Below are 71,329 nucleotides of genomic sequence, written 5' to 3' on the forward strand. Positions count from 1 at the left end.
CCTGCTCAGAGGACTGTTGTGGTCCTTGACTCCTGGCAGCGTCTCTGGTCTCAGATCATGCCGCTGTAGCTGTGTAGCCCTGATTTCAGCAGCTTGCAACTTTCAGGCAGGGTCCAGACCAGGCTCTGGGGGCTGGATTGCCCTCTGTAGCGTTTCCTTCTCAGAGCATGCAGCAGATGGGGACTGTACCCACTGCTGAGTGGGTGCCCAAATGGCGCCGAAGCCTTCTGTGGGCTTGCATGGGGCGAGAGTGGGGGTCTGAAGCCCCAATCCATTTGTTCCCTGTATATTTCCCTAGTCCAGGGGGTTTGAAGCACCCCTGCCACAAATTTAGTCCCAAATACTGAGTTCGCCTGCCAGGCAAGGCCGCCACGTTTCCTCTTCAGGTGCACAAGCAGCTGAGATCGTACCACCACCGACTGGGTATCCAAATGGCGCCTAGGCCTTCTGTGGGCTTGCGTGGGGCAAGAGTGGGGGTCTGAAGCCCTAATCCACCTGTTGCCTGTAGATTTCCCTAGTCCAGGGGTTTTGAAGTGAGAATGTTTTCTAAGAGATTGCCAAACGGTTTCCCAAAGTAGCTGTTCCATTTTGCATTTTGAAAAAAGAAATATTACATTTACAGTGCTCTGCTTGCATGTACAGCTGCACACCAGAAGAGGGCATTAGATCTCATTATAGATGGCTGTGAGCCACCATGTAGATGCTGGGAATTGAACTCAAGACCTGGAAGAGCAACCAGTGCGCTTAACCTCTGAGCCATCTCTCCAGCCGCACTTTGCATTTCTAGTCACCACAGAGCAGAGTCCCATGGCTCCACATCCTTGTCGGGATGCTGACTGTTGTGGTGTGTAGTGTATCTCTTTTTCTTTTCTGGTTTGTTTGTTTGTTTGGTTGGTTGTTGGTTGGGTTTTGTTTTTTTGTTGTTGTTGGTTTTGTTTTCGAGACAGAGTTTCTCTGTGTAGCCTTGGCTGTCTTGGACTCGCTTTGTAGACCAGGCTGGCCTCGAACTCACAATGATTCGCCTGCCCCTGCCTCTGGAGTGCTGGGATTAAAGGTGTGTGCCACCACGCCCTGCATGTATTTTTCTTGATGATGCTGTACGTCTTCATGTGCTTGCTGTTGGCGTCACTGGTCAGGGTTCCCGTGACCCTTCGTCTTCTCACTGTTGAGTTTTAGTTGTGTTCCTTAGCTGTGTCTTCTCAACAGTTTCTCCCGATCACTTTTAAGCATTTTAATGTTTCAACTGTTTTTTTCTTCCTTTGTTTTCTAATTTTAAAGGAACACTGTGTTCCTTTGCTTTAGTTTCTCATATCTAACAAGGTATTTAAGCTTACAAACCTCCCAATGATAAGCCTTGGCTTCACTTTATATTTTAACATAATTATTATCTTGTTATTAACTGATGGATTGTAACTTTGCTTTTTTCTTTGACCCAAGGAAAATGATGAGACTGAACTTTCCAAGTAAGATTTGTTTTTGCATTTTAAAGCTAATTTTATTGTAGTGTGGACAGAGATGACTTAGAGATACATATTTGTAGAGGGTTGGGAGTTTGGGATTTTTTTATTTATTTTTGGTTGTTTTAAAGATTTATTATGTATAGTGTTCTGCCTGCATGTGTGCCTGCACGCCAGAAGAGGGCACCAGATCTCATTATAGATGGTTGTGAGCCACCATGTGGTTGGTGGGAATTGAACTCAGGACCTTTGGAAGTCCTGTGCTCTTAACCTCTGACCCATCTCTCTAGTCTGGGTTGTTTTTGTTTTAAGATCAGATCTCACTCTATAGTTCAGACTGGCCCAGAACTAGCTATCCTTCTGCCTCAACCTCCCAAGTGGTGCACATGCACTTTTAAGTTTGTGTCCATGTACAGGATTTTGTTCAGAAACAAGGTCTCACTATGTAGCCCTGGCTGGCCTGGAACTTGTTATGTAGGTCAGGTTGGCCTTGAACTCAAGAGAGCTGCCTGCTCCTGCCTCCTGAGTGCTGGTATTAAAGATAAAAATGTGCCATTGTGTGCAACCCAGAATATATTTTTAATGAAATGGGTTGGTTTACTCTGTTATTCATAAATTATCATTCGCATTATTCTAGAAATATATGTGCATGTATGATAAAATGCCAGGTTATGTTCCATGCCATTAATAAACTCAAGCTGAGGCTAATGCTACACTTTGTCAATACACATCTATCAATACACACATCTCAAGGGGAGCTTAGTTGAGTGTAACTTTTTCCTATTCCTGTTTCTCACATGAGGTAGGAGGGTTACTTGTGTTTCAGGAGTTCCTCTTTGCATATTAAAGCACGGCACTTGCACTCTTTTCCTGTCTGCCTTCATTTAGCTGACAAGCAGACCTGCCCCCTAAAGACAGACGGGCCATCTACTGATGTTGCCAGTGCCTGCCCATTGGCCTTGCAGTCGATAGCTTGCTTCTAATTAGTGTCATTTTATTTTCCTTCTGCAGCTACTGTGCTTCTGTCCACACCAAGCCATCTTGTGCTAGTGGGATAGTCATTTGTTCAGTCTTTAAAGTGCTGTTGCTTTTAATTATGTCATTGTGCCCATTTGTTTACTCAGGATTAGACTGCCTTTAGACGCGTGTCCTCAGCCAGTGCTGTAGTTGTTCCGTCTAGCTGTATCATGTGAAAATTCATCACTTCTTTTCAGCTTGGTCTGGTACATGATAAACCTCATCTACATCTTTGTGATAAACGGAGAGCGGCCCTTCTATCATATCAACAGCGCAAAAACGCTACTTGTCAGAAAACCAGCAATGGTCATTTAGGAATCCCTGGGCAGCTCTTTTTAGATCTGTCTTAAAACAGAGCTATATTGACACTCACTGCTGTGACAAAAGCTTGAGCAGCAGAGTTAAGGATTTATTTTGGCTCCTGGGTTCAGTCACTGGTCACAGTCCTGTGGTGTGAACAGGACAGCACGGCAGAGTGGTGGGATGAGCAAAGTTGCTCACCTTGCGGCAGGAAGGAAGCAGAGACAGGAAAGGACCAATGCAAGAGGGAACCATTATGCTAAGGACAACAAGGTAAAGCCACCGACTTTATGAATGGTTGGGGGGTAGGTGGGGACTGCCTGCTGCGGGGACGACAGTGCTGATAGCTGGTGACTCAGTAAGTTGTGTACTGCAGAGGTATACACTGGGCTGAGGAAGCAGCTCACTGGCAGAGTACTTAGCTAGCATGCACAAGGTCTTGGGGTTGATCCCTAGCACAACCAAAAAAAAAAATGTCAACAATGCTATCAAATACAAAAAGGCCACCAGCATGCGTTCCTAGTCTCCCATGCTATAAACCCCTCTAAAGGAAGACAAAGAAAGCTGCACTGTATGTAGCCAGAGTATTTGAGTCCTGATACTAAGTGGTTAGTATACCTGACAGTTTCAAATAGTTTTTTTCATAACCTGATCCCTACTTATCCAGAGCACGTTACTGTATAACTAGTTAAAATATCCTAAAAAGAATATTAAAAAAAAAAAAAAAAAAAAAACTTCTCAGCAATATTTAAAAAAAAACCAGAATCATTGAAGACCAACCCATGCATACAACTGGGCTGTGAGAACCAGTGAGAAAAGTGTCAATAACAGAGACTGGCACTAAAACATTACAGCACATGGTACCTAGGTAAAATTCAGCCTCTGTATGTTCTAGTTTGTTACCACCAAATGGCCTTCCCATGGTGTGCTAAGTTGCCTATCAGGGCTCTTGGGTGGAGCTAGGACCATCTCAGGTGGACAGGCACTCTGGCCACAGTAGCTCTGTTTCCCACCAAGGCCCAGCACAACATAATTTCTTTTTTGTTTTTTTGTTATTTTGATTTTTTGAGACAGGGTTTCCCTGTGTACCATGGCTGTCCTAGACTCGCTTTGTAGACTAGACTGGTCTCGAACTCACAGCGATCTACCTGCCTCTGCCTCCCGAGTGCTGGGATTACAGGCATGCGCGACCATGCCCGGCCCCCAGAGTTTCTTTTAAACCACAGAAACTCGGTGTAACCCCTCCTCTGTGACCTCCAGGTCTACGTGGACATTTCCCCGTGCTTGTGTGAAGAGCTGCTGTCTGCGGCACATGTGCAGACTGGGGTGATGCCACAGTGAGTGCCCAGCTTAGCAGGAGAAGGAGAATATGCCACATTTCCTGCACTGTATTCACACGAGGAATGGAAGAAGGTAGCTGTCAGTTTTCAAGATCTCTGGCTAAAGCTTCACAGATGAACTGCAGGGTACGTTGGTACAAAAAAGAATCCTTTGTCTTCGGCTTGCAAATGTTCAAGTGGTTGACATCCACAGGAATCAGATCCCCAATTCCTAAATCTGAAGGAAGCAGAGTGTCAGCAAAGCCAAGGGACGCCAAGCTCTCCTGAGCAGAACTTTGAGGCTCTCTGTGAAGATGAATGCCCAGTAAGTTGAAGTCTCGGTTTGTGCTTTTCCTAAGATCTCCATATGGTGCTAAGCAGAGCCTGGGCACGAGCATTGTAGAGACTTCCCTGTACACTAATAAAAATCACTCTACTGTTCTTCTAAGAATTGGATGGGACCCAAATCTAGGGGTGTTTGTGGGGGGGGGGGGGCTACGTGTAGAGGCAGGACTCACAGAAGTGCTTGGCACCCTCCTCACTGCAAGTTGGTGCATTAGAGCTACCCAAGTAGCCACTGACATCTAATGTAGTAAATAAAGACTAGAGGCTGATCCAGGCTGTGTGCCTGCAGGGGGATTTGAATCTGTTACTAAAAAATTATAATAGACTTTGATTCTGGATTTTTAAAAAACCTTTCTGCTCCACTTCCCTAAGACACTGGCTATCAAAACTGACATCTATTAAATGCTAGGTCCCATCAATAGCATCAACAGCCACCATGCCTCATGAGTAAGTACCTGCTGACTCCACTGGCACTATGTGCAGTTTAATCATGCTGCCGATAAATGTTGGCTGTGTTTCCACAAAATTCAGCACCTGGAAGTTTTTGTCTTTTGCAAACTCCAGAAAGTCATCCTGGAGCATCTTAAGTGCAGGAGAATCTGTAAAATCAGAAAATAAGACACATTCTGTTCACACTTCAGGATAAAAGGCATTTATGTTTACCTCAGGATATTCAGATGCTAATAATCAACGGACCCAGGAGAGCTGGTGGGGCAGCACAGCATCTGCCTCCCCAACCTGAGGGTGTCAACTTGATCACAGCTGGAATTAACTAAAAGCCCAAGCCACTGGGCACACCTGTGAGGGAGTTTTAGCTAACTGGATCCTTTAAGGTAAGAAGCCCCAGCTTATATCAGATCACTTGAGGACCCGCCTTTAATCTGGGCCACACCTTCTAGTGAGAGCCTAAAGGACAAGGAGGACACAAGATTTGCCCTTTACCTGCTGCCCCCCCCCCCTTGCCCCACTGGTAGTAGAGCCTGTTCTTTCAGGATTCTGACCTAGAGTGAGGAGCAGCTGAGACAGCCAATCCAGCCTCATGGACTGAACATTAGGAGACAGCCATTGCTGGGCTAGATGGACTGTATAACCTGTCAGCCACTCTGTGTGTGTGTATCACTTCAGTTCCTCTAGAGAACCTTGACTCACAACACATGAGAACCTGTGTAGAAAGCCAGGTGTGGTCACACAGCTATAATCCTAGCTGGGGTTTAGGGGGAGGGCAATGGGAAGAACAGGAAGAACATTGACATCAGAAGTCTCATTTCTGGGGGATACAGGAAATCTCCAGAGCACCCTAGTACCTTCAGAATCACTTGATAAGATCACAGACAACGACACCACAACACAAGAAGACACGAACAAACCACCAAACAAGGAAGAACACTAAGCTGGATGATGGTCATGGCAGATGGCTGAGGTATTAACCACCAGGAAGCGCCTGAGACCTGGAGAGGAGTCATCTGGGCCCCACAGGTCTGTGTCTCCGGTTACCATCACTTCAAGCCCAAGTTATCCTATGGGATCTAGGAAAGATATCGGGTTCTACGCCCCCAGGCCCCTGTTCTGTGGACGCCAGCATTACTGTGTTCATTCCTCAGGTCCCTCATAAAACTGGGATGGATGAGCAGTACCCTAAACACACGGGGACACATTATTAAGGAAAGTGTAACACAATGAAGGAAAAAAGTAATTATCCAGAAGTAGAGTCAAAGGAAATCTATGAAGTCGCTACAAAGAAATTAAAAATAGCCTGAGAAAGGCCGGGCGTGGTGGCGCACGCCTTTAATCCCAGCACTCGGGAGGCGAAGGCAGACAGATCTCTGTGAGTTCAAGGCCAGCCTGGTCTACAAAGCAAGTCCAGGTCAGCCAAGGCTACGCTACGCAGAGAAACCCTGTGTCGAAAAACCAAAAATAAAATAAAATGAATAACCTGAGGAAACTCAGTGAGAGGTGAGAGCATAAAGATTAAACAACAGAACTAGAGAGATGATCAGTAGGAAAGAACACACACTGCCCCTATAGAGGACCTGAATTAGTTCCCAGCACCACATCCCTAACTTGGAGTTCTGGGTGGCCTTTGTACTCCCATGTGTGAGGAACACATGTATATGTACACATACACACAAAAACAATTCAGAATCTCAATGAGAAATTGACCAGTGACAGAAATCATAAACAACCAATCAGAACTTGAAACTCAAAATAAAATTACAAGAGTTTCTGTAAAGATAAGAATGAGGAAAAAAAGAACCACAGAGCTTGACTAGGTCTTATTTTGAACTCCGTCAAACAGGGAAAGGAAAAGGAAAAAAAGATTCATACTATGGAAACTCAAGAAGGTGGAAAAAAATGTGAAAGTCAATAGAAACCTGGTAAGAGCCAAAGCTCTAAACATTCAGGGGTACAGACATCCATGTACAAAGCTCAGAAGAACACCCCCGCCCCAGATGCTCAACGAATAAACATTACCAAGGCAAAATGTTTACAAACGTCTAACACCAAGAAAAGAATGGCACGACATATACAAAGTACTGAAAAAAGAGACTGCCAACCAAGAGGACTGTATCCAGCAAAATCATCCTTCAAAAGTGAGAAAGTAAAGTCTTCCCCAGACAAGTAGAAACCAGACTACAGGAGGAAGAAGACCGCCATTGCCAGCACACAACCGCGTGTGCACAGGCTCACCAGGAGAGCCGAGATCAAGCCTTACCCAATGCTACCACACCAACAGGGAGGGGGGAAGGAACACAATAACTAAGTGACGAGAAAACTTGAAAGAATTACCTTCGCCCCCTAATGCTGTACGGTCTGAGGAGACGCTCCTCACTCGCAGAGGGACAGCTGTGTGCTCATCAGATGAATCTTATTTTCCGACAAACAGCAAAACAAGGCTAGGCTATCCACGATGGGATGAGTTCAGCAGGACCATGTGATAACTAAACACACATACATCTCGCCCAGAACCACCCGCTCATGGGAAGCACATATCAGATCTAAGTGCAGAGCCAGGTAATTCAGTAACAAATGGAGAAGACGGCCAGGCCCCACTGTCCACTGTGCTGAGATCACTGAGACAGACAATACGCTGAAGCCCATACTCACAGCGACTGGGCCTAACACGGGTTCTTAGACTGCTCCGTCCAAAGCAGCAAAGAGCACATCCTTCCATGCACACAGAGAATCAATCATATCTTGGGTACAAATCAAGTGTCGATGACAAAACAGTGCTTTATGACAAACATGATGACTCAAAAGTTCATGGATATTTTGACAGTTGCTGATTTTCCAGAATCATGGGAAAGGGCAGTTTACTAGCTCAGAAGAAAAGCCATAATATACCCTGGTTTAAATAGCTGAAACAACAGCCTTATAGCCGTACTGAGTGGATAACTGGCTAGGAACACAAGAGCTATTGAAAGATGGAGCTATCCCGAAAGCTGTTCAGGGACACTCCAAACAAAATTATATGCAAGTTTAATAAGATAGTACATTTAGGGAAGAAACTGGTTTTTTTCCCCCTCTTTCCATGCATGTAACGGTCTGCAACCTCAGTTTCCTTCACAGTAGGAAGCATTACCTTTGCTGAGTTCTTTGACTTCCAAAGAGGGAAAGAGAAGATATCGAATGTTAACAGAGTACTCAGCAAGGCGTGACCCGTGGTGAGGGACGCTGTAGAAAATTATTCCTCTGGTGTTGTTTATAACAGCGCTCAGCTCTGGGTTCTTAGAGGCTTCCAACAGCATCTTTTTGACAAGAAGACCTAGCCACAGAGAAGAAAGAGGAGAGAGAGTAAAGTTTTTCCTTCCTCTACTACTTGCTTAAAAAAAAAAAAAGAACAAGCAAACAAGACAGAGATGCTTTAAAATTTAAATAATTTCCTCCAGCAAAAGGAAAAAGCCTTTAAAATAACCCTACCAGAGAATGTATCAATGTGAGTCTTTGTGGCACAGACCCTCCCCCCATAGATTAGCTGCCTCTGTGAGACAAGTCAGGCCCTGCTCACTGAAGCCCACACCCAGTCACAGGTCCCACCAAGGAAGTTCGGCTGCTACGGGAAAGGCCTCCACGAGGACCTAACCACTGTCCTCCATCCCTAGCTAGGAAATGCAAAGACCTTAGGGCTGAGGCCCGTGGGTTTTGAGAAGCAGAGGGCTACATCCACCTTTCCAAGCAAAGGGCCGTGGCTGAGGCTCAGCCTAAGCCACTCTTAGTCAGACACCCTAGCCTGGGGCTGGGCAAGGCCCAAAGCACAGCAGCCAGGCACAGAGAAGCTGTGATTGTGCCTTGGCAGCACAGGCAACAGTCAGCAATGTTAGCGGCAGAGACGGGAAGAAAGGGAGGTCCCTGAAGCCTGTGGCAATGCTGGCTTCCCTGAGCCTCGTGATAAACACCCCCACAGTCGGATGCTGACTCACAACCACATGAGACCACCAAGTACGGATCCCTGCCCTCCCACCCACCCTGTGTCTTATGAGCCATCCCTTCTAGAAAAGCAAATGGCATGGAGGACAGCAGTAACCTTAACACTCTTAGCTAAAGCAGTGACTTGGTGTGGGGAGACTAGCAAGTAGAACACACAGAGCAGAAGTGGGATGGCCGCAACCCTGACAACCTCCTCATGATGGCCACTCTATGAAGACGAAAGCATCCTTACCTCCCATGCTGTGTGATACCCAGATCACTGGCCTATCCCCAACACCAGCCGCTCTGAGCTTGCTAAGAAGTTCGTCGCTTCTGAATGCAATGGACTTTCTGAACAAAAACGAAAATAGCAGGCATGACGGGAGGCACCCATCCCCCAGCTCCTGCTACCTAACTCACCTAAGACAGGAATGTGCAATGCTATCGGCTCGCTTTCTCGAGTGCAGGCTACGCCAACCTTATTCTCTCTCTGAAACTTACTAACACTAACATAGGACTTTCTAAGCCCACAACCGGTCACTCATACACTAGACAATATCAAATAGGTTTGGCAATTTGACAGGTTAATCGTGGGGCTCATCCCAGCTGCCCTGAGGAGTTAGGTACAGGAGTCCCTTTTCATCCTTGGCCTGACAATAAAGATGTCCCAGAGCCTCGGCTGTCTGGGTTAACTCCTACTTGCGTTTACGTTTTCATCAATTGGGTTTATGTACAAATACCAGGAAATGATCATCAGAGAGTCAGGCCAAAAGGGAACTTAACTTCATGGCACAGTTTACCTGTAACGCCTTTGTTGAGAACAAAGGTTCCCATTGCCCCTCTGAGAGACAACAGGTGGGCTGGGCACCTATGTGAGGTCTGCTCATCAAGCACCCTGTTAAGTCACCAGCTGATCAGCTCTCTGTGAGCAAAGCTTCCTAGACACCGAATGACTCAGCGGCACTGTACAGTGAGCCAAAGGTGGGACTAGGCTACTATCTGGCTCCTGGACACCAGGAAGGAATTGCTCCTTAGGACATAAAAAAGACACAGGTCAAAATGGCTCGGGATCTTTTTCCATGAGCTTCCCTCAGCCTGTAGGATGGTGAATTCACAAGCAACTACCACTTTTACTTCCAGCAGAAGTGAAGGCTTTGACAGTGAGTGATCTGGGGTCCTTTACTACTACAAGAGTGATAAGACATGTCAGGTTACACACGGTGCTGAATTCTACCACTCTTTCTTACTGGTTACTATTTATTACGCACTAAAAGCTAACGCCTTCCAGAAGGTAGAGGTCTGGAGCACTTACCTGACATGCTCTTAAAGAGTAAACCCTGCCTTGATTTAAACAATAAAAGCGTCCTCCCGCAGCCGAGGGTCTATGTGCCGCTGTGTCCTCCCTCCTTCCCTCCCTCCCATCTGGTACCCTCTACTGTTACCTGTCCATAGGGCACCTTGCTCTCCAGTCACTGAGGCTGGTGTCGTACTCCACAGATATAATGCGAAGCGCAGGACAGTCTTTTGCTAGCCATGTCTAAGTAAAACAAAAGGCTAATGAGATAAGCAGGCACTTCCCCATCCAGCTACTTCCTAGGAATTGCTCTCTGTAACCAAGGCCTCCTGCAGCAGACACCACAGATGACACTGGAATACAGTTGGGAGGTGATGATTTTAAAAAAATTATTGGGGCTGGAGAGATAGCTCAGTGGTTAAGAGCACTGCCTGCTCTTTCAAAGGACCGGGGTTCAATTCCCAGCACCCGCATGGCAGCTCACACTGTCTGTAATTCTAAGATCTGACACCCTCACACCAACGCACATAAATTAAAATATTTTTAACAATTATCTTTTTACATCTCTGGTCATAAAATGCCATCAATATTTACAACAAAGGCAAATGAAGGTGTGAGAACACTGTCAGTTTTAGTCTGCAGTTGTCAAAATCAAGACTTGTCTGGGAGGCTTTTAGCAGTTAGTAGAAAGCTTTATCTCAGAACAGACTGTTACTTTGGCTGGCATGCACTGGGACCTGGGCCTGACCCCTCCAGCCTTTAGCATCCCTGGGGAGAAGAACATCCATTCTTTCTACATAAGTGGGAGGGTGTGGAGCCCTGGGAACTATTCACACACAGGCAGCATTACCCTGTGTGGACTTTGAACAAACTTCATCCCATGACTCATTGCAGAGTTGAGGTTCTTTGGAGGAAATATCATGGAAGAAATGCGAAGGAGAACACTAATCACCCAAGTTTTTCTATATTTATCATCGTTAAGGTCATAAAATTCGCTATTATAAGTAAATTATGGCTGTCTTTTTTCTTTTTTGGAGACAAGGTTTCTCTGTGTAGCCTTGGCTGTACAGAACTCACTTAGTAGACCAGGTTGGCCTCGAACTCATAGCGATCCGCCTGCCTCTGCCTCCTGAGTGATAGGATTACAAGCGTGCATCACACCCGGCTGGCTGTATTTTTAAATTATGCATCAACAAAGTGAATGATTACCCTGCTTTTTTTACTAATGGAGTCACAGAATACACCCTAAACAGAAAGCAGTCAAGGCAGGATCACAGCTGATGACGTAATATCCTCCAAGTGTCTCCAAGGGAAAGAGAAACCCCAGTGGCAGGAGACAGCGCGGCAGTGGTAGCGGCAGCGCATGCGCGGCAGTCACAGCGGCTGCTTCTTACCTTGGGCCAGCATGTGGTGTACCTGTCTTCATCCACCAAAGCATTTTCAGTCAGAGTCCGCTCACTGTCCTGTTGGCGCCAGGTTTTAAACGCTGCTCCCATAAGGCCATGAATAAAAAGGACATCGGCTTTAATGGGCTGACTAAGAGGAAAGAGAGTTTTAGAAAGAAGCAGAATAAACGCATTACTCCTGTGGCAAGCTGAACGGCATTCTCTCTGGAGGGCTTCAGCCGGCTGACGTGACGTATGGAGACTTTATCAACACAGGGTTACTTAGGAACCAGGGGAATTGTGACAAAGACACAGAATACGTTCACTACACAGTCAGTGAAAATAGACACAGTTAGCCACGCAGCCCAACCCCAGCGTTTATAGTGAGCTCCAAGATTCATCACGTGGGTGATGCCACCATGAGATCACCCTTGAAGTCAGTCTATAAAAACATCCCACAAACCAATTACAGTAGGAAGAGAGTAGACAAGAATATGGTAATATAACGGCAAAGTCACTGTGCGTGAGGAGTGTCCAGGGACCTTCCAAGGACATGGAGTGGCCTAGGGGGAAACCTGGTAACGCACCTCATTCCAGGGTTGGAAGGAAACTTCGGTGCTCACCCAGAAAGCCGCACATAACAGTGCTCACCCAGTGCCTCGCCCTCCCTCACAACCCTGAGTCATGTTGGTTAGAATGAACGTCAGGGAGAGACGGAGGGGGGGCTGCTCCCATAGGCAGCATGTACTCTGAGTCAAACTCAAAGCCCACCAGCTAGCATGGAGGGTTACAGTGGGGAGAGAGAAGGAAACAAACAAACAAACAAAAAAAAAGACACTGAAATGGGAGACAAATCCAAGGAGAGGGAAAACGTTTACAGAAACCCTCATTTTCTTCTCCAGCTGGTTTAATGTTTAGTAATGACATCAATTCAAATTGTAAGGCCTGGGAGCCATCTGACATCCATGTGTGTTCACGTATATGGCACTAAAAGTCTTAGGCAGCAGAAGAAAATCATGGGTGAAATTTAAACTCACAAAATTAATGATAAAATTGCTAATCCATTATTAAACTAATGAATGTTTAGGAAGCTACCATTTTTTGTTGTTTTGTTTTATTTTGTTTTTTGGTTTTTCAAGACAGGGTTTCTCTGTGTAGCCTTGACTGTCCTGCATTTGCTTTGTAGACCAGGTTGGCCTCGAACTCACAGAGATCCACCTGCCTCTGCCTCCGAATTAACAATAGTTTAGAGGTTGTATCAAAATTGTAGACAAAGTCTAAAGAATGGAACTTTCCTACCCGTCTCCGACCTGGCCTTTCCCTCCCTGTCACGCCTCACTCTCCAGTGACCCCCACATGGAACAGAAGAGTCAATGAACGGCTTATACTCCCTGGGTAAAAGCTGGATTAAAGACTGTGACGTGAGGTTTCAGGACCTTCTGGGGTTTTCAGAATTACTGAGCACCACACTGAGCTACAAAGCAGGGTGTTCTGACTTCACATCTCTGTGAGCAAGGGAGTCCCCTCCCTCTGCCGACAGCTCCTACAATGGACAGAGATGCCAGCCCAGGCCTGGGGACCAAGTCACCTGCTGCCACAGTGTATTTCTCTGGGCCCCTCTTACATCTAGCTCACTTCTACCTTGTTTCTCTGGTGCACCCTGGTTCACTGTAACTGCGTTGTAGCTGTGTTCTTTCAGTCTGTGTTCCTTGTAACTGCTAATTTCATGTAATTGTGTGGTGTCATTTTGGCCTGTTGGTTCCTATTCTTTGGGACTTAAAAAAGGAGGTTTTTTGTCTCTTGGTCTAACTTTTAGGGATTTGGGCTTTTTTTTTTTTTTTTTTTTTTCCTACTACTATGTTCTCTAAGCCCAGGAAGGTGGCTATCTCAGCTCATTCTCCCTAAAGCACAGATATATAAGAATTAATTATTAAACTGGAATGAAACAAACAAACAAAAAAATACAAAAGATACTGTGGTCATTTAAATAGGTATGGGCCCCATAGACTCATGTGTTTGAATGCATGGCCATAGGGAGTGGCACTATGAGGAGGTGTGGCCTGGTTGGAGGAAATATGTCACTGTGGAGGGTGTGGCTTTAAGGTCTTAAATGTTCAAGCTCTTCCCAGTGTGAAACACATCCAGGCTCCTCCTAGATCAAGACGTAGACCTCTTGGCTCCTCCAGCACTATGTCTGCCCGGATGCTGCCATGCTTCCTGCCATGATGATAGTGGACTAAACCTCTGAAATTAAATGTTTTCCTTTATAAGAGTTGTGATCACGGTGTCTCTTCACAGCAATAAAACCCTAATTAAGACAAAGTCCCGCCAGACATGGTGGTGCACCCCTTTAATCCCAGCACTTGGAAGGCAGAGTCAGGTGGATCACTGTGAGTTTGAGGTCAGCATGGTCTACAAAGCGAGTCCAGGACAGCCAAGGTTACAGAGAGGAACCCTGTCTCAAAAAAAAAAAAAAAAAAAGTCCCCCAAAAAACAAATCAACAAAACAAAAAGACAAAGTCCCTTTAAATCTAGGCAACAATGAGGTTTATTTAAGAAAATAGCAAGAATAGAGGCTGGAGAGATGGCTCAGTAGTTAAGAGCACTGACTGTTCTTTCAGAGGTCCTGAGTTCAATTCCCAGCAACCACATGGTGGCTTACAATCACCTATAATGTGATCTCATGCCTTCTTCTGGTGTGCAGGCAGAACATTGTATATATAATAAATAAATAAATAAATCTTTAAGAAAAAAGAAAATAGCAAGAATAAAAGATTTTAGAGTTTAGCCAAACTAAAAGGTGATTATAATTTATTATGTTAAAATTTTAGTTTCTTGCATCTTTTAAAACTGGTGAATTTGCTTTGCTTTGTAGTTTTAACATAAAGGTTGTATTTTCTTAGTTTATCAATGTACATGTTTCTTTGTATTACTGGTATGTTACATGTATGCTACATGGTATGTTACATGGTAACGCTCCCTCAAAAGCATTCAGTCCAAATTAGCTCCTAAGTGATCACATAAAATTAGCCCAGGTTCCTTTTAGTTCACGTGTACTGGGAATTTTAGGATAAAAGCTTAGCTTCCACAGGACCAGCACGCCAAGTTCAGCTGCTCAGAAAGTTCCATGGGTGTGGCATTGGGAAGGGCTAGTAAAGGAGCCCAGTGCCCCAAAGCCCATCGCTGGGGTGCAGACATGACTTTAAGGTTAAAGGAAAGCTGGGACAAGAGACAAGCAACGTGTAAAACTAAACCATCCTGGTCAAGGTAAGCCCTTGATCGCTGTCTGAGTCTGGGCTCTACAGGCAGGCAGGTCTAAGAAGTCCCCGTTGCTGGAGAAGACGCAGGTCCTCAAGTGGTCGCTACCCACTCTCCAGGGAACAGCCCTGCCCTCCAGGATGACTGTCCTCATCTGGGTGGCCCTGAGGGCTCTGGGTGTCCTCAGAGTGCATCGTGACTAGAAGCTCAGGACAATAACTAACCCTGTGCCGTCAGCTCAGAAGGGTCTGAGGTCACTTGCATAGACTCAATAGCATTAACAAGCCTACCAGACCCAGGCAGGAGCATGCCCCAGAGTCAGGAGACAAAGTGAAGGCAGAGATGCCAGACTTTGATCCTTTTGGTTGCCAAACGGAAAGTTGGTGCTTTTTAGTAAAGGCTATATACAACACGTCTGCAACTGGACTTAACCTGTTCAGGAAGTAACTATTTATATGTCAAGAAAAGATTTTCTTTCCTTCCTTCATTTCTTTGTTGTTGTTTTGTTTTTTGAGACAGGGTCTCTCTGTACCCTTGGCTGTCCTGGAACTCACTCTGTAGACCAGGCTGGCCCTGAATTCATAGAGATACATCTGCCTCTGCCTCCTGAGTGCTGGGACTAAAGGTGTGTGCCACCATTGCATGACTAAGAAAATATTTTTCTAAACCCAAAACTTTTGTAAGGCAGAAAGGATCCATCAAGTACAAGAAAGAAGTACCAAACATTAAAATAGTTTTTGGTTAAGTTGACATGAAAATCTGTATCGTAAAGGAAGATTCTGACCTAAAGAGTTTTTCCAAAAAAGAAAAAGGACAGGCCTGGCAAGTGACAGTGTGACCTAAGGTGTGCAGCAGGTAAAGGTTAAAGAACACATGTATGTGGTCGAGCTTTCTATAGCAACACCCTGGGGGCACAGAACTAAAGCCAGACTTCCCATCTACAGGCCTAAAACTTCACATTTCCAGAAAGAGAAAGGTAGCTGAGAGAGCACAGCTTCTGTTTTTATTCCTTAATCAAAGGACCTTTCAAAAAAAAAAAAAAAAAAGCCTGATGGTTTAACTGTTTTCTTTGTTGTTCAGTTTCCTCTACCACTTACACCTTAAACCACAAGGGGGTGTCTTTGCTCCGCATCTTTCCTTTCTATTGTGGAGGCTTTTAAAAACAAATGAAATTTTTGTTGTTTTTTACAGAAATGATTTTAGTGTGAAGGAAAAAAGTGATTTGATTTTTCTCAGATGTCCCCAAATAGTCCCTAGTGTCTCCACTAACCGAAGGCAACACCAAAGCCTATGCCAGGAGTTCGTCCCTACTTTGCAGTTCCCCATCCATCTGAATGTATTGACTCATGACTTTCCTTGTGTTTTGTGACTATAGAATTTGACTCCGGGACATGTCATCCCAGGCAACTGAAGTCAGAGCCATGGTCACTCACTCAGCTCAAAATAAACTCTTACTCCTTTTTGAGACAGAACTGGGATTGCATTGTTCATTGTAACTTTGTTTTGTGTTTTCAAGACAGGGTTTCTCTGTGTAATAGCTCTGGCTGTCCTGGACTCCCTTTGTACACCAGGCTGCCTTGAACTCACAGAAGTCTGCCTGCCACCTCTTCATTATAACATTTATTTGCCTGTTAGACTGGACCAATGAAACCATATTTCTTTTCCCAGAGGCTTTTTTTTTAAAGATCTTCCGCAGGAGGACCTTGGATCCTGTGGCCTCGGGTCTCTGAAGTTGATGTTGGTGGTTTCTCATCCTGGCTCGCCCAGCACAAAGCTCCCTGCTCCCACTGCTCATCCTGCTTTGCTCCCATCTGAAGAGTGGAACGGAGCTCCCCCAGAACGGGGTGCTGTGGGGCAGGCGCCCCAAGCTGATGGTTATGGGAGCAGGGTTCTGACAGCCCTTCATCCTCCCAAATTTGGGAGATGGAGACAGAGGGAGAGGCCTGCCACCGTCTCCTCCAGTCAGACTGAAGGAGCTGGAGGCAGTGAAGGAACTCACTGCTGTGTCTAATTCCCTGTGAGGATAGACTTGGAGTCAGGGTCAAAGAAATATTGTACACCCCAGACTGACTTAAGAAATGCCGGGTTCAAGGAGGCATGTGGGCAAGGAGGCCCCTCAGCTGGTCTCTCCCTGGGGCTCTGCAGTCTCTCCCCTCACCCTCATCAAGTTCAGAGAAGGGGTCCAGGCTGCTGTGGCTGGGTGGCTGGTCTGTGTGTTCCTTCCCTTCATGGCTCTTTCCTAGTCCTGAGCATAGCTAGGCTGGAGCCCGGGAGAACAGAAGAGGGACGGCCAGCCTGCAGACATGGGTACGTGCTATGTCTTGGACCTCCTTTTGGGGGTCTTTTCCTCTCTTTCACTTACACATAAATCACTTTCCAAATAAAAACAAAACAGAGCCCGATGGCCACTTAAACCCACGCGATGCTCACCTTGTCCGACACTGGGGGTGGAGCACGTACACCCCGTCCTGGTATTTCTCACGCACGGTTTCCCGGTCTAGATTAGCCAGGGTTCTGGCAGCATGGGAGGCCTCCATAATGTGGAAGGATTTCAAAGCTTCTGCCATTATAGAAACCCAGCCTGAGGAAAAGAACAGGTGCACTAAATACGGGGAGACGCTTCAAGTGGGAAAAGGACAGTGCAAGGCCAGCCTGGAGGGCCGGTCCTCGGTGAGGAAGCCCAGCTACTCTAGCTTGATTCTGTCTTAAGACAGATTCTGTGACAGCCCAAGCACAGCCCCCTGAGGGCTCGCGGGTAGGAAGTGTACAAGAGGTGTCTTCCTACACAGAAAGTACACATACACTGCAGTTACTGCAGGTGAGCTTGGAAGAGGACAAAATGCCATGAAGGGGACCTAAGATTCAGAGAGTTGACATGACGATCCATAATCACGTCAACAACCCTGACTGCAAAGAAAGAAACTATCTCTTGATGAATTTGATGAAATCCTTATCACACCTCCAGTCCAGAAGGGAAAAATGCTATTTTTAAAAGAAACTGAGGAAGCATGATTTCATACATATTACAAAAGTGCACGCATGCACACATACACACAAGAGCACTCAAAGATCTGGAAAGATACAGGACACCAAGCTCATCAGTGGTCATTAGCTCTCAGGAGGCAGGCAAGTCCGAGGGCTCTGTAGGAAGGTAGTTCAACTGTTTTTGCTGTGTCTGTTTTCCTAAGTATGTTCAGGTACCTACTTGTATATATTCTATGTGTGTATATATGTAATAAACATACACATTAAAGCAGAGTATGGATCTTGAGGTCAGAGAGGCCGGGGATCAAATTTCTGTGCCCCTCTGTGCTGTGGAACCTCGGTGAAGTTACCTCACCGCTCTGAACTGATCTCCCAGCCCAGCTCCAATCAGCATTAGCTTGTATGAGGGAACTATCTCTCATGTGTGCCTTCCACCCACATGGGTCCTGGGGACAGAACGCATATTACCAGGCTAGGCAGCAGGGATACTTACCTACTGGACAATCTCACCAGCCCACTATACTGTTTTAAAGTATGTATTCAGTGTGCATAACAGCACATACCTTTTTTTTTTTTTTTTTTTTGGTAGTGAGAACACTAGGAATCTATTCTGGCAACTTTTGAGACTATAGTACTGCACTTATTAAGGGAACTGTCCTCTAAGCATTATGGTCCTCTACACATCTGCACCAAGACTGAGATAATAGCTATGCGTGCATGCTTGGTCTGCTGAAAAAGCCCACAGTTTCCACATATACAAATTAAAACTCTTATTCCAACTCAAGACAACTGACAAGTGAGGTTCAAGTCAGTGATCTAAGTCACCAGCTTAAAAAACTGGGGTTTTTTTTTGGGGGGGTGGGAGTGTTTGAAGTTATTTATTATTATATATAGTGGTCTGCATGCATACACACCTGCAGGCCAGAAGAGGGCATCAGATTACATTATAGATGGTTGTGAGCCACCATGTGGTTGCTAGGAATTGAACTCAGAATCTCTGGAAGAGCAGTCAGTGCCCTTAACTGCTGAGCCATCTCTCCAGCCCCAAAAAGCTGTTTTTAAAAAGTGCCACATGGCTAGAAGTCCAGCACTCAGCAGCTGGTGGCAGGGCTGTCAGGAGTTGAGGGCTGTCCTCAGCTACAGAGTGAGTTCAAGGCCAGTCTGAAGGTGGGAGGGAGAAAGAGGCCGTGCTCACTCCCAGTATGAAGGAGGAAGGAAAGTAGAGGAGCTTTGGCACTTTGGCACTTTCCAAGAGTTGTAAAAACCCATGGATGTGACAGAGGCCACACTTAGCTCGAAAGGGCGAACACACTGGTCATTTCATGCCTCTCAGGAAGTTTTCTGATTTCTGAATTTGATTTCATTAAAATTAAAATCTGCTGATCTGGGGGTTGAAAGCACTGGCTACCCTTAAGAAGATGCAGGTTCAATTCCCAGCACCCATATGGTGTCTTACAACTGTCTGTAATCCAGCTCCAGTGGCTCTCACAGCACCCAGCATAAATGTGGTGCACAGGCTTACATACAGCCAAAACATTCATGCATGCCTTTAGTCCCAGGCAGGAGCATCTGTGAGTGCCAGGCTAGCCTGGTATACATAGTGGGTTCCAAGCCAGGCAGGGCTACAGAGTGAGACCCCCATCTCAAAATAATTAAATAAATAAATGCTTAAACAGATAAATAAATACTGCTGATCTAAAGATTATCTTGTGTCAGTTCAGTTTCTAATGTATATATGTACATGAATCTTTACACTCTGGGTGTGTGTGTGTGTGTGTGTGTGTGTGTGTGTGTGTGTGTGTGTGTGTGTGTGTGTGTTGTTGTTGTTGTGTTGTAGTGCCTTGAATGGGAATGTCCCCCACAGGCTCACTTATTTGAACAGCTGGTTCAACAATCACCTCAACAATCCAACAATCTTCACGTCAAAACCTGCTCTCCCAGATGGCTCTGCGTGCTGATTCCTTAGTGTGCAACACTGGCGACTCTAGCAACATGTCATAAAGGACCTAAGAAAACCCTACACAGAGCTTTAAGTCTATTGGAAAACAACGCAGCATACGGTGAGGCAGTGTCAGACCAGCGGGCTGGACCCAGCACCCTCAGCGCATGCCAAGCTGTTACCTGAGCGCACTATAGCAGGGTGGAGATGCTCGTTCAGGGCCATGTTTCCAATGACCCTCATGATGTTTCTCTGTACTTTGGGGCAGTCCTTGTGAAGGTGGTAGAGCCTCTGCAGCAGCTGCAAGCCCCCGCCTGCTTCAATGTGGTCACAGTGTGAGGGGATCTAGAAAAAGTTAACAGAGCTCCCATTACACTGTAAAGTTCATCTCACACCTCAGTGGGGTAAACTCCCACGTCACCTCCTGTGCTAGGACAGTACAGTCCCTCTTCTTCCTGCTTAGTTACCAAACCACAGTTGGAGTCAACGTTGGCTAAATACAGCCATGCACTTCAGTCAGGTTAAAGCGTCAAGTTCAGAGGCTCGAGGACAGTGCTTCCACAGGTGTGGGTGAGGATGACAGCTGGAAATGCAAATTCCTGCAACCGCCCACACCAGATGGGTTTAACTTCAACCATCATTGGCAACTGGACACTACACCTAGCATACTTCCCAGTGGAGTACCACTAGGCTTTTTACACTTCACCCATGGGTACCACTAGGCTTTTTACACTTCACCCATGGGTACCACTAGGCTTTTTACACTTCACCCATGGGTACCACTAGGCTTTTTACACTTCACCCATGGGTACCACTAGGCTTTTTACACTTCACCCACGTTCCCTTTCCTCTCCATCTGTTTAACCTTCTACATCTTTGACATCTGACAGCACAAGTCAAAGACATGCGTCACACAGCATGTGCTCCCTCATATGTGATTAAGAATTATTTAAAGTGTGTAATAAGGGACTGGAGAGATGGCTCACTGGTTGAGAGCACTGGCTGCTCTTCCAGAGGATCTAGGTTCATTTCCCAATACCCACATGGCAGCTCACAATGGTCTGTAAGTCTAAGATCTGACCCCTTCAAACAGACATACTTACAGGCAAAACACCAATGCACACAAAATAAAAACAAAACAAAACAAAAAAATAAACAACAAAAAAAAAAGCACTGGCTGCTGCTCCTGCAGAGGGCTCAGGTTCAATCCCCAGCACCTACATGATATCTCATCACTGTAACTCCAGTTCCAGGGAATCCAAAACCCTCTTCTATCCTCCAAGGGCACCAGGCATGACATGGTGCATAGACAGACATGCAAAACAACCATAAACAAAGATAATACAATAAAACTTAAAAATAATAAAATTAAATAAGTAATACAAATGGAAGTTATGTGTTTGGTGTAAAATCATGCATGTTAATTCTAACAGTTAAAAGTGGAATTAAAAAAATATATTTCTTAATTCTCTGAGAATTTCATAGCTGCATATAATGTATTGTGATCATATTCACTGCTTACTCCTCCCATAAACCCTCCAAGATGTTCCCCCCCACCAAACACATACTCAAGTAACCGTGAAAAGTCATACGTTGGAATGTAAATACCTCCGAATGCTTCACTATAGCTTCTAAACAGAACATTTCCACCGTGGCTGAGGGAACTTCACCAAAGCTTTCCGCATAAGGAAGTCCATTTCCTCCAAAACACCACAGTCCTCCCTGAAGTTAAGACAAAGATTTTACAAGCGGATCTTCTTGTTAACAAGCTCTGTACTAGATACAAGTTAGGAACTTCAAGTACATAAATGCCTCAAAATACTCTGGAAATGTAAAGGGAATGTTATACAAACTCCTATTTCTCATTAGAATAGAAAACACAGTGGGTGATTCCTCGAACAATGTTGACACCTTTTCTTCTGTGTCCTTTCATCACAAAGTCAATTCCTTTTTTTTTTTTAAAGATTTTATTTATTTATTATATATACAGCGTTTTGCCTACATGTAACATCCGCAGGCCAGAAGAGGACACCAGATTTCATTGTAGATGGCTGTGAGCCACCATGTGGTTGCTGGGAATTGAACTCAGGACCTTTGGAAGAGCAGACAGTGTTCTTAACCTCTGAGCCACCTCTCCAGCCCCACAAAGTCAATTCTTTATCAACTGGTCAAAGTGCTCTGGTATCGTCCCCTCCAGCATTTACTAATTCATAGACTATGGTAAGAGAGTCAACTGAAAACCTAAACAAGTTTCTAAAGGGGAAAATAGTACCAAACGAAAATATTAAAAACGGCTTTTGGTTCTTCCCAGTTGACAGTGAAGCCCACATGGGAGAGTTAGTGTGGTTAGGGGGTGGGGAGACGGCTGGGGGGGGGGGAGACGGCTCAGTGGGGGGGGACGGCTGAGGGGGGTAGAGGGGAGATGGCTCAGGGAGGTGGGGAGATAGCTCAGTAGGGGGGTGGGGAGACAGCTCAGGCTGGGATGGGGGGGGGTGGGGGGAGGCGGGGAAGACGGCTCAGGGGGGTGGGGTGGAGAGACAGCTCAGTGGGGGGGGGGCGGATAGCTCAGGGGTAATGTCCGCGTTCCACAAGCACAAGGAATGCAGCTCAGACCCACAGCAGCCCCGTAAGACAGGCATGTGGTGCACATCTGTTCCCCAGGCTCTGAGGGAGGGAGGGGACACACCCAGATCCCAGTGCCTTGCTGGACAACCAGTATAGCTCGAGTGGCAAGCTGCAGACTCAACAAGAAACTCTCTCATATAAGGTGGGAAGAAATAGCTGAGGAGCTGTAAAACTGACAGGTCTCACACACACGCATGCACATGCGCACACACACGCGCACACAGGCATGCACATGCACATACATGCACACCTTGAATTATAAACTAAAGAGTGTCAAGTACGGGGTTGGGGATTTAGCTCAGTGGTAGAGTGCTTGCCTAGCAAGCACAAGGCCCTGGGTTCGGTCCCCAGCTCTGGGGGGGGGGGGGGGTAGAGTGGCAAGTACTACCAGATGCTAAGCACTATGAACAGCGGCATCACATGCCCCTGAGGAGCACTGTCAACACTGAGGCGACTACAGCCTAGCTTCCTCCTCTGACCTGTGTAAAGGACTCTACCAGCTTCCACAACCTCTGCCACTGGACAGGCTTTACATCCTGCGGCTGCCTACCAGATGTGCCTGCGTCCCTCGGTCCTGACCTGAAGGCAGCTGTGTTGGTAAACAGTCTGTACCTGCCTTCAACATAAGACGTAAAGGGCTTGGGTTTAGTGTGCAGAGGGAAAGCCTCTGGAGGGTTTTAGGCAGGGACAAGAGCAGTGCTTAATGTTTGTAAGACTACTTTGGCTGCACTGAAGAAGATGAGCTGGAGAGAAACCTAAGGCGTCTAGGAAAATGTATAAAATATTTCAAATGCTATTGGACCCAGACAAGCTCTAGGGAAGAAGAAATCAAGAGAAACTGCTAGAATTGGAGACGGAGCATGAAGCCAAGAGGTGAGCAGGGGCTGAGGCCGGCAAGTGCCTGGAGGCCCTCAACTGGGTTTAGTGTAGAAGGTGCCTTCTTGGTCTCCCTTGGGGAGCGACATCTGAGATCTCCACCAGAAGCAGGAAGAGAACCCTAAGACGGCCTCCGCTCTGCACTCTGCTTCCTGTAAAACACCGGCCCCAGACTTCAGTGGAAACCTCAATTTAAAACTGACAAATTGAGCCAGGCATGATGGTGCACGCCTGTAATCCCAGCACTCGGGAGGCAGAAGGAGGCGGATTGCTCTGAGTTCGAGGCCAGCCTGGTCTACAAAAGTGAGTCCAGGATGGCTAAGATAACAGAGAAACCCTGTCTCGAAAAACCAAAAAAACAAAACAAAATAAAACAGAAAAACCCTAACAAATTGTCTTAACCAACAGAGCAGCCACGTCCTCGAGAGCTCAACGAGGAGCCAAGAGGCAGCCAAGCGGCAGCTGTGTTCCTGATGCTCACAACGCCCATGTGCAGCTAAATGTTCTTGAAGTTACGGACAGGGCGATTCCTGCAAAATCAAAAACTAGGGCACCGGGGCATCCCCATACACACGTGCACTAACAGAGGGTCTGCCTCCTTCTCTTTGTAGCTCTTCTGGAGGATCAGTAAATCCCATAAAAGGGAGATCTTCTCCACTGTGAGTGTAGAAGGAGAAGGGTCTCTTTATGCCACGAATACACCACCAACCTTCTGAGTCATAAAAACGTCTTTAAAATCTACAACACAGAGCCCACTGTGCTATGATTACCTTTGCCCATTCCAAAGTCTGTCTCTGTGTGGCTGTCTGTCGGTCTGTCTATGCTGTCTGTCAGTCTGTCTATGCTGTCTGTCGGTCTGTCTATGCTGTCTGTCGGTCTGTCTATGCTGTCTGTCGGTCTGTCTATGCTGTCTGTCGGTCTGTCTATGCTGTCTGTCGGTCTGTCTATGCTGTCTGTCGGTCTGTCTATGTGCCTTTGCTTACCTAATTTTTGCTTATACTTATATGTCCCTCCATGGAGTTCCCTCACTCAAGAGGGAAATCACCAAGAGACATTTAAGGAGAAAGAAAACAAAACCTGCTCTCTGGGAACAAATATATCATTTGTGGTGCCTGGAACTCTCTAGAAAACAGTTTATCCAGCAGTCCAAAGGCACAACTAAGGAAGCCCACGTCACCAGGGAGAGCCAACACCAGCACAAATGGGAAGCAACACCTAAAAGGGAAGTAATACAAGAATCTGGATAAAATTACTGAGGAAGTGAACGGAGGAGCAGAAACAATACCACACAGAAAATGTGTGAGAGTGGGTGGCTGCAGAGCGTCAGGGGGTGAAGGCGTGTGTGTGCCCCACAGCAACATCCTGCAGCTGCTGACAGCTGCACACAGATGGAGGATTGGGTGGGGTTGCTAGGCTGCAACTTAAGCAATGGGCAAACTCTGTGCCACTCCCTGAGACAAAGACCAGAGGGTAAGGGCTGTCTCAAGGGAGGGCAGGTTTGATACAGTAAGTTCAAGGTTCTTGCTATATTCCAAGGGGAGGAAGCTGAGTAATCAAATCTAGGGTTCAGGTTAGAACACAGGCCTACACTGCTGAGGACCGAACCCAGGTCTGTGCTAGCAAGCACTCCATCACTGAGCTGTGGCCACTGTAAATGAGCTCCTAAGCTGAACTGACTCCGTCTGTTTGCCCTTCTCTGTGATTCCAGACGCCGTGCCGCTCAGTGCGTGGCACAGAGTCTGTAACTGGGCAGAAGTCTAACGCTAATCCCAGCATAGTGTCTTGGAAAAGAGTGAGCACTCAAACCACGTGCTGAGTGAGGCATGTGCAAACCTTCTGTGCGGCCAGACTCTGGCTGCTTTCACTCAGAGCCAAGGACGTAAAATACTGGAGACACTCATCAAGCTCTGTCTGAGGTAAAGAAGCCAGCAAATGCCGGAGCTCCTCTTCAGTGGAGGACTCCTGAAAGAAAAGGCAAAGAAAGTCTTTAGATACGAACTCAAGCCTGAGTACAACAGAAAGAGCACCCAAGAGTCTGGGCCACACAAGCAGGGAAGACTGAACAGGGACTGTGATCTGGAATGTACTTGGCCACCAAAGCGGAGGTATGTAATCATTTGCTTTTAGTGTGTGCGTCCATACCTGCTATCGTGCAGGGACTAGAGAGATGTTTCAGTAGTTGAGAGCACTGGCTGCTTTTGCAGAAGATGTGGATTTGGTTCCCAGCACCCAGGTGATGGCTCACAACCACCTGTAACTCCGGTTCCAGGGGACAGGACGCGTTCTTCTAGCCACTACGGGCACCCAGCATGCACATGGCGCACATGTATGATATATGCAGGCCCCATACATACTCATAAAGTAAAACCTTAAAAATACTTGGAAAATTCGAGACCTGCCTGGTCTACAAAGTCAGTTCAGGGCAGCCAAGATAAGATAGAGAAATCCTGTCTCAAACAAAACAAAACAAAACAAAACAAAGCAAAACACTTGGAAAAAAGAAGACAGTTACAAATTGTAACTCAATGTTTACCTTAGGACTTCTTGGTATCTTGACTCAAAATGACCTATATTCTTACTAACTAAAGACATAAGTAGGTCTGGAGTATGTTAACACCCTATGTATTCTATTTCTATTATTTAAACGATGTTTACATCAGTTTCAGTTTTGTTTTCTCCTCTAAGGAAAGAGCTGGAGAAGCGCGCCTTCGGCCACGGGAGTCATCAAGGGTGTGTTTTAACACCCAGGACATATTTAGCAATGTCGGGAGACAATTTTCTATGTTACAACTTGCGGGGGCGGGGGGGCACTTCCTGGCATCTCTGGAGCAGAGTCCAGGAAAGCTGCTAAATATCCTCCTCCAGTTAAAAAAAAAAAATTATTTGACCTAAGCTGTCAAGAGCTCTCCAGTTGAGAAAAATCTCATCTATAAAACAACACGTTCTGGGAAGATGTAATCTTACAGTCATATTTTGTGTGTTTATTTTTAATACCTGATTAACAGAGTCCTCTGAACACAACAGAACATTCACTAGTAGTACTTGAACGCTTGTGAGCTGCAACTGCATGTTGTTTGAAAAACCCAATTAAGTTACATTCTGATGGATAACAGTTGTAAATGATCTGACATTTAATAAGCAGAGTGCACTGAAATGTATAAGAATTGAGACAAAAATATAAAAATAGTTGTAGACATTGTCTATATTTTATGTGTCTTATTTGGTTACAGAATAAATTTCTTTTAAAAAAAAAAAAAAAAAAAAAAAAAGAACAAGGAAGGCTGGAGAGATGACTCAGCAGTTAAGAGCGTGCATTGTTTGCAGAGGACCTGAGGTTGGTTCCCAGCACTCATGTCTCATGGCTTCCAACCACCTGTAACCCAGCTGCTGGGATCTTTGTCCGCTTCTGACCTCCTGAGACACTTGCACCCACATCCAGGTGACCTAGCAGAACAGGCTCTCTCCACCCACAAAGGCAGCAAAGGGAGGAGCTACAGCACCCATGAGGACCAAAGCACCATGGAAACTAAGATTTCAGCTTTGCTGAACTCGGTCCACCTGTTCATCAAGATCCAGCCTGTCTGTGGACGTGTATCTGCACCCACACTAGGAACACATGTTAACCTCTTCACTGCCTTATTACCACGAATGCTTACGTCTTTTAAAGGCGGCAGAGGAGGCGGTGGGAGAAAAAATCGAAGATCACTTTCTTTGCTTCGTGCCAAACCAATAAGGGTCCTCGGGTCACAGGCTTGAGCAATCATCCTGTACTGGTAATCTGTTGTGAAAAATAGTGTTCATCAACATCAAGATTAACTTAACATTATCACAAGATTAAATAAACAACTACTTGGAAGCACCCCAATTCTTAACTGTCCCACAACTTTGTAGCCACAAATTTTCCAAGTATTTTTCACAACTCGGTAGTACCTACAATTCCTGGGAGCTCAACAGCCAGTATGACTCAGTTACCACCAGGAAAGCCCAGGGTCCGACTGGTTCAGTCGCCACCATCCACACAACTCACTACAGTCCATGTCATGATCTGAGCAGCCTTTTTAAAACTCTGAAGTTCAAAGCTGGGTGGTGGTGGCGCACACTTTTAATCCCAGCACTTGGGAGGTAGAGGCAGGCAATCTCTGTGAGTTGGAGGCCAGCCTGGTCTACAAAGAAAAGTCCAGACAGCCAAGCCTACACAGAGAAAGTCTATCTCAAAACAAAAACAAAAAACAAACAAACAAGCAAATCTGAAGTTCCAGTGTGAAAACCGGTAACCCAGAAAGCAGTCTCTCAGTGAAATAGTGAGATCGCGTTCAGGTACAATATCCCGCAGCGTGGGGTTTGCTCTTGCCAAACAGCCTGTACGACCAGATCAGCAGGTTTTCCAGCTTACCATAAGAGTTTTTCTCAAATGTTTGGGGACGGGGGGGGGGGGGGGGGGGGGGGGGGGGGGGGTTGATATGTGTACATGTGTGTGTGCGTGTGTATGTTCTCATATTAGACTGCCTGAATCTTTTTCCTCCCTCAGCCGCATTCCCCTTCTCTCACAGAGAGAAACCAAGAGGTGGCTAGCCACAGCTGTGTCCTCGTGTCCTCGTGGTTACCGTGCCAATGGTGAGCATCCGCCAGCTCCTGCACGGCCTCCAGTCGTGCGGCTCGGTCGTCCTCCCGGCTCTTCCTTAGGAGCAGCCAGACTGCGCAGTCATGTTCTTCTATGTCAACTGTGCTGAAGGGGTCTTTGCAAAAAGAAATCGACAAACACACAGAAAGACAAGGCAGTATGAACAGCTGAGATAGCGTCTGCGTGTGCGTGCGGTGTGTGCATGTGTGCACGCTATAAGCATTAGTGCTCATGAGTCACGGCCTCTCACTGAAGCAGCTCGCCAATCCTGCTGGGCTGGCCAGCCAGTAAGCCCCATCGGCCTCTCATCTGCTTCCCAAGCACTGAGGTCACAGGCGCGTGCTGCACTTACTGCCTTTTTATGTAGGTTCCAAGTTACCTACACGCAGATCCTCACACTTGACTCACTGAGCCATCTTCCCAGGTTTTATATTCACGGTTACATTAGATGGTAACTTGTAAACCGTGGAAACTGTAATGGGAGCATTAAACGTAGCTACAGATGGAGACCGAATGTTTGAGCTGAGCTCTGTCGTATTTTTGTTACATTTACAAGTATTATGTGTGTACTTTGTTTAATATTCTGTTATCTTTTACTATGGTGGTCATTTTTTTCTCTTTTCCACTAAAGATTTTTTTTTTCTTGAAGTAGATCCAATGTAAAAAGAGCTGAACATAGGCTGGAGAGATGGCTCAGAGGTTAGGAGCACTGGCTGCTCTTCTAGAGGTCCTGAGCTCAATCCCCAGCAACCACATGGTGGCTCACAACCATCTATAATGTGATCTGGTGCCCTCTTCTGGCCTGCAGGTGTGCATGCAGGCACAGCAACGTAATAATAAATACATAAATAAATCTTAAACAAGAACTGAAAGCAACAAACAAACCAAAAAACAAAAAAAACAACTAAAAGCGATGCATTTACTCCTAATGCCTACATGCCTATCACACCAGCAGCTGCCATTCTGCATGCCACACCGAGTCCTCTGCACGTATGTAAGCCACCTATGCAGACATGCCATTCTGCATGCCATACCGAGTCCTCTGCATGTATGTAAGCCACCTATGCAGACATAATAACTTTTACCCTTTCAACTTCAATGTGTATGTCCCGAGAACAAATGTATTGCTGAGTGTGATGTCTCACACCTGTAATCCCAGCACTGCAGAGGCAGAGGCAGGCAGATCTCTGTGAGTTGGAGGCCAGCCTGGTCTACAAAGTAAATTCTAGAATACCAAGGACTACGTAAAGAGACCCTGTCTCAAGAAACAAAAACAAACAAAAAGAACAAATTTATTTCTCCCATATAGTCACGATGTTATTATCACATCCAGGCAAACTCCATATTCAAATAGTCACTGTAAAACGTCTTTAAAGATGCTTTAAAAACAGGATTTGGTAAATTCTCTTTAGTCTCTCTTTAATTCTAGAAAGTTCTCCTACCTATTTGTCATGATTCAACTTTGTAAAGAGATCAGGACAGCATTTTATTTTTATTTTTTGGTTTTTGAGACAGGGTTTCTTTGTGTAGTTCTGGCTGTCCTGGAACTCACTCTGGACCAGGCTGGCCTGAAAATCAGAGATCTGCATGTCTCTGCTTCCCAAATTCTGGAATTAAAAGCATGCACTACCACACCTGGCCATGATAGCATTTTAGAGTTAACTCCCAAGTAAAGATTTTACTTTTTTTCTTTTTCCTTTTCTTTTTTTTTTTTGGTTTTTTGAGACAAGGTTTCTCTGTGTAGCTTTGGCTGTCTAGACTTACTTTGTAGACCAGGCTGGCCTACAAACCCAAAGTGATCCGCCTGCCTCTGCCTCCTGTGTGCTGGGATTAAAGATGTGCGCCACCACATCTGGCTAGATTTTACATTTTTGAAGCAATATTCTTAGTATAAGAATGCATGGGAGTGATTTTCTTACAAATTTTAAATTCTGAATACTTTATATTTTTCTCTGTGTAGCCTTTGCTGTCCTGGACTTGCTTTGTAGACCAGGCTGGCCTCAAACTCACAGAGATCCGCCTGCCTCTACCTCCCTGAATGCCGGGATTACAGGCATGAGCCACCTCGCCCAGCTAGTTACTTAACTATCTTAATATTATAGACACAAAAATGGAAGAAAATGCTTAAGCTATAGAATTGAACACAGCCAAGAGGATGTTCCTCAGCCAGCTTCCTATAGTTAATAAGATGAGAATACGAATGTGCTTCAGGCTGGGCTGGTGTCCACAGGACCTTCCGGCCACTGGACCCAGTGTCCACACGTACCAGCAAGTGGGCTCCGCAGGACCTTGGCTGATGCTGCCAACACTTTTCTTACTGCTTTGTGAAGTTCTTTTCTTGCCTGCCAAACAAATCCTAAAATGATGGCAGCAAATAAGACCAAGTATGTACTTTCAATATCATCTAAAAGAAATACTTAAATTAGGATCCAAGCGAATCACAGAGGACGTAAAAAGTAACCTGTGACTGTTAGACACAAGCATGTATTGTGGGAACACAGAACGCTTTGGGCTCCAGGAGGAGGAGAAAGAAAACAGTGTCTATAGCAAGCATCATCACCTACAGTTGCTAACCAAGGTGCAGGAGAATGGTCCCTGTAAATAGCTGGCCTAGAAGTGACCTTGAAAAATGCCTTAAGAATGAGGTTGAGGGTTGGAGAGATGGCTCAGTGGTTAGCAGTGGCTGCTCTTCCAGAGGTCCTGGGTTCAATTCCCAGCACCCACATGATGGCTCACAACCATCTATGACATGATCTGACACCCTCTTCTAGCGTGCAGGTGTACGCAGGTAGAGCATCCATGTATACTAAATAAATAAATATTACGGTTAGCCTCACCAGACAGGCACATTATAAGACGTGGTGACGATCTACATAATTGAAACTTTAAGTAGCCCTAATGGATTCCGAAGTCCAAGGACATAACGCCATAAAGATGGCGTGGTGATAATAAATACAGTTCCGAAGCAGCAGAAGGGCCCACCTCACGCAGGCGCTGTGCCTGCTCACGGGTACATGGCGGTTGATGTCCTAGGGTAGCCCCAAGGCAAAGTAGGGTGGAGGCTCACCCAGATGCCCGGAGCTGAGGAAAAGGCCCTCCTCTAAGGTAAAATCTCACCTCTACCGAGTAACCAGAGGCCTGTGTGCAGCCTTGACATCAAGGAGGGGCTGTCCTAACTACAACAGACCGACCGCTCAGCCTTCATATCAGATGGCAGTGATAACTAAGTTGAATTCACATTTCTTGATCCGTTTTTTGAGCTTAGTTGCATGAGTCAACTCCTACAGCCGGATGGTCTCTGAGCTGAATGACAAAATCAAGCATTTGTACTTGCGAAAATGAACTGATGGTCCCCGTGGAGGAGGGAAGCCAGGGTTGGATACAAGGGCACTGGCCAGGAGCTAAAGACTAGGGGAAACACAGAAGCCCCAATCATGGTCACCAGGTAATGCTTGGTGTGGTAATTTGAATAAGAATGGCCCCCAGAGGCTCTTATAGCTGAATGCTTGGTCACCAGGGAGGGGAAACTGTTTGATAGGATTGGAAGGATTAAGAGGTGTGGCCTTGATGGAGTGGGTGTGGCCTTGTTGAAGGAAGTGTACCACTGGGGGTGGGCTTTGAGGTTTCAAGAAGCCCATGCCTGGCTCAGTCTCTCCACCTGTCTACAGAACAGGATGTAGCTCTCAGCTACTGCTCCGGCCCCTGCTTGTATGCTGCCATGCACTCCGCCGTGATGATAATGGACTAAGCATCTCAAACTCTAAGCAAGCCCCCAGTTAAATGCTTCCTCTTTAAGTGTTGTCTTGGCCGTGGGGTCTCTTCACTGCAGCAGAACAGTGCCTAAGATACTGGCTTGCACGGGCCCTGCTGAGTCTTCCAGAAGGCTGAGCCTACTTGTCAGCACTGAACCCTGAGTAGACCCACTCTAAACTCAGTAACTGCTTCCACTTTAGAGAAATAGAGTTACTTAGCACAGAACTTACCACGATTTTCTAACTTGTCTACAGGAACTGTGTGCACATAGATGTAAGACTTCATTTTTTCTCTTTCCACCACCTGAGTGTCTAATGTTAAAGATTTCTTCAGGGCCAGAAGTTCGTATGTAAAATATAAAGAACCCCTAAGAAAGAAACAAAGAAGTTCCTTACAAATCAGGGCCTAAACATGACCAAGAGCAGCTTTTCACAGTGAGGCACTTTCTAGCTTCCTAGGAAACTAGCATACAGCCGTGCACATGTGTCACTTTACAAGTGTACACACATACAGCCGTGCACATGTGTCACTTTACAAGTGTACACACATACAGCCGTGCACATGTGTCACTTTACAAGTGTACACACATACAGCCGTGCACATGTGTCACTTTACAAGTGTACACACATACAGCCGTGCACATGTGTCACTTTACAAGTGTACACACATATGCATATAATGTACATCTCAGTTTAAAATAACAGCAAGTGAGCTGGGCAGTGGTGGCGCATTTCTTTAACCCTGCACTCCGGAGGCAGAGGTAGGTGGATCTCTGAGTTCAAGGCCAGCCTGGTCTATAGAGCAAGCTCTAAGTCAGCCAGGGCTACACAGAGAAACTCTGTCTTGAAAAACCAAACAATCAAACAAAACCACAAAAAACCCAGCAAGTGGCTGCATGATTATATCCAAACAAGAAATAAAAGATGAGCGGTTCCCCCAAGGCTCCCAATGCGGTCCCTCTCACTCTTCCATGGCTGAGCAGGAGCAAGAATCACAATGCCACTGTTTTTCAGCATGGGTCTGCCAACCATGTGCACATCCTTAAACAGCCGTGCTGCTCGGCCTGAACTTAAGCTTAGTGTGAAAAGACTCCAGCCAGATATGCTCTTTTGTTCAGCTGTATGTTTGTGTGACTTAGCCATGCTACCGTCTGTACACACAGTTCCCTTGTGACCAAAATACATTTACCACAATTTATTTATCCACTATCTTGAAAATTAGACACTTAGCAAATTTTTAGTTTTAATCTATTACATACAATGCCATTACACATTTTATACACACGCACACATACGTTCCTCTACAGAGGCGTGTGTGACATTCCTACATCCCACATCCCATGGTTTACTCCGTGTCATCTACAACCCACTTTTAAGATTTCCAACAATAGTATCCTGAAACCATTGGCACCATAGGGTAAAGATCAGTGCTTACCCTAGAATGAGGGATCCGGTCAATCTTATTATATTTCCTTCAAAAGAAAGAGGAAAAGTCAACATGATTTCATTTTTTAAAGTATGACAAGAAATAGGCAACAGTGTAAACCTTTTGTGTATAACTAGGTCAAAAGTTGTATTGTTGTTATATAGGTGATATATTATATTACATATCATGTTTATTATCAGCGACTATCAATTCATGGGAGCACTGAGTAAAACATGATTTATACTTATGGCTTCCACACTCATTCTTCAAGCTCCTGTTCTGCTACCCCAAGCCAAATCAAAAGGAACCCAGCCCTGTGCCACGGTAGTACAGCCAGGTGACAGCCTTCTGCTAACAGTTAACAGCAGGAGGTTCTGCAGCTAGAGGCAGGGCGGGATCCCCACGCTTCCCAGCATCTTCACGGAAGGACTGTCATCAACTGGGAACTCTAAAATGACTTTTCCCCCCAAATAATCATACTGTATTGTGGTTTAAGCAGCGGAGATTACACAGCCACATTTAAAACATAGGTAACAACAGTGGTTTTGTTTGGACCTTGGAAACATTTTAAATACATATTTTTAAAAATTTCATTGGCAGACAGTTGCCTATCCAATACACACCATTCCAGAATGTCCAAAGCCTGCACTGCTGAGCAGGAAGGCTGCCCAACACTCGGGAAATCTAGAGGGAAAGACCCACAGCCTCACAGGCCTTCACGGGAGGTCTACAGCGGGGATGAGGAGGTGGAAGAGGTAATACACAGAGCTTCCTGACTGCGGGCCTCTCTGGGACAGGTGTGAGTCCAGGACCACCTTCCGGTGTTTCACCTGTGGCTCTCAGAATGGAGATACAAGGAGCAGCCAATGGTCTCGTCTCTACTGCCACCACCTGTGGCTTCTTACTAGCCTCAGTGGTGCTCAATGCTGAGCACCAAACACAGGGTCTTATGAGTGTAAGGCACTCGCTCTTCCTGAGCTAAATCCTGGCCTCCGAGAAGTTTCCTCTCGATCTTCATGGCTTTTCCTGCCTTTTCTCCTCTACTCAAACTAAACGCAACACTCTAAAGTTTGCTCTATGGAACCACTGAGAGGAGGAAAATGAAAAGCCTTCTCTACTGCCCCTGTTCTTTTTATATTTAAAATTCAGAATGAGAATTCCCTGGATAAAAAAAAAAATTATATTGCAAAAATGCCTCTGTGTGTGTGTGTGTGTGTGTGTGTATGTGTGTGTGTGTGTGTGTGTGTGTGTGTGTGTGTAGGGGGTAGGGAGAGAGAGGGAGAGGAGGGGAGAGAGAGAGACAGAGGAAGAGAGAAAAAGAGAGTGGGAGTTGGGGGGAGAGGGAGAGAAGAGAGAAAGACAGAGAGAGACAGAAAGAGAGAGAGACAGACAGACAAAGACAGAGAAACAGAGAGCGCACATGCTCTCTCTCTCCCACGCACAAGTGCACATGCCCACGCATGGTGCATGGAGGCCAGAAGAGGACATCTACCTTGCTCTGTCACCACATGCTGTATTCCACTGACAAAGAGCCTCTCACAGAACCTGGAGCTAGGCTGGCAGCCAGCAGTCCCCAGTGATCCCACCTCTGCCCCACACTCTCAGCGCTGGTGTGTGCACGTGTTATACCCCGCTTTTTACTTATGTGGGTGCTGAGAATGAACTTAGGTCCTCATGCATGCCCAGCAAACATTCTTACCCACTGAGCCAGCGGGACAGCCCAACAGACACTTTTTTGTTTGAGGGCAAGGTCTCACTATGTAACCCTGGCTAGCCTGCTTTCTATGTGTAGGGCTGGCCCCAAACTCAAAGAGATCCACCTGCATCTCTCTCTGGAGCACTAGGATTAAAGCCATGCTCCACCACATCCAACACCAACAGGCCTATCCTAAAACGTCATAGCAAACAAGATAAGGACACGGGCTTCATCTTACTCAACACGGTAACCTCAGGGCTGAAAATAGCACCTGGTGCACAGTAGACGGTCAATACGTGTTCATTGTCAAATACATGAAGGATGAACAGGACAGCCTTCTTATACAAATAGAAGAGCCAGTGGCCAGGGGAGGGATGTTATTTCATCCATCTACTCAACAAGCACCGCCTGTGTGCCACAGATGACAGCAAGCACCGCCTGTGTGCCACCGATGACGTAAGCACTGCCTGTGTGCCACAGATGACAGCAAGCACCGCCTGTGTGCCACAGATGACAACAAGCACCGCCTGTGTGCCACAGATGACAGCAAGCACCGCCTGTGTGCCACAGATGACAACAAGCACCACCTGTGTGCCACAGACGACAGCAAGCAATGGCATGGAACAATGAACAAGCACCGCCCTCCAGCTTTGCCCTATGGGAGAAGTCAGATAATTAGCCAAGCCCTGTACTGACTCAATTGAATGGCAAACGGTGGCTCGACCTAGGCCTAGAACGTTAGGGAAGCTTCTGGGGCAGCATGGGGTAGAGCATAGCAGACCCTCCGTAGGGTTAAGGAGATAATCTTCGTGCTCAGCACTGTAGTCCCAGACCCTGGGCCCTGGCTCTGCGAGAGCTAAGTGAACCCATACTGAATGACAGCACAGTGACAGTCCAGTTTGGGAAAGTGAGCGTCAACAATTGATGGGACAGGACAATTTCGGGCTCATGGATATAGCTCTGGACTTACAAATTTAGTGTGGATCATTAGTACAGAAAGACATAAGTGAATGAGAGACCCAGCAGGGACTATCGACTTTGCAGTGCCCTCCAGGAAAGCGGCCCAAACTCATCACTGTTTCTAATAGGAAATGGAGCGCTAGAACTGTACTCACGGATATTTCTCCAGGATGTGTGACTTTTTGATCGGGGAGCAAAGGTTCCTATTCTTCTGCAGCAGATGACACAGTAGGCACCAAGGGACATCCTGTATAGGAAAGCAATAGGAATAAGGTTAATTTAGTGTATTTTTAAAACCTTTTCTTCTGACCCTAAGGACATTCACCATCACAGTGTGCTGCACACAGTTAATTACTCAAGACTGAGAAAAAAAAAATTCCAACTAAGGGTTTCACCCTGAAAACAAACCAGGCCTTACTAGAATGAAATTTGCTGGAACTTTCTTTATTCTTCAAGTTGTGCGGTAATTAAGAGGAAACCAGGAAAATTAAAGTTATTAAGCAGACTCCCAATATGGACATTTAATGTTTTTAAATGTTCTTTTCTAAAGACCACAAGCATACACTTACATAAATAATTCCCATAGGCCCTGAACAATCGAAGGCCCAGCATCCATGGAGAGAAGCAGAAAATCCCTCTGAGGCAGCCCACAGCCAGCACTAGCTGCCAGGCAGGGACGCCGCTGTGGCCTAACCAGCCCCACTTGACCCTATGAATCTTCTAACCGCTAAGTAACAAATGGTAGCGTGGGCCTTTAGGTCTCAGGATGGTACATAATGCTGCAACAAGCCCATGTACACGGTTTCTAAATATTCCTTTTTATTTATAACCTTTTTTCTGTTCTTTTGAGACAGGGTCTCTCTACATGGCCCTGGCTATCCTAGAACCACCAAGCCCCAGGAGACCTCCTCCTGTTGCCTGCACAGTCCTGGGATCGTAGGCACAAGCTGCTGCCCCTGGCTGGTAACACGCACACTAGGGATCCAAACTCAGGTCCTTGTGCTTTCCTCGCAAGCTCGTCACTGGCTGAAGTGTCTCCACTGCCTTGGACATAGAGAGTCTTAAAACCATCTACTGAGCCCATCAATTGGAAGCACCTGTGACAGTTGGTGGAGCTATCTGACGCACGCCATAGATCAGGGCACACAGACAGGGCCCTCACAGGGAACAGCCTCACCAAGATGAGCTCGTGATCATAAAGCCTTGAGTCAAGTGAACCACCACAAGGGCTAGGCACAGAAATAGAGTTCTGATTTATAAAGGCGCTCAGGAGGCCGAGGCAGGTGGATCTCTGTCAGTTTGAGGGCAGCCTGGTCTACAAAGCAAGTCTAGTATAGCCAAGGCTACACACACACACACACACACACACACACACACACACACACACACACACACAAATAAAAAAACAAAAAAAAAATAGTAACAATCAAGGAGAAAAGAAACTTGGAGTAAGTATGATCAAAACACATTATTTTGTGCCTGTATGAAACTGAATAAATAAGGGACAAATTTTTATTTTAAAAAAATCTATTCAAGGTCTGTAAAAGTAATTCTACTTGCAAAATTCCTTTTGCTATCTACATAAAATACAATCTCAGGCTCCAGGAAATGTGGCATGTGCATTTTTGAGGGCTGCAGCACTCTGCCTACCATAAGCTTCCATGAGCAGGATACATATTTTTGTAGACTTATCATACTTAGCCAGTAAAGAAATGTTCAGTGTTTTTAAGCACAATTGCAACATTTTCTACTGCACCCAGCAAAGCAAAGGGTCCCAGCTACCCAACATGATTGCCGATGCTTGCTTTTAGCCTTCTTAGGAGGTACTGATAGCATTTCACTATCATTTACTATGAAATTTCCAGAAAACCAAGCTGAGCACCTTTTCAAATGCATGTTAGCCATTCACACATTTCTTTGTTGAAGGATCTCTTCAGTCTTCTGCCCGCTTCAGGTGGCTATCAGTTCTTTACAAATGCCGGAAGCAAGTCTTCTGTCAAATGTACGTACATATACACTGCAACTGTCCTCTCCAATTCTGTGACTTGACTGTTTCTTTAAAACTTCATTTTGATGAGCAGCTTTGATAGAATCTATTTATCTACTCCTTTTCTTTTGTGGTTATTGCATTTTGCATCCTGAAAAAACATTGCCTATATCATGTCACCTTTTCTTATGATTCTAAGACAGTTTTGCTTTATATTTTATGTTTAAGTTTACGATCTACTCCAATCTAATTTTCTTAAACTTAATGTATATGTATGCATGTTTTAACATGGGTCCTCTGGAAGAGGAGCCAGTAATCTTAACTGCTGCCAAAGTAAACTGCTATGTATATTGGTGATAAGTGAACTTTTTCCTATATGGAGATCCAATTGCTACAATGAAATGTTGAAATAGTGTTCTTTTCCCCAACGAAACAATTCTGTACCTTATTCAACTGTCAGCTGACTATAGGTAACAGAGACCTGTGCCTGGCTTTATAAAACACTGTCCTGATTATTATTTTTTTATTAATATGACCTAAGGCTAGGTCATATAAAGGCTCCAGCTTGGATCCTTTTCTTTCTTTCTTTGAGTCAGGATGTTGTCATGTAGCCCAGGCTAGCCTCCAGAGCGATGAAATGCCAGGCTGCAGGCACCATGCTTGCTCTTCCTTTCCAGGATAGACACTTCCAGATTCTTGCCACTTCTACACAACTGGAGCCACCTTGTTGCCATGTGTTTCAAAGAGCTTCAGGGATTATTACCGTGGTTGCATTAAATCTGAAACGCCAACTGTCAGTAGAGGACAGAGGAGGGATTCTGATGAGACGGAGGATACGGTGAAGAAGAAGGCACAAAAAAATGAAACACATCTCAAAGTCCCGCTAAACTTGACAGAAAGAGGGCACTGCGGCTCCCAGAGGACAGCGTCCTTGTCCTGGCTGGAGAACAAATCCGACTGACACGAAGCATCCTTGCAGCCCTTCATACTGACCAATAACCCTCAGCTGCAGCTGGCAGCCAGGTAACTGGGAAAAGACGGCCACCATCTTGCCCTCTAGTCAAGTGTGGCTGGTGAATCACAGTCAACTAAGGGGCGAGGTAAGTGAATGTGACATGCGCCACACTGAAATGTGCCCGTAAGGACTGTGCATGTTTCTTTGTCCTTCACCCCTCCCTCCTCCTAGAATGAGCACGTTACAGCAGGATTAGAAACTGCAGATCCACTGTGCAGCTTATGCTAAGGACAACAGAGCAGCAAGAGAAAAACCCATTATGCAGCCTCCACTGGCTGCATAGATCAGTAGATCAGGCTGGTCTTGAACTTACGGAGCTCTGCCTGCCTCTGTCTCCTAAATGTTTGTTTTGGTTTTTCGAGACAAGGTTTCTCTGTGTAGCCCTGGCTATTCCGGGCTCGCTTTGTTGACCAGACTGGCCTAGAACTCACAGCAACCTGTCTGCGTCTATCGCCCAAGTGCTGGGATTACAGGGGTGTGCCACCACACCTGGCCGTCATTACAATGTTACATTTTTGTGTAATACTTCTAAATCTAATCCTGATCTACCATGGCCAGTGACACTGAAATATCCTGGGCTGTGTCTTTGCGGACTCTGCACTTCCATTGTTGCACCTCCAATAGAACGCCTGTGCTTTTTCAAACATAACTGTACAAAACAGAAATACTTTTTCTTCTAAAACTTTCTCCATGCAGCCATCAACATCAAGCAACTGGTAATGGATCTTGACTGTATGTATGTATGTATGTATGTATGTATGTATGTATGTATGTGTGTGTACACACACACACATATCCTACCTTTGTAGCTCTTGCAAAACCTTAGACACCGCTGATCCCTCATTTCCCCTCCCTCATATCTAAACTGTGCGCACTTCCCATCTTCTGCCATCACACATCACAGATCCGTTAGCTTTTGTTTCCATGATCACTCCTACCACTCTTGTCTTGTCTAAGTTGCCATCACTACTAGTCCAACAGCAACGAGAATGTCATTGAACTATATACCTAAAAAACACTAAAAATGTTAACTAGCACATACATTATCCTAGAACATAGTAAACAAGCAAATTTTTCTAGAAACAATAGTAGCCTGTGTATTTTTCCTGAATGGTTTATAGAGGTGTCTGTCACATTTAGGCCTTCAGTCTATCTGGAAAATTCTGTCACCGAATGGTATGAGTAATTTTGTTTTTCTTCTGTCATTTATTGAACAGTCTTCCTTTCGCTTTGTGACTAGAGCAGAATACTAAGCTCACAGATGTACCTGAGTGTGTCTAAGCACATAATTCTGTTCCACAGATTTATTTTGCTACTCTTTGGTTTTTTTTGTTTTTTTTTTTTTTTTGGTTTTTGTTTTTTTGGTTTTTTTGAGACAGGGTTTCTCTGTGTAGCCTTGGCCATCCTGGACTTACTTTGTAGACCAGGCTGGCCTCGAACTCACAGTGATCCGCCTGCCTCTGCCTCCCGAGTGCTGGGATTAAAGGTGTGCGCCACCACGCCTGGCTTTTGCTACTCTTAACCCAATATCATGCTGTCTCGTTACGGATGTCTTATTAAGCTTTGACACCTGATAGGAAAAATCCTATTTAGAGCCAGGTGGTGGCGCACGCTTTTAATCCCAGCACTTGGGAGGCAGAGGCAAGTGGACAGCACTGAGTTCAAGCCCAGCCTGGTCTACAGAGAGAGTCCAGGACAGCCAAGGCTACACAGAGAAACCCTGTCTCAAAAAAAAAAAAAATTTAATTTTCGTCTTTAAAGCTGACATTTTGACTTTCTCTCTAAACTTTAGGCTTAGTATATCAAGTTCCATGAAGAAAACACAGTGATATGAGTTTATAGCATTGAGAAAAAGTCATGTTTTGCTGTTGAGTCTCTCTATCCATGAATATTGTATATCTCCCCAGTTACTGATCTCTATGAATGTCAGTAACACAGTAATTTTCTCCCTATATAAATCATGCATCTTCAGTGTGATGCATTTCTAGATACCTTCATTTCTGAATGCCATCACCAACGGTGTCTCTACTACTAAAATTCCTGGATAGTTACTGCTGCTATAAAGAAGTTTAATTTTGAAATCTTCCTGGCAGTCATTGCTGACACCTCTTGATCAAAGTAACCCTTCTACTCGCCATCTCATCCCCATCTTGGCACCTTTTTATTCACCTACTTACAGTCTCTCTGTTCCCAGTAAAATTAATTATGCGTTCACCTTGTGACCCAAGTGTCACAAGAGTACTAGAAGAGTACACATCAGGTGCTCAGGAATGTCTAGAGGATTTCAATCAGTGGAGAGAGAAAACAGGTTTCAAGGTGAGGGTGAAAGATGAAAACCATTCCATTTGAGAGGTGGAGCTCAGATGACTCTCGGTTCATTAAAATGCAGGCGTCAGTCCAGAAACAGCAGCTTAAGAGAGTTCACGCGGAAGACAGCTGAGAGTTGGAGGGCTGATTGCCTTTTTCTTGTTTGTTTGTTTGTGTTCTTTGAGAAAGGGTTTCTCTGTGGAGCAGCCCTGGCTGTTATGGACCAGCCTGGCCTCAAACTCGCAGAGATACACATGAGTGCTGGGATTAAAGGCCTGAGTCACCACCACCCACCTGGAGGACTGATTTTTCAAGGAGGGAAATGTAGGCCAAAAGAAAGTAAGAAGCAAAGACTTGGGAAGATTAAACTTGGGGCGACTTTAAAAGAGTGGGGGTACAGCAGATGTGGAGAAGAGCAAGAGGAAAAAGTTTGAGCGACCAGGGCTGCCAAGTTGGCTCAGCAAATAAAGCACTTGCTTGTTGCCTGCCAAGCCTGAGTTCTATCCCAGGGAAGAGAACCAACTCCTTCAAACTGTCCTCTGACCTCTCCACTACTGCACTGTGGCACACGCACACCACCCCCAACTTACATACTGTATACCTAAATAAATGCATTACATTTAAAAAAAAAAAAAAAGAAAGAAAGAAATTTGAGGAACCAAAAGAGGGAAATAAGTGGAAGGGCAAAAGTGGTTAAAGGGAAAAGGCACGAGTAAAGCAAAAATCAGCATGGGCCTAAATGTGTAAATATAATTTAACCTAAGGATCAAAAAACTCCAATTGCCTCCTGGCTCAACTGCTGCGAACACAGCTCCATTAAGACTACGGATCAGAATCTGGGAATGAGATTAACTTCCGAACCTTCTGGAGGCCTTCACCTTAAAATGACGGTTACTGGGTTTAGAAAACTAACAGCATCCCAACTACTCACTCTCCCAGGTCGGAGAAGAGCGAGATGTGCCTGACTCAGGTGTGGCTCATGAGAACACAAGAGCCCACGATGGTGCAACTGCATGCAGGTGCGCTCCTCCAAGCCTCAGCAGCAACCAGAGAAGCGCAGCAACCATTCAAGAAAAGGGCTAGAATCAGGCCCTAAGTGCTCCGGCGGGTCACCAGGTCCCTCCGAGGCCAAGCGACCTTACAAGGCGCCGAGTGCGTGCAGGGCCACCCCTCCCCGCCCGCGGCAGCTCCGACGCCCTTGCCCCCCTCCCCCCCCCGAGCCGCCCGCCCTCCCATCCTTTCGTCTCTGGGTCCTACCTGGTGGAGCATGGACTCTGAGAGCTCCAACCTCTCCCAGTGCACACCGCCGGCTGCAGAGCCCACCTACCGCCGCCTCTAGTAATCTGCGCCCTAGCCCAGGGACAGTAGGCACGTGACTCCGCCCACGATCGGCCGGCCCCGCCCTTTGTCCCGCCTCTAAAGAGTCGCCCCACCCACTGGTGTCGCTGGCGCGATGACGCATGGCGCAGGCGCAGAGAGTCGACTACTCCAGGACGGTTCCTGGGTGTGTGGGTGGAGGAACGCTGCAGGCTCTGAGCGGCTTGGAAAAGTAGGTTGTGTGGGGCTCGGCGGCGTCGGGACTAAGGAGGGGAGAAGAAGGAAGAAAGACACGGAGCCTCCGAGACCTGTGGGCGGGTCGGAGGTCTGTGGCGGGGGCCGCCCGGCCGTCAATGGTTTCGAAAGGTAGCCCTGCCCGGGTGTGTAGACACTAAAGGGACCTTTAGGTTGGTCTCGGGAAATTTGCAACATAGATCTTTGGAGGATGTAGCTTATTAATCAAAAAAACGGAAGATCTGAAGACCTGGGTGTTTATAGATTAAGATTACCTTTGACCAGGTGCTTGGTCTCGTCGGTAAAATTAGGTAGTGGATTGATCACTGTAATTTTGAATTTTTGGAACTACTATTTTGTAGTTTCTGCCTCCTGGAATTTTGCCCGTGTATCGTTCTCCTGGATATTAAAAAAAAAAAAAAAAAAAAAAGTGAGTCTTGCTATGTAGCTGGTCCGGAACTCAAGAGATCCGCCAGCCTCTGCCTCCTCAGTGTTGAGCTTAAAAGTGTGAACCACCGCAAGGGGTTTGGAGTTTACTTTTAAGGATTAATTAGCCACAAGTAGAATTTGTTTGCAAATAGGATTTATGCTTTATTAATATTCCAAATAATCTCCTTTAACGTTGGTAAAAAAAATGGTAATATCTTTTTTGCCTTAATGTCTTTTGTCTGTTTTTGGTTTTTTGGTTTTATTTGAGACAAGGTTTCTCGGTGTAGCCTTGGCTGTCCTGGACTTCTCTTTGTAGACCAGGCTGGCCTCGAATTCAGAGATCTGCCTGCCTCTGCCTCCCGAGTGCTGGGATTAAAGGCGTGTGCCACCACTGCCTGGCGTTAATGGTCGCTTTTTAATACTGACATTTAGTTTTGTTTTATCGCAGATGTAAATAGCTATAGTAGGTTGAAACCTTTGAATTTTCTGTCACTTTATCCTTAATTTCATCTTAATGTATTTATTTTAGCATTCTTGACATCATCCGCACCGTCTGCCTGGGAAAAGATGGTCAACGTCTTGAAAGGAGTGCTTGTAGAATGGTAAGTAATTTTAACAGGTAATGAGCTTTCAATGTACACACTGGATCTTGTTATATATGTGCCTTTTCCAGAATTTCTGTTCAGTTGATCTAAATGAAATTGAGGCTTCAACTTTGAATTTCCATAAGCTTTCTTTATAAGTGGGGCAGGCTTTGTTGCTAGATTTCTTACTGATGTTACACTGGTTTGACTCTGTTAAATTAATGTAACTGACTTTATTTCCAGTGATTTTTTTTTTTCTTTTGATGGGAGGCATGTGTTAGAGTAGCCTTGATTAGAGAAACAGTGTTTCTACTCTCAAACTATCCGCACTTATCTACGTTAAGAATTCAGAACTTGGGGCAGGCCTTTAGTGCCAGCACTCAGGAGATAAATGCAGAGGTCAAGGCCAGCCTGGGCTACATAGTGTCAGCCTTCTTGCACTGCCAAAACTATCTAGTGAAACTTTGTCTCAAAAAGGTTTTTTTTTTGTTTTTTTTTGTTTTTTTTTTAAAGCTCCCTGGCAGGGATAGCACACCACCTTTAATCCAGGAGTAATTGGAATATTAATAAAGCATAAATCCTATTTGCAAACAAATTCTACGCATGGCTAATTATTCCTTAAAAATAAACTCCAAACCCCTTTCTGAGGTTCACACTTTTAAGCCCAACACTGAGGAGACAGAGGCTGGCAGATCTCCTGAGTGCCCGACCAGCTACATACCCAGCAGCAGGTGGATCTCCAAGTTCAACGTCAACCTGGTCTACAGTGAGTTCCAGGACAGCCAGGGCTCCACAGGGAAACCCTGTCTCAAAACAAACAGTAATACAGGAACTTGTTTAAATCTTTGCCGCTACAGATAGCGCGTCTTGAAAGGAAATCAAAGCCAAATGGAGCAGGTTTAACCTTGTACCTTTCCAAAGGAGAAACAAATAGTTTTCAGAGTTGAGTTCTTCAAAGCAACCTAAAATCCAGGCCTTCATGGTCACTCACTTTTAAAACTTGAACTCTTTGTTCAGCTTTCAGCTGGTTGGTTGACAGCCCTATTCTCTGGACACTCCCCTTTGTTGAAAATGCTGCTTTCTCCTTTCCTATTATGAGTCATTGTGTAGGTAGTGGTGCTTTTACTGTGATGGCAAAGCTGAGGGAGAAGCAAGGTCAGACCCTAGGAAACCGCACCATTAGGAGCAGCTGTCCAGTGGAATAGAGTTTAAGCCACATCTAAGCTCTTAAACTTTCTAGTAGCTGTATAAAGAGCGAAATGAAACAAACAGGTGAAGTATTAGTCATTGTTTTTATTTTATGTGCATAAGTGTTTGCCTACATCTGTGCCTGGTGCCTGAGGAGATCAGAAAGAGGGTATTGGGTTGCCCAGACCTTGAGTTAGGAGCACATTGTGAGCCACTGTGGGTGTTGGGAACTGAACTGGGGTCCTCTGCAAAAGCAACAGTTGCTCTTAGCCCTTGAGCCATCTCTCCAGCCCCATGTACTAAGTCTTTAAAAAAAAAAAAAAAAAAAAAAAAAAAAAAAAAAACTCTGGCCAGGCATGATGGTGCACTCCTTTAATCCCAGCACTCGGAAAGGCAGAGACAGGTGCATCCCTCTGGTCTACAGAGTGAGTCCAGGACAGCCAGGGATACACACAGAGAAACAACCCTGTCTCGAACAACCAAACAAAACAAAACAAAACAAACTTCCAAGTCCATTATCTATATTCAACAGAATATCACCAGTTCTCTCTGCAAATGAGATAAAGTTTTCTAGTTGAGTGACTTGGTAACTAAGCACGAATGATTCCATTTATTTTTACAGGAGCTTAACCCAAAACGATAGCATTTTAATTCTTACTTAACCCACAATAAAGGAGTTAAGCCATTTAGGTCTGCCTTTGGTGGATTTAAATATCAAGGCATCTAGTTGTATTAAGATTCCTTCCTCCCAAAGTTTACCTTGTTTTTTGTTTTGTTTTTCAAGACAAGGTTTCTTTGGGTAACAGCATTGACTATCCTGGAACTCACTCTGTAGACCTGGCCTTGAACTCACAGAGATCTTCCTTCCATATGCTAGGATTAAAGATGTGTGCTGCCAGTACTTGACTTTTTTCTTTTTTTCTTTTTTTGGGGGGAGGGGTCCTCTGAAGGTTTATTGTAGACTATAATATAAGGCTAAGTTTTTAGAAGTCCAACTCAGTGAGCCAGCTTGTGCTTAGTGTGATTCAGTCCTCAGCTCCCTCTCCCCACTACACACACACACACACACAGACTGAATTTTTAAAGTGTTTGAAAATTTGTACTTCTATGGCAAGAAGAGATTAGTGAAAGTTAAGTTTGAGAAGTGGGTGCTCTGGCTTCCTGTCGTGTGGCTCCCTTTCCTCTCTGTAACCCATCTGGAAGAAGCCTGTTACACCTGCTTTGTCCACCCATGGGCTTCTAGAACTGTCTCCTAAGCCCTTTTTGTTTCTCCCTAGGCTCTTTGTCAGTGAGTATGATGGGCATTGCTTCTTAAGTCAATTAAGGAAGCTGTGGTTCTGGGTGCTGTTAACTGCAGAGCTTCAGATAGCTTAATTGTCTCCTCTTGTGAGTGACAAGTTCTTTAAAAGCTTTCTCTTGAAGTTGTTCTACCTCCTAGTGTGAAGTCATAGCTACAAATTATTAATACTTTAGGCTGAGAGAAAAACAAGACATTGAATAATAGTTCCGAACTTTAGAAGTCATCGTAAAAGTTCCTCCCTGTCAGATGTAATTGTTGAGGCCTTTTCAGTGTGGTTGGCCACAGCATGTCCCATAAGCTGTGCTTGTCTCCACAGCGATCCCGCCATGAAGCAATTCCTGCTGTACTTGGACGAGTCCAATGCCTTGGGGAAGAAGTTTATCATTCAGGACATCGATGACACACACGTCTTTGTCATTGCGGAGCTGGTTAACGTGCTCCAGGAGCGCGTAGGGGAACTCATGGACCAGAACGCCTTTTCTCTTACCCAGAAGTGAAAGCGCAGATGTTGAGCATGTGGCAGTTACAAACCACAGGCATGAGGAGAGGCCCACTCAGTGTCTCATGCAATGCTGTAGACTTTATGAGCATTTTGTGCAAAAGGCTGCAGAAGCATTTATTCAGACGAAAGCCCCCAACTTAAGAAGAACTTGTAACAATTGGCTGTAATTGGACTTTTATTATGTTTATTAAGGTGTAATCATATTCGTACTGGTGCGACAGCTCATTTGCTGAAGACCCTTGCCGCCAAGCCTGTCAGCCTGAATTTGATCCCAGAGCCCTACACATTGGAAGGTTGTCTTCTGACCTCCGTGTGTGTCCCTCCCTTCCATACAAATAAGTAAATTAATTAAATAGAATCATAAATGTTTTCCTTATCTTTTAAAAATGCCAATTAAATAACACCATAAAATAATGGAGTTTGGTTAAATTATTATTGTAACCTAGGTATTAATTTTTCTTGTTCATATTTTTGTACTGCAGAGTGAGAAACAAGCAAAGATAAAGCCTGCTTAGCACCTTTAGTTTTCCCTTGGTCACACTGTGCTGGTGGCATTGTCTCGTCAAGGCGGTTGTTCCTCGGCGGTGCAGCATGTGGCAGAAGTGTGTGTACCTGTGTAATGGCTGGGATGGGCCTGAAATTATGCTTAGTATTTGGAGGGTAGGGTTGGGAGACTTGCCTGTGTTTGAACGCTTAGATCATCTGAAACTGAATATATATAAACAAAATACATACTGTAATGGTTCAGACAAAAGAAATGCAGTAAGGCCAGCCTCAATAGGAATAAATGCTGTTTTTATCCATATGCTCTAAGTCCAATTAAACCAAATACTACACTTTTTATGGTGTTGGGCCATCTGTCTGAGTGTACTCTTTAGAATAATGGAATTAAAAGCATAAAACAAAATATAGGGCCGGTGTGGTGGCACACACTGTCAGTCCCAGCACTCAGGAGCTAGAGGCAGGCAAATGTCTTAAGTTCCAGGCTAGTCATACATAGTAAGACCCTGTCTTAAAAAACATTAAAATTCATGCCTTTAATCTCAGCACTAGAGAAGATGGATCTGTGAGTTCAAGCTCAGCCTGGTCTACACAGAAACCCTGTCTTAAAAAAGGATTTTTTTTTCCGTTAATCCCAGCACTCAGGAGGCAGAGGCAGGTGAATCACTGAGTTCAAGGCCAGCCTGGTCTATAAAGCGAGTCCAGGACAGCCAAAGCTACACAGAGAAACCCTGTCTCAAAAAGAGAAAAGAAAAGAGTGTCTCGCTAGTTATTAAGTGGGCAGCCACATGCAAATGCTGTTTGTCTGGACAGTCAGGATACGGTCCAATGACAGTAAGGAAAGCCCTTGTAGCTGCTTAGTTGACTGAGCCAACTACAAGCAAAGAGGAGATTCTCTAGTGGCCTTTGCCTGGGCTCTGATTCTTGGAATTTGATTGCCGTTATTTGATTTGATGTGCTTTAGACATCCATGATAGGAAATAACAGCTGTTTTTCACTGGGCAAGTAGACTGCTGTCTTTCAAGAAAGCCCCAAATATGAGGAGACAGTAGTGGTGTAAAAAGGTCCTTCCTCCTTTCCTCAAGATGGGGTCTCCTTATGTAACGGGGATGTTGTCTCAGAACTCTCAGATCTATCTGCCTGCCTCTGCGTTGCTAGTACTGAGATTAAAGATGTGCGCCGCCACAGTGGGCCCTAGCTTGCACTTTGGTAATAGGAAGCTGTGTGTTTAAATACTGTAGTAAGTCAAACCTTGAGCCCACATTTGCTTGTGTAATTAATGTGGGACACCTGAGTGTGCATTGTAATCAACATAAACATGTGATTGAGAAATCACTTTAGTGAACAGTAACAGCATTACTGATTATCAGTAATGAAAGACTGTCTATAATTTCTGACACAGTACAGGTGATAACCAAAATTATTAATGAGTTGAGGACCTACCTCTATGGTAAGGCCTCTGTCTAATGTGATCTTGGGGATCAATCCCCAACACCACCAAAATGTTGTTTTATTTTACTATTAACATAAGTTGTAATAGGTAGTTTGACGTAATTTTGGTTTTCCATTGAGAAGGTATCAAATATGTATGCTCTACTTCGTAGATTTTAAGCCTACTTAATTCAAAAGGAAGGACTAAGCTCTACTTAGTTCTTGTGTTTAGAAGTAATCACTAAGGCTGGGTGTGGTGGTGCACACCTTTAATCCCAGCACTTGGGAGGCAGAGGCAGGTGGATCACTGTGAGTTCGAGGCCAGCCTGGTCTACAAAGTGAGTCCAGGACAACCAAGGCTACACAGAGAAACCCTGTCTCGAAAAAAACAAAACAACAAAAAAGATAATCCCCAGTCTGAGTGTGTAGACACCTGTAGGATTGGTGAAGCACTTCCGGTGTGTCTGACGGCTTTGCATAGGAACTCAGGAGGCTCTGGTGGGTTGGCAGCATGGTGGCGTTATTGGGAGAGGTGGACGGAGCTGGGTGAAGTAGGTCACTGAAAGCGTGTCCTTGGATTTGTGTCTGCCCTGGTCTCTTCTGGATTCCTCTTTGTCTCCATTTCCTGTCCAATGTGGATGAAGACGCTTCTGCTACCAAGATCTTCTGCACAAGTGCGGGGACATGAGGAACAATAGGCTATACCCAAAATTAGCTAAAATCCTCCTTTCCTTTCAGTTGTTCCCTCAATTACTAGGTCATAATAGCGTAAAAGTAAGTAAAAGTAACATTGGGAGATCTGTTGAAGTGACTCTTGACTGATCTAGAAAACAGCTGCTATTGGGGCTGGGTTCTCAGCTTCTAGGTAGAGCGCAGGGAAAAACCCTTGACAAAGCAGGGAAGTAATCAACACCACTAATGGAATACATGCTATTGGTTTGGGGTTTTTGTTGTTGTTGTCTTCTGTGCCTCAAGGAACAAAAGTAATTTTAGCTCCCAAATACAGCCCCCAGCTCCTTTCTGCATTTGAGGCAGGGAAGCCCTGCAGAGAGTGATGGGCAGCATTGAGTAAGGCCCGCTGCCACCAGGAAAACTGGGGGGGGGGGGGGGGGCGGAGCGGTGAGTCACATTCCAAACACCATTACTGTCTTTGCCAGTTTTAGCAAAACTAGGACATCTTTTCATTGCCTTCATATATTTACTCAATCCAATCTGAACTTTATTCTTGTTTTGTTTTGTTTTGTTTTGTTTTGAGACAGGGTTTCTCTATGTAGCCCAGGCTGTCTGAAATTCTTTAAGTAGACCAGGCTGGGCTCAGTCTACCTCTACCTCCCTAGTGTACCACCACACCGAAGACTTTATTGTGAATTACTGGGTCACACAAAGGGGGCATAAAACAAAAACTGGGCATAGTGGCGCACGCCTTTCATCCCAGCACTCCAGAGGCAGAAGCAGCAGGATCCATGTGAGTTTGAGGCCAGCCTGGTCTACAAAGTGAGGCCAGGACAGCCAGGCCTATACAGAGAAACCCTGTCTTGAAAAAACAAACAAAACAACAAAAAAGAATGACTATATTACAGGACTTTGGCCTCATTTGATTTCTTGCCCTGCCGTTTACCAGTCCCTCTTGCTGTTATTTCTCTGTACTGTTTATTTGAAATTTTACAAGTTAGGCAGAGAGTGTGTATCACTCACTTGTCCTGGAATATGCGAGGGGCTTTGTTTCTCTGTAAAGACGGCGTCTCCCTGTGTATCTCAACTGCTGGAATAATAGGTGTGTGCCACCAAACCATTCTGAATTTGTTTTCTTTTAAAACTTTGGGTTGTTTACTGTGGATGGCAGATGATTCTAAGTTTTTAGATGGGCAAGTTTTTGTTGTTTTGTTTTTTTGTTTTGTTTTGTTTTTTTGTTTTGTTTTGTTTTTCAAGACAGGGTTTCTCTGTGTAATAGCCCTGCCTGGCCTTGAACTCTCTTTGTAGAGCAGGCTGGCCTCAAACTCACAGTGATCCGACTGCCTCTGCCTCCTGAGTGCTGGGATTAAAGGCGTGCACTAACACACCCGGTTTAGGTGGGCATGTTTTATTTGGGGGTGGGAGGCAGGAGGATTGAGGATTGAAGCCAAGATTTTGAACATGCTAGGCAAAAGCTCAGCTGTACCCCAGTTCCCCCAGGTTTTCAGTTAAAACTTCATGTGTCTTTAATCCCAGCACTCAGGAGACAGAGGTAAGTGGGCCAGCCTGGACTGCATAGTGAATTCCAGGCCAGCTACATAGTGAGACCCTGTCTTTAGTGCTTTTTTTTTTTTCTTTAGAAAAATGTGGTTTTATTTCAACACTTCCACATTTTAATTTTGCCCGACACATAACTAACTACATATTTATGGGGCACGTTGTGATAATTTGACCTCTATATATACCATGTGTGGTGGTCAGATCAGTGCAGTAATGTGTGTAACGTTGTAAACCTTAGTCCTCTACTGTTCTGTAGAAAACCAGAACTTACCTCCTGGGAAAAGGAAGAAAAAGAAAACACTGCCCAATCCCAGCAATGACTGTCTCCTAACCTTGTAGGAACACAAAACAGTATTCCTTCATCTCAGTGAGACCCTGCCGCTTGGGCATGTGAACTTGCAGGTTCTCAGCAGGGGCCTTTACCCACTGAGCCATCCCAAAGGCCTCAAGAACTGACTTGAAGACTCCTGTGTGTCGTAGCATATGCCCTCCTCCCTGCACCCCTCCCCCCCCAAAAAAAACTGAATTTTTAAAAACCTGCAAGATTTCTACTTGAGAGGGAAAAGTTCCGGTATTGGATATATTAGGGTTACGTTGGAGCTTCGAACGGCACTGATGCCTCTCTTCAGCTCACTCCTCAGCTAATTCTCCTTAGATAGGCTCAAAGCACCCACCTTGCTAAAGGGCTGTCCTGCTGGTTCTGCTGAGCCCAGGATGTGCAGTAGAGCTGGTTCTGTGCCGGGGATTTTGTTTTTGCAGTAGGTTCATCTATCACACATCTGTTCCCTTTTACTGCCAAGGAAATGCTGAGCCTACCCAGCAAGGAACCAGTTTTTTGTTAAAACCCACTAATTAGATAACTGCTTCCCCATGTAGTGGCAGCATCTTGCTTCCTCACAACAATTAGCATGGTTTGGATCTTCGACTAGAATGACAAAGTAATTGCAGCACTCTTAAGTGGTTAGGGTTTTGTTTTTTAAATATTGACTGCAAGATGTCTTAGTCATTTCTGTTTACTGGGCATAATTACTTTAATTTTTGTTCTTGTTTGAAGTTTATGTGTATGAATGTGCACCACGTGAGAGCCCGAGAGTTACAGATGGCTGTGAGACACCATGTAGGTGCTACGGATTGGATCTGGGCCCTTTGCAGAAGCCAGTTCTCTTAACCACTGAGCCATCTCTCAGTTCCTTCTATGTGTAACTTTATGGAATTACTAAGTCCTGTCAGCATATAGTTTCTCAAAGTGGATCTTTCTGCATTTTGGACCTGGCTGGGTAGCCTAAGCTGGCCTCAAACTCAAGACACCCCCTCCCCCCAGAAGCCTCCTGAGTGCTGGGATTGTGATGTGGGCGCCACTGTGAAGGACAATCCATAGTCTATGAACTTTTTTTTTTGTTGTTTTTCAAGACAGGGTCTCTCTGTGTAGCTTTGGCTGTCCTGGACTCGATTTGTAGACTAGGCTGGCCTCGAACTCACAGCAATTCGCCTGCCTCTGCCTCCCGAGTGCTGGGACTAAAGGCGTGCGCCACCATGCCCGGCACGCCACTGTCTTTTAAGCTCTCAACAACATCTGCATTTATTAAGATCTTTGGATATGTGGTTTGTGTTTTGTTAAATTAAGGCAAGAAAGTTAGTTTCACTCTGAGAAAAATGGAGTTATACCTAGAGAGGTAAGCAAAACTAGTAGAGTGACAAGAAGTCACAGAAGTCTTGCCGAGTTTTGGGCTTCAGCAGGACATGGGATGGAGATAACAGTCTGTGTTAGTCTTTTGTTTTTTACTTTGGTTTGTTTTGAGACAGGGTTTCTCTGTGTGGCCTTGGCTGTCCTGGACTTGCTTTGTAAACCAGGCTGGCCTCGAACTCACAGAGATCCACCTGCCTCTGCCTCCCCAACTGTTGGTATGACAGGCTTGTGTCACCGTGCCTGGCTTGTCTGTTAGTCTTTTTCTTTTTTTTAAGAGTTACTTATTTTATGTATGTGAGCTTTTTCTGCATGTACGCCTACATCCCAGAAGAGGGCGTCAGATCATATTATAGGTGGTTGGGAGCCACCATGTGGTTGCTAGGAGTTGAACTCAGGGCCTCTGGAAGAGTGGGCAGTGCTCTTAACCTCTGAGCCATCTCTCCAGCCCGTCTGTTAATCCTAATGAGCACATTAAATCGTGTTTATTTGTAATCTGTAATTTGTAGTCAGTTTTTTTGTTTTGTTTTGTTTTTGTAAGAAAACATGGACAAAAATAAGATTCTCAGAGTCGTGATCAGCCCTGCTTCTGCCTGTGAGTGCTGGGAGAACACAACTCCTCTTACAGACCTGAAAATTGCAGTTCTAACTGATCTTGAGAACGCTCCCCGGCCAGGTAGGAGTGCCTCAAGGAAGAGCTTCCAAATACACAGATGTCACCCGTTGTGGTTAGTCATCCTACAGTAGGGAGTCCCTGTTTCTCCAGGAGTTTTTGGCACCTTGTTGTCCAAACTCCTTGACCTCTAATTGATAAGCAAAAGTAGTTCTTCCTTCTGTATCTCCCCGACTGCTTAGCAGCCAGGAGCCTGAATCACCACAATGGGGGGGGGGGCAATCTTCCCTGAGAACTAAAGAATTGGCAGCTGACAGACTATCCTAGGGTGCCCTCAACAAGCTCAGGGTTCAGGGGAAGCACTGGGCTCTGTTGCCAGGTATGGTGGCGCATGCCTATAATCCCAGCACTCGGGAGGCAGAGGCAGGTGGATCAATGTGAGTTCAAGGCCAGCCTAGTCTACAAATCAAGTCCAGGACAGACAAGGCTAACACAGAGAAACCCTGTCTCAAAACAAACAAACAAACAAACAAACAAAAGTAGCTCTTTTCTCTAATAACCAAGGAGCTCCCAATTCCTTTTGTGTCACTTCTGAAGTGATCAGAAAGTCTCACAGCTCAGGTAGACCAAGGGTGGTCCCCAGACATAGCAGTGGCTTCAAGGTAGAAGGCCATTTGTTTTTGGTTTTGGTTTTAGTTTTTTTGAGACAGGGTTTCTCCGTGTACCCTTGACTGTCCTGAATTCTCTTTGTAGACCAAGCCTTGAACTCATAGAGATCTGCCTGCCTCTGCCTTCCCAAGTGCTAGGATTTACAGGTGTGTGCCACTGTGCCCAGCTGGCCGAAGTCCATTCTAAACCTGAGTCTGCACGCTAATGAGTCTACCAGATGAATTTTATGTACATTGGTGCTAGAGAGGAACTGCTGTGAGGAACCCACTGTGGGACAGTGGAAAGATTAAGAGGCTGGCCTGCCTTTCCAAGGTAGTGCTGAAGTGAAGGAGAAGGCCTTGCCTCTCCTGGAGCTCAAAGCAACAGCTTTGGTGACAAGAAGCCAGTGCTGAATGGCACTATAGCTGCAGCAGAAAGGTCATGCCAAGCACTAAGTGGCCCAGATAATCTTGGAAGCCCCCGCTTGACCAGTGTGCCATCATCAGGTGCCCAGTGCCCACCACGTCTGCCTTGAAGAGAAGGAAAACATATCATTTAGTGCGGATGGCAAGACCAACAAGCACTACACCCAGCATGCTGTGAGGAAGCTCTGTGGCAAGGGTGAGGCCAGCGTCAAGATGTTCCCAGGTAGGTCCTGACAGAGGAAGTCACATACTTGCTGCCTCCTGCTTATGACACTGGATATTGCCAATAAAATCCAGACCATCCAAATGTAATCCAGCAGACCACTAAGGAGGGACGAGGAGAGTGGGATGGAAAGGCAAAGAAGGAAGGGAGGACGCTAGCTGACTTGTGGAGCCCACGAATGACCATCAAGAGACCAGCTGAAGGTACCTCAGTGTTCTCTCTGTTAACCTAATGCCTCCCAGGCTCCTGAGGAACAAGGACAAATGACAGCTGTGGTGTCAATGTGAACAAACTTTATAATATCACCTAACCCAAAAGGACCAATATAGTCTCACAGTCTGGCGATTACTTCCCAAGGAGTAAGGTTGGAGATGAGACTGGAGAGATGAATCAGCAGTTAAGAGCGCTTGCTCCTCTTGCAGACTGTGGGTTCAGTTCCCAGCACCCACATGGTGCCTCACAACCATTCCTACCTCGATTCCAGGGGAGCCAATGCTGCCTTCTGACCTCTGCAGGCATCAGGCATGCATATGATGCACGTACGTACATGCAGACAACATCCGTACACAAATCTAAGGAGACTTTAAAAAAATAGGGTCAACGTTATATTAGTGAAAAGAAATTCAAAGAGGTCCTACCTTGCACATGGGAAGAGCAGGCCTGCTCCCTACCGTGTCCCTGTTAGGTTTAGAGAAAGGTGGCAAAAAGCCTTCAGTAAATAAAAAGGCCTATGTCAAAATGTATTTCTAATAAACTCCAACTCTGCTTTCACTTACCCTGAATTTTGTTTCTGCATTGAACGTAAGAATCCCAGCTTTCCTTGGGGAAGCCCCTAAAGAAAAGGACCTCCTGGCTGCTTCAGGTAACAGATCTACTGTGTTCCCACCCTTTCTCTATGCTCTTCTTATCTTCCCTTTGTCCTGTCCCTTTAGCTTACTGATGCCGGTCAACACTGTAAACCTCTTATCCTGTTTGTGACATTCCCATTTCTCCTTTCCCACTTCCTGGTCCCCACTGCCCTTAGCAGTGTGGCAGTCCCTTCTTACACCACATGATTGACAATCAGTGTCTCTGTGGGTTTTTTGTTTGTTTGTTTTGTTTTTGTTTTTTTATTTTCAAGACAGGGTTTTTCTGTGTAGCTTTGGCTGTCCTGGACACACTTTGTAGACCAGGCTGACCTCGAACTCACAGAGATCCGCCTGCCTCTGCTTCCTGAGTGCTGAGATTAAAGGCATAGGCCACCATTGCCTGCCTCACAATCAGTGTCTCTGAACTAGTGTTCAGTAAAGGAAAGCATGAATATAGAAAAATAAGTTCCTTTAGCGATGGAAACCAAATTACTGCAGTTTGCGGAATTGCCACAGTTCATATAAAATAAGGCTTTACAAAATGGCGTGACCTGGCTGAGACAGTCTACCTCTTAACCTGTGCTCGCTGTTTCTCAGGTAAGCTGTCTGGTTAGCAAGTCTCAGCATCTCCCCTTTCTACACAGCCCATGGGTTACACAAGCCCAGACCTGGCTTGTTATGTGGGTGCTGGAAAGCAAACTCTGGGTCCCATGCTTGTGAAGCCAGCACTATTGCTCATCACACCATTTCCTCACCCTTCCAGCTGTTTTCACTTACTCTATCACCACATGTCCACAGCCACTGACCCCTGCGCCTTGGTGTGTGTGTGCTGTATACGTGTGTTAATATAGGTGTGTGCACAAATGTACAGTGGGTATATATGTACACATGTATGTGGGTGATCAAGACTGGCATTTGATGACTTCTTCAGGTGGTGTTAGAGCTGCTGGACCCAACACACACACACACACACACACACACACACACACACACACACACAGAGTTTCTAGGGGTTAACACTCAGGCTCTTGTGGTTGCACAGTAGGTACTTTACACAGTGAGCTATTTCCTTAGCCCCTTGATACCTGTTTTTTTTTTTTTTTTTTTTTTTTTTTTTTTTTTTTTTTTTTTTTTGATACCTGTTTAAAGATCATGTGGTTTTGGTTTTTTAACTTTGCAGTTGGGCCTATCTGACTTACTTTTTGGGTTTTCTGGAAGGATTTTAATTAGAGCTCAAGTTTTTGTTTTTTTTTTTTAATTTTCGAGACAGGGTTTCCCTGTGTAGCCTTGGCTATCCTGGACTCACTCTGTAGACCGGGCTGGCCTTGAACTCACAGCAATCTGCCTGCCTCTGCCTCCCGAGTGCTGGGATTAAAGACGTGTGGCTAAGCTCAAGTTATTTAAGTTGTTTGCTCGGCCTGCCTTTCACAGTCCTGTGACTTAGTCTGAGCTAGGTCCTGGAACAACCTCAGGAGAAGCATTTCAGTTAGCACAGGCATGCACATGTCTGTCCTATGGTGACAAAACACAAGTAGCTTTGCTGGGTGTATAGTATAAACCTTTACACTCAGCACTTGGGAGACAGAGGCAGGGGAATCAGTGAGGTCAAATCCAAACAGGGCTACAGTGACACTCTGTTTATAACAACAACAACAACAATAATACTAATAAACATTTTCCCATGGGACCATGATTTCTTCTTTAAATCCCACATTTGGGGGCTGAGGGCGTGGCTCATTCAAGGGCACTTTCTTGGAGTGTACAAAGCCCTGGGTTCTATGCCCAGTACCACTCCCTCCCTAAATCACACATTACAAGCAGGATGCAGTAGTACACTCTTGTAGTATCAGCTGCTCAGGAAGTTGAGGCAGAACTCAGAAGTTAACAGCCAACCTGGAAAACATGTACCCCATTTTAAACAATCATAAGCATTGAGGAGAGTAATATATGTGTATATATAGATGTATGTGTTATTAAATACATATATAATGTCACCATTTATTTAGCCATTTCTCTATTTTTAGAATTTAGGTGGCTTCTAGTATCTTGAATAATATAATAATAATAATAATAATAATAATAATAATAATAATAATAATAATAATAATCTTCTTTTGTTTTGTTTATTGAGACAGGGTTTCTCTGTGTAGCCTTGGCTGTCCTGGACTCGCTTTATAGACCAGGCTGACCTTGAACTCACAGAGATCCGCCTGCCTCTGCCTCCTGTGTGCTGGGATTAAAGGCATGAGCCACCACGCCTGGCTATACAAAAGCTTTTTGATTATGTCCTAAAGAAAGAGGGCTGAAAAGATGGCTCAATAGTTAAGAGCACTTGCTGCTCTTAGAGTTCAGTTCCCAACACCTGTGTTAGACAACTCACAGCTACCTGTAACTCCAGCAACATGCAATCCAAGTCCCTCTTCTGCCTCTCCACACACTTCCCCTGATACACACGTGTGGCACACGCTCACAGACACATAAAAATTTAACAGTACCTCCCAAACATCCTTAGCTATGCAGCCGCTTGATTGCAAATCAATACATAGTGCTTGAGAGCTGCATCTAAAATTGTTTTCCCAAATGAGGTTAACAGCTGCGGATGGCACAGGCACGCACTTAAGCACACCCAGTGCGCAGAGTGGAATGTCTCAGCTTCAAACACACAGCTAGAAAAGGGAACACAGAGTTCTTGCTTACAGAGCTCAGATACAAGGAGAGAGCACTGAAGATACATGGAAGAGTGGCTTGAGCATCCTTGCTCCAAGAATCCAAAATCTGAAATACTGGCAAATCCAAAACATTTGGATTGATCCATCTTTGTCTTGGTTATAATCTGGCATGCAAAGTGGGCTGTTCAAAACTGAATGTGAGAAAGGTCCCTCTGCCATAAGGAATCAGGCGGATCTGCCAGGCGGATCACTAAGTTTGAGGCCAGCAAGGTCTACAAAGCAAGTCCAGGACAGCCAGGGCTACACAGAGAAACCCTGTCTCAAAAAAAATTGCCAATCTTCCAGAAAACCCATGTTCAGTTCCTAGCATGACAGTTCACAAACATCTGTAAGTCTAGTTCCAGGGGAATTAACACTCTCTACTGACTACTGTGGGTACCAAGCATGCACATGGTACACTTATATGCAGACAAATATTCATACATAGATATAAAAATGAGCAAATCCTAATAAATAAATTTTAATCTTGGGCTGGAGGTGTAATTCAGATGAAGAGAGATTGTTAGTAACGTTTGATGCCCTGGGTACAAGTATAATCTCTCTCTCTCTATCTCTCTTCTTCTTCTTCTTCTTCTTCTTCTTCTTCTTCTTCTTCTTCTTCTTCTTCTTCTTCCTCTTCTTCTTCTCTCCCCCCCCCCACCCCCTCTCTCTTTCTCTCCTTTCCTTTCTCTTAGCCTGGTTTGGTAGTGTGCACTTGTATTCATAATATTCATAATTACTTGAGACTGGTTGAGCTAATAGAGCTCCAGAACAGGACCCTGACTCAATAAATACCCAAGTAGATAACAGAGTCTGATTTATAGCATTGACTGTTTCCAGTAGGAGGCGCTCTGACCAAGGATTTTAAAAGCACAGGCACACATTCCGCTTTCTACATGGGGGTTCTAGATCTCCTAGCTTTGTCCTAGCTTTAATCACTGGGTCATCATGGGGGGAAATTATACTGCTAATATATATTTTTTTTTCTTCTCAGAAGAGGTACATTGTATTAAATGAATTTAGATTGGATTTCAGACTTAATTTTCACTAGAAAAAAAAATGTGTTTCAATTTAAAATGGCAAAAGAATGTTTCCTTGGTTTCTAAACTTTTATACTTAGAGATCACAAAACTATTTATCCTTCTTTTGATGCAACTGTATATAAGGCTTTACAAAAGCTTTCTTGCTCTCAGTCTCAATTTTACTATTGTTTTTATATTACTCCACCCTTCCCCTCATTCTGTGTCTGCGTGCACATACATGCGTGTGTGTGTGTGTGTGTGTGTGTGTGTGTGTGTGTGTGTGTGTGTGTGTATCTGTGTGTGGTGTGCATATGAATACAGTTGGCGGGGGATGTCAGAAGAGAGTGCCAGATCACTTAGGACTGGAATTACAGGTGGTTCTGAGCCACCTGATGTGAGTCCCAGGAATTGAACACAAGTCATCTGATCCATCTCTCCATCCCTGTGTGACATGTGTGTTTGTGTGTAGATGTGCATACATATATGTAGTCTCAAAGCACATGCTCACCAGCCAGAGGCCTTTACAGTAATATAATTGCCATAAGAAAAAGAGCATTCTAGACTATTCTAGACCATGATCTTATCCAAAATAATTCTGTTATCCTAACATGTAGACCACATAAGTAGGTTTTTTTGTCTTTAAGCTTGTTCACAGTGTGTTATGGGCTTTTCCATCTTACCTATTTTATAGCCTTCAAGAAATTTGACGTAAAATCAAACTAAGGAAAGGGGACATGTCTCACTAATTTCAAGTTGCTAGGCAACTAACTGCTCAAGAAATCTTCAAGGTCAGTAAAATGTAGCATGTAAGTCAAATATAAATTGATTTTTTTTCTCTGAACGACAGTGACTTCTAGGAACAGTATTCCATTTCTATGATTTATGTTGTCTAATCAAGTCTTTTAATCTCAGTCGTTATTGCTACTGCTGTTTCAGCTTAAGTTTTCACTACATTTATTTATCGTGTGTACACACGTGTGGAGTGTATGCTAGTGTGTGTGGAAGAAAGAGGATGGCTTGAGGGAGTCAGTCCTTTCCTTCCATGTGGGCTCTGGACATGGCATTCAGGTTTGTAGGCTTAATGGCAACTATCTTTACCTACTGGGCCGTCTTGCTGGTCCTAGTTTTGTGTTTGAGACAAGGTCTTATGTATCCTAGACTGACCGTAAACACTCTGTGTAGCAGAGGGTGGTCTTAAACTTCCGCCCTTCCTGTCTCCACTGTATCCACCTCCCGAGTGCTGAAATTACAGGTGCTCCACACCACTGTTTACAGCATGCTAGGGTCTGAACCCAGGGCGTCACCCGTGCTCGGCACACACCCTACCAACTGGGCTGTATTATTGCCGTCTGCAAAGAATGTTCACTCTGTAGCCCAGGCTGGCCTTGCACGTGAGACAGTCTTCCATCTGAGCATCCCTAGTGCTGGGATTATAGGTATGTGACACTGTGCTAGCCACCTTTCAGTCTTAAAAATATTCATATTTAGAATTTATATTTAGAATACTTTTGAGACATGAGCACTTGCCAGTTTAATTTTCTCTCTCACCTTCTGAACTTTTTTGTATACCATCTATGGTTTTCAAAAAAATAACAAACACACCCCTTCTCCCATTTCACAGACATCTGCCTGCTTGTTTCTCTGAGTGCTAGGATTACAGGTGTGCACCACCTTGCCCAGCTCACACTTTTTTTGTTTTGTTTTGGTTGTTGTCTTTTGTTTGTTTGTTTTGTTTCTTTCGAGACAAGGTTTCTCTGTGTAGCATTGACTATCTTGGACTCACTTTGTAGACCAGGCTGGCCTTGAACTCACAGGGATCTGCCTACCTCAGCCTCCCAAGTGCTGGGATTAAAGGCGTGCACCCCCACTGCCCAGCTCCCAAACACTTTTTTTTATTTCTACATTAGTTGATATTCATTATTGTCACTTGCTGTGTCAGAGTCACAAGGCCAGAGCATCAGAAGAAACTGGCCTGCATGTGCATGCTCAGTTCATGATAGTTGCTTTGGTATATCATTTGAGGCTCATTTGGATATATGGATTTTAAAAAATATTTATCTTTATATGTCTGAGTGTTTTCCTGTAAGTATGCAGGTACAGCTTAAGCATGCCTGGGGCCCATGGAGGCCAGAAGAAGACATCAGGTCCCCTGTAAATGGAGTTGTTAGCTACCATGTGGGTATGAGGAATCGAATGCAAGTCCTCTGCAAGAGCTAAGAGGTAAGAGTGTTCTTAACTGCTGAGCCAACTCTCCATTTAAATGAAAATCCGGCCATAGTAATACACATAGTAGGGAGACAGAGGAGAATTGTGTTCAAGCATCCTCAGATACGTAGGAAATCTGGGGCTAGCGGCCAGTCTTGGGTAATCGGGATCCCCGTGGGGAGAGAGAGAGAGAGAGAGACAGACAGACAGACAGACACAGAGACAGAGAAAGACAGAGACAGAGAAAGACAGAGACAGAGAGACGGAGACAGAGAGAGACACACACACAGACATGGAGACAGACAAACAGAGACTAAAAAACCAAATCAGGGGTGAGGGTGTGTGGCTCAGTGAGGAGTGAGTGCTAAGCATGTACAGAAAATAGAAGGGTCTGGTCCAATCCCTAATTCCTTTTCCCCAGAGGAAATGTTGCCAAGGTGAATGGAACACACACAGGATGGCCACTTCTGAGAGCCAATGACCCAAGCCACTGCCATCTCTGTTCCGCAGCCCTGTGTGGGCTGCCTCCTGTCCTGGCCACAAGATGGCAGCAGCAGCCACAGATGCTACACCTTCTGCAGGAGCAGTTAGCCTTTCTCAGGGTGGAGTTAACACTTGTCCCTTTATAGGCTTAAAAATTAAGGACCCAAAGTGTCATTCAGCTTCTCTACATCAAGTTTACCTCAGTTTCCTGCAGATGTACACACACACACACACACACACACACACACACACACACACACACACACGCACACACGCACACACCCCACACAGACTTTTTAATATGACCCATAACATGCCTTACTTGGTAAAGGTGCTTCCAGCCAAGCCTGTACTGGAAGCCCATGATGGAGTGAGAGAAGCAACTCCTGCAAATTGCCCTCTGACTTCTACACATGCAATAGGGCACATCCACACACACATGAACAAAATAAAACAACGTAAAACCAAATGAAAGGAGAAAAAGGCCATCAGGATAAGTAACATATTATCAGAAAGTTTAGGACAGATGCTTTCAAAATAGAGTACTATCTGAATATTGATCCTGTTAGCAATTATCAATTGGCAACTAGAACTTTCTTCATAACAGGGTCTCACTATGTGTCTTTGGCTGTCCTGGAACTCACTCTGTAGACCAGGCTGGACTTAGACTCACAGAGATCCACCGTCTCTGCCTCCCAAGTGCTGCTGTTAAAGTTATGAGACCTCTACCTGGTTAACTGGCTACTACAAACTGTCTATAAATTGTATCTTAGACTCATGGTCAAAGGAATAAACTGGTGAGTGGTGCACAAGGGACAGAAATAGAAAGGATGGGTAAAAGTAGAAATTAAACTTAAAATGTGTTTTCCCATCTCCTTATTGTAAACTGAGGTAAACTTGCTGTGAGGAGGTACAATGCAATTGCGAGGTCCAGCCCTTGCAAACTTATTTTTGGTACTTTTTACTTGGTACTTAATAGTTTCATTTGACTGGAGTATAAAGTTGCATAGTCACGCCTTATACTACCTTGTAATTAGACTGTTCCTTCCATAGTTTCATGTGGCTTAATAAAAGTGAAAACAAAATCGCTTGTGGGAGGGTATTATACATATATTCTAAACCATGGAGTAGTCATGAGTCTGTAATTTAAGTCTACTTCTATTTGTGGATTTCAATATAAAAAGTGTGCCCCAAAACTACCACTGACAACAGGAATCAGAGCTGGGCGTAATGGCACAGGCTTGTAAATCTCAGCATCCCAGCTCTCATGAGGCCCAGGGTTACAAGTTCAAGCCCAGCAAAGACTACATGGGGAGACCCTATCTTTTGTTGTTGTTAAAGCTTTTATTTTTTTAGTTTATTTTAATTTATCCGGATTACATCCCCATTGCTATCTCCTCACTTGTATCTTCCCATTCCCACCCTCCCTTCCTCCCCACTCTATGCCCCTCCCTTAGACCTCTGATAGGAAGGTCAGAGCTTCTCCCCCAACCATCTGACCACAGCCTATCAGGGGAGACCCTATCTTAAAGAGGAAACCCCCTCCCCAACACACAGCATAAAAATGGAGAGTTCACGGAATCAGACACCGATGCCCTGTTCCCATTCAGAGACTAAACTGTGGAGGCTGGAGAGAGTAGCATGTGCCTGCGTTTACCTTAGCACACGTCAAGTAGGAAGTGCAACCCAGACCTTGTGACCTTGTCCCTTTACTTAAAAACTTAAGCTTTATTTTGTATGTATAGGTATTTTGCTTGAATGTCTATGTACCACGGGCACACCTGGGGCCTAAGAAGGTCAGAAAAAAAGGCACTGGATCTCCTGGAGCTGGAGTTATAGATGTGTGAGCCGCCCTGTGGGTGCTGGGAAGTGAACATGGGACCGCGGTAAGAACACGTGCTCCTAATTGCTGAGCCATCTCCCCAGCCCCATCTGTTCTTCTGAAATTGTGTTTTTATTTTGGTGTGTGGGGCTGAGGGTTGGACTCGGCTAGTATCCTGCTTGTGGTTTGAATGAGAAGGTCCACTGTAGGCTCTGGTGAGAACAGATGCTCACCGGTTGATGACACTGTTTGGGTAAGTTTAGAAGGTGTGGCTTTGCTGGAAGAACCATGTCACTGGGGGCAGACTTTGAGGTTTCAAAAGCCAAGGCCCATCCCAGTTCACTCTCTGTACTTCCTACTGTGGTTCAAGATGTAAGCTCTCAGCTGTTGCTGCCTCCGTGACTCCCTGCCCACGATGGACCTTTCGGAACCATAAGCCATATAAACCCTTCCTTTTGCACGCTGCCCTAGTCACAGCATTTTATCATAGAAATAGAAAAGCAATTAATACAGCCGGGCATGGTGGAGAACGCCTTTAATCCCAGCACTCGGGAGGCAGAGGCAGGTGGATGGCTGTGAGTTCGAGGCCAGCTGAGGCTACACAGAGAAACCCTGTCTCAAAAAACAAACAAACAAATGAAAAACAACAACAACAAAGTGTATTGGGTTAAGCAAGGCCAGGCATGTGCCCTTTAGACCAGGGAACAGACCTGAATTGTAAGGAAGGAGAAATGTGCTCCAACTGCAGGCTACGTGTGGCACCCTGGCTGCCTCTTCTCTGCTTTCAGATTACACAAAGGAGGCACATACAAAAGTTTGGTCTCCCTTCATAAAGCCATTTTTGCCTGTTTCCCATTTTCCCCTTCCATTCTGAGCCAAGCAGCCATGCCGGGTCCTCGGCACTGGGTCCATGTGTGGCTCTGCTCTGGGAGGCATTGGTGAGGATGAGAGAGAGGAAGTGTTTGGCTGGCTGGGGCTTTAGGCTCTAAGGCATGGACACAGATGGGAACTGAAGTTGTTCTGAGCGTGCAGCCCAGCTCACCAGAGAAATAAAATGGCGACAGCAGATCAGACGCTACAATCAAGGATGGCTATCCACTCCCTCTTGGGTCACCATGAGGGGAGCTTTCTTTATCTGAGACAGGGCCCAACCCTGCACACTCCCACACAGAACTTTTGTTCTGGACAGAGCCGGTCCAGAGTAGGAGCTCAGTGAATGAATGCCTTGGCACACAGTTCCCACCTTGACGACTTTCAGGCTCAGTGTCACTAGCTGAGCTTAACTTTCTTTGAGGCTAAAACTTCCCCTCAACAGCTACTTGTGGAAGTTTTTGACATTATAAGACACTGCAGTGACTCGAGTCCTCAACTTCCACACTCACCCTCACAACTTGCCTGGCATTTACCACAGTTCCTCTATACGCGACTGGTAGCACCGTGAACTGGTAGGAGCCCCGTGGATTCGGCTTGCCACTGAACAGTCAGGGGATGTGGGCGTTTTATTCTTCGTGCTGCATGCTGTGTTTCCAGTAATGAATCCTGAGCTGGCACAAAGGTTTTTGGCTCTCAGAACACACCAGAAGACTAAAAGGCTTGTATCTGATTCTCCAAGAGCTCTGGCTCCTGTGCCATTGCCTGATGTCCAGGATCTGGTTTCCGTGTGCCGGTGCTCAATATCTTGGTGGCTGAAGGGCTGAATCAGCAAATTCTTTGGGCTTTAGATATTGTTACAGCCAGGAGGGAGGGGAGCTACCCACAGGGATACTGGGTAGAGGGGAGAAAGGAAAGAGACTCAGTGACAGGATCTCTGGGGCTCAGGCATCTGGGTATCCGAGTAATGTGATACTGTCATATGGTGTTAAGAGATGGATGGAGAGGTAAGGAGGGACCCACCAGTCACCTCGGGATAACTGCAGAGCTGGACCAGCTTTAGGGTAGGGCAGTGTAGTGTAGGGCTCCACCAACATGTTTTTCCCATCCTCCATCACAGAGGCTCAACCACACACTGGAAAGCACACAGCATTTATGTCACAATCGCATCATCGTGCTAGTAACCAGACTGGCTGTCAGGTCAACTCTGAGCTCTTAAGCAAGCCACCTTCCTCCTGAAAATCTCATGAAAGAGAACAGAGCTTTAAGGGGTAAGGAATTCGGGGAGGCATAGAAGGCAGCTACGAAGCAGAGAACAGAAGAATAGTAAAATCAACTCTACAGTATTAGCAGAGGAGTGATTGGAATAGAACACTCGTGTTGTTCAGGCAGGTAGCTAGCTCTTGGTGAGGCCCATGCCAGCCCGGTCTATACAGAGAGTTCCAGGTTATACAGTGAGACCCTGTCTCAAAAAACAAACAGAAAGTAAAACATTTATTAGCATTTGTAAAGTCTCAGGCACCGGACATTTATTAGCACTTGTAAACTCTCAGACACTGGAGTTTTAGGACTTGTGGACTCTTGCTTAAACTTCGGTTAGAATTAGCAGAAGGATAGCTTTATGAACTGGCTAGGCATGGTGCTTGAAAGCCCAGCATTCAAGAGGCTGAGGCAGAACTGAGTTTGAAGCCAAGCCTACACTACATAGTGAAGCCCCTGTCTGTAGCAAGCGAACACGTACAAAACCGTAAAGTGCTTTTAAAACGTTGGCGGATACGCAAAAATAGAAAACAGTGCCTAACACTTGAAAGAGCGTCTACTGCTGCTCCTGTCTATTTTGATTTTTAAACCATGCATTTTCTACACCCAAGCAACGCTTTCTTTGTAACGGTGGAAAACCGAGGGATGGGTGAAGTTTCCGTTCTTAGCACATCAACTTAACAGGGGCGGGGGCAAAGGCTGTGTGTGTGCCAGAGTGACTTAAAATGACGCTATAGATTCTATCCTCCATGAAAGCAACTAGAGTGAGTACTGACGTGACAGCAGCACGCCGCCAGAGACACTTGAATGACAGTTTCCAGGGGAGCCACGCTGGCTCACCAACCGCTGTGTGTGCTCTCTGGCGGCTCCGGGTGGGAGACTGCGGGATGTCCACTTCCGGCCCCCCGCTGGCAACCCCTGACGAGGTCGCAAGTGAGGAGGGCTCCGGAGGAGGCGAGCTTCTGGGAGAGTCCAAGTGCCGTGGTCCAGGCTGGACGTCACGGCCGTGGCGGAGGCGGGCGACGCTAGAGTCTCGGGGAGCCGAGTGGCGCGTGGGAGGAGGCTCGAGACCGCACCCCGCGCGCGCGCGTACCGGGCAGCGCCACCCGCCGCGGGTCCGCGGGAGGCGGGCGGGCCGGGGTGGCGCTGGGTCACGTGGCGGCGTCACGTGTCCTTCTCCCCCGCCCTCCCCCCCCCCCCCACCAGCCGGACTGGCGGCGGCGGCGGCGGCGGCTGAGGGAGGCGGAGTCTCGGCCGAGACGCGGGGGGGTGGGGAGGAGACGGCGGCGGCGGTGGCGGCAGCAGCGGCGGCGCCGAGGGGCTGCCGGAGGCGGAGGAGGCGGAGGAGGAGGAGAGGCACCGGGCCGTCGCCACGGCCGCTCGGGAGGTGAGACTGCGCTGGGCGGCCGCGAGGGTCCTGGCGGCGGGGGCGGCGGGAACCCGGCGGTGGGAGCGGCCGGCGCGGGGCTCCTCAGCGGACCCCCAGCTTGGGCGGCCCGCGCCTTGCTCGCCCGTTCGCCTTTTGTTCCGGCGTGCGAGGAAATGGGCTGACGGAGGAGCTCGGGAGTGTGTGTGCGTGTATGTGTGTGTAAAAATCAGTAGGCGTTTGGCTTGGAGCCATCTTCCCCCCTTCTCCTTAATTGTGGAGACAGAAAAATCCCTTTCAACGGTTTTCTCGGGGAGACGGGCTGCGCCGGTCCGGCCTCCCCATCATTCCTCCTTGCTTTGTCGGCCCCGGGGGTCCCGGGGTGGCTCTCCTTTTCCCTCCTTCCCCATCCTGCCCTCCCCACCTTCAGCCAAGCCCCGCCAGGCAGCGGGGCTGGTCTGCAAAGCGGCCGGGTCACCTGTCGTGGCAGCTGCATGGAAATCCCGGCGCCTCTGCTGTCTGGAGCCCGTGCGGTTTCCTCTGGCAAGTCACGGAGATTCCGGTCTCAGCACCAACCCTTTCTCTTGGCTCCTGCGCCCTCCTAACCCAGCTCCTGATGTTGATGCGAAGTTTCACCGTTTTGGGGGGCAATTAGCAAGGTGTCCACTTCTTTCTGTAGAGGCACCACTCGGTTAGGGAGGTAAGGGCCGTCTAGCTTTGTGGCTTGACTTGAAAGTGGAGGGGTTGACAATCGTCAGTGAGGTTGATGTCACTTAGGTTCCTATCTGTTCTTTGTGTCGGCCAACCTGCCCAGGTAACCCTACTCCTTCCGGGGACAGTCTATTCCCTTGGGGATGGGAATGGCTTTGAGGTCTTCATTACTTGGGGACTCTCCTCTTTAAAATGCTCAGCTCTTTTGTTGCTGCTGTTCTTTTGTAATATTATTACTATTGGGACAAGCCACGGCGGGCCTGGAACTGGCTATGTAGACCAGGGTGACCTGGTACTCACAGAGATAGTGTGCCTCTGCCTCCAGAGCTGAGATTAAAGGCTTGCGCCCGACACCAGCCCACGTCTTTATTTTACAGTAGTTGAGCAACTTAAGGGTATTTCCTTGGGTTCTTATAGTAGGTGTTATGAGGGGCATTTGTTCCTAAGGGCTAGAGGAATGTAAAAACCATTCCGAGAGTCTCTTATTTTGACATGTTTTTCTTTATCTGGAGTCTCCACTCCTTGGTGGGAGTTTCGTTCTTGTAGGAAGCCCAGGGTTGGTTCTGTGTTCCTGGAGAGTTCCAGTGTTGGATTGATGTGAAGTGACTGGGCCCTTGCACATTACCAAAGTGCAATCCAGAAAACCCACGAGAAGACTCCTAACCTTCAGGTGGGCAACTTGGAGCTGATGTGAAGTAGTGCTAGCCACATTCCAAATGGGAGAGTCACATGAGTCCTTTCTTGTGAAACTGGTGGAGAAATGACTGTAGGGGTGTGTTAACAGTAGACAAACCTAGTATTTACTTCCTCAGTTGAAGAATTGCCAGGCAATGCTCTCTTTTAATAAGGACTATGGAAGCAGCAGTTGTTTTCAGGTGATGGTGAGGTGTTGCTGTCCAGACTTGGAAGTATGCTGCACTGAGTTATAGGAAGTCACCTCAGGAAAGATACTTTTAACACTGGAGATTTCAGGTAGAAAGCCAGCCTTACCCATGTTCTGAAGAATAAACAGTCTTTTTACTACACACATTTTTACTTTTTTTTCAAAACAGGGTCTCTTTGTTTTAGCCTTGGCTGTCCTACACTCACTTTGTAGACCAGACTGGCCTCCAATTCACAGCAATCTGCCTGCCTCTGCCTCTGCCTCTGCCTCCAGAGTGCTGGGATTAAAGGCTATGCCACCACACAGGGCTGACTTTGGTTATTTTTTTACCCCACTAAAACATCAAATGGAATTTTAACCCTTAAAAGGATAGGTGATACATGAAACCAGCCTATTTCTTTTATAATGAGTTTTTCCTTCCTTGCCCTCCTTTTATACTTCTCTTCTTTCTATTTTATTTTGTGTTTGTGCCTGAGTGTATATATATTCTGTGTGAGGCCAGAGGAGGGTGATGGATCCCCTGGAGCTGGAGTTAGGGGTGATGCTGATGAGCCATCTGCTGTGGTTGCTAGGAACCAAACCCGGTCCTCTGCAGAAGCAGCAGGTGCTCTTTTTCTTTTCCTTTTTGGTTTTTTCAGACAGGGTTTCTCTGTGTAACCTTGGCTGTCCTGGACTCGCTTTGTAGACTAGGCTGGCCTCGAAGTCACAGTGACCCACCTGCCTCTGCCTCCCTGAGTGCTGGGATTACAGGCATGCTCTTTTAATAAGCTCACCCTCTTTGCAGCCTCATGAGGAGAGGTTTAAACAAATGATTATTTTTATGAAGAGTTTTAAATTGAACAATCCACTGTTGATTCAGAGATCTTAAGTAGTGAATAACGAAGACAATAGCCTTTCTGCACGTCAGACTCCTGCTCTCTCGCCCTCCGGATAGTTTATAGAACGCGAGCATGCTTTCTTCTTCTGAGTTTGCTGCAGGAAGGGAGTTAATCGGTCTTGTGACTGTGGTTCAGTTAGGTGGCAATCAGTGGCTTCATGCTTTAAACCACATTCATAACATCCATTTTTCTCCTGTGTTCTGTGGAGGGAGAAGGTGAAGACGGTGGGAGTGGCCCGATTGTGTATGTGTTGGTAAACGTAGGTAAAGACTGAGTAAGAGCTCAGGGTGGAATGCTGTGATGCAGTTGCAGCGCTCCGTCCGTTCAGCATCTGTGAAGTCTTGTCAGCATCCCAAGGACCGTTTGCCCATACTGCAAGGAGTCTGAGATTGCCATGTCGGGTTTCTTTTACTTTGCCTGGGGTGGTCTTAACTTAGCTACTAAATGTTAATGTAATTAAAATATCTTATGTGAAAGTATACAAATAAAGGCTGGGATACCCTTTTACTAAACAGTTCAGTGGGACCAAGTGCTTTCGTTGTTAAAAGACAGTTACCACTAAGGCTTCCAGCCAGAAGCCCATTAAATCAAGAACTTTCTGTTTCCCCCTTTCTTAGCTTCTGGAACGTTCCTTTGCCTCTGTGAAGCTAACAGCTTTAGGTACCAAATACAGTTAAAAACCACACAGTAATTTTTCCTTTTCTGACTAATTTTCACTTAGTGTGATGTCCTCAAGGCTTATTCATGTGTCAGGAGGTCAGAATTTCCCTTATTTTAAATGCCTTTATAGCTAAGAATGACATAAGTGAACAGATGCATGGACACACTAGAAAAACAGAGTAATCCATATAAAGTACTTCAGTATATGTTGAGCTGTAAAAACTCAGCCAAAACTGAACACTTTAGGAAAAGGGTCTAAGGACATGGGGATGGATATCTTGCTTTAAATGTTAGCTTTGTTGCTGTTGTTTGTGGTGCTACTGGATGGTGAACTAGGACCTTAAGTATGCTAGAAGTTTCCTTCCTTCCTTTCCTCCTCCTCCTCCTCCTCTTCTTCCTCCTCCTTCTTCTTTTGACACAGAATTTCTGTGTAGCCTTGGTTGTCCTAGACTCACTTTGTAGACCAGGCTGGCCTTGAACTCACATTGGACCACCTGCCTCTGCCTCTCGAGTGCTGGGATTAACAGCGTGCGCCACCATGCCCAGCAATATAAGTTATTTCTTATTATGGAACATTTTAACCATTAAAAAAGGTAGATACTAGCATACTCTGAGGCATTTTATTGTTACTCAGCTTATTTTATCTGTCATCTTCCGTCTTATTTTAGGATTATTTTTTCTTCCCTGTCCTGTAGTTTTGTCTGTATCTTAGTACAGCTCTAGAAGGGTTCCTCACAATAATATGAGTATTTAGAACTAATTCCTGAGTTATTTAAATGGCTCCGTGGGTAAAGGTGCTTGATGACCTGACTTTGATTCCTGGGATCCACGTGGTAGGAGAGAATTGATTCCTACAAGATGCCCTGTGATGTCCACATGTGCTCTGCCACCCCAACCCCATTTCTGAGTAGGAATGGAACTCAGTGGTCGGAGTATTTGCAAGAGTGTAAGAAGCCCTGGGTTTGATCTGTGATGCTTTAAAAAGAATATACAAACATGTATGCTTAATATATTAAATATATCCATTTACTACTCCCTGATTGTCATACGTATGTGACATGACCTATGTGGTCTAAAGATAGGAACAGATTTAATTAGGGAATCATCTACATATGGTTGTTAATTTAATTAAGACCCAAATAAGGTCCATACATTGCAATTGAATAATTTGTTTAGCATTTCCCTCCTACTGTTTGCTGTTTCCTCCTCTTATCCTGTCTCTCTTGGCTGTCCTGGAGCGTGTTAGGTAGACCAGGCTGGCTTGGACTTGTAATCATGCACTCCCCACTACCACCCCAGTGCTGGAATTACAGGTGTAGACTCAACTTCCACAC

General features: G+C 45.6%; 2 protein-coding genes across 2 annotated transcripts; one reads left to right on the forward strand and one right to left on the reverse strand.

Moving 5' to 3' along the window:
* Positions 1–3,906: 3,906 nt before the first annotated feature.
* Serac1 (serine active site containing 1) lies at positions 3,907–42,286 on the reverse strand. The gene is made up of 17 exons (XM_051164059.1): positions 42,226–42,286; positions 35,815–35,906; positions 33,013–33,049; positions 31,809–31,945; positions 30,092–30,181; positions 27,809–27,940; positions 26,861–26,982; positions 25,038–25,166; positions 21,312–21,425; positions 19,886–20,048; positions 17,210–17,360; positions 11,531–11,672; positions 10,285–10,379; positions 9,096–9,193; positions 8,019–8,201; positions 4,894–5,037; positions 3,907–4,331 (listed from the first exon to the last, which is right to left on the reverse strand). The coding sequence occupies exons 2-17, from the start codon at positions 35,903–35,905 to the stop codon at positions 4,195–4,197; spliced, it is 1,965 nt and encodes a 654-aa protein (XP_051020016.1). The 5' UTR covers position 35,906; positions 42,226–42,286; the 3' UTR covers positions 3,907–4,194.
* A 120-nt stretch (positions 42,287–42,406) lies between these two features.
* On the forward strand, positions 42,407–46,785 carry Gtf2h5 (general transcription factor IIH subunit 5). Its single transcript, XM_051164058.1, has 3 exons — positions 42,407–42,517; positions 43,478–43,550; positions 46,337–46,785. The coding sequence occupies exons 2-3, from the start codon at positions 43,516–43,518 to the stop codon at positions 46,515–46,517; spliced, it is 216 nt and encodes a 71-aa protein (XP_051020015.1). The 5' UTR covers positions 42,407–42,517; positions 43,478–43,515; the 3' UTR covers positions 46,518–46,785.
* Positions 46,786–71,329: the final 24,544 nt, after the last annotated feature.

Source organism: Acomys russatus, chromosome 21 (assembly GCF_903995435.1).
Source record: "Acomys russatus chromosome 21, mAcoRus1.1, whole genome shotgun sequence".
Lineage (NCBI taxonomy): Eukaryota > Metazoa > Chordata > Mammalia > Rodentia > Muridae > Acomys > Acomys russatus.

Bases quoted from the DNA above. Each gene is read 5' to 3' on its own strand.
- Gtf2h5 (XM_051164058.1), top strand. From the start codon at position 43,516: ATGGTCAACGTCTTGAAAGGAGTGCTTGTAGAATG. The intron at 43,551-46,336 runs GTAAGTAATTTT...TTGTCTCCACAG, and splicing joins AAAGGAGTGCTTGTAGAATG to CGATCCCGCCATGAAGCAAT.
- Serac1 (XM_051164059.1), bottom strand. From the start codon at position 35,905: ATGTCCCTTGGTGCCTACTGTGTCATCTGCTGCAGAAGAATAGGAACC. The intron at 27,941-30,091 runs GTACGTGTGGAC...CTTTTTGCAAAG, and splicing joins CCTGCGGAGCCCACTTGCTG to ACCCCTTCAGCACAGTTGAC. The intron at 11,673-17,209 runs GTGAGCATCGCG...CTTTCCTCTTAG, and splicing joins CACCCCCAGTGTCGGACAAG to TCAGCCCATTAAAGCCGATG.